The sequence below is a fragment of the Brachyhypopomus gauderio genome, chromosome 6, assembly GCF_052324685.1.
Source record: "Brachyhypopomus gauderio isolate BG-103 chromosome 6, BGAUD_0.2, whole genome shotgun sequence".
NCBI lineage: Eukaryota > Metazoa > Chordata > Actinopteri > Gymnotiformes > Hypopomidae > Brachyhypopomus > Brachyhypopomus gauderio.
The window spans coordinates 33,376,049-33,448,137 of NC_135216.1; the positions used below are offsets into that span (position 1 = coordinate 33,376,049).

Consider the following 72,089-nt stretch of genomic DNA (forward strand, 5'->3'; position numbering starts at 1 on the left):
TCCCCAAGAGAGAGAGGAAGACCCTTGGTCTTTTTGTTATACTGGTCAGACTGCTGTTTCTGTTCTTTCATGCTGTTACGCTGCGCTAAAAGCATGGCAGAACGCAAATTATCCACCAGAGATGTAACATAGGCGTTATAATCACAGACGTCACTATCATGAAGGACATTTTTAAACATGAGGTCAACCGGTAACCTGGGAACCCTACCGAACATCAAATAGAATGGTGCAAATCCGGTGGTCTCATGGGCAGTGCAGTTGTATGCAAATGTCATCGACTGAATCATCTGCGGCCATTTCTGTTTAGATCCTGGAGGTAAAGACCGCAACATGTTACCGAGAGAACGGTTAAACCTCTCCGTTTGTCCATTGCCCATAGGGTGGTAAGGAGTCGTGTGAGATTTCTGAACACCACACAAATTAAGGAGCTCCGCGATTAGCTCGCTCTCAAAGTTTGCTCCCTGGTCGGAGTGAATGCGCTGAGGGAAACCGTAAACACAAAAAAATTCATCCCAAAGCTTCTTTGCAACGGTCCGTGCAGTTTGGTCTTGACATCGAAACGCATGTGCCAATTTAGTGAAATGATCAGAGATCACCAAAATATCTACAGATTTGTTGTTGCTGTCCTCAGCTGACCAAAAATCAATGCATACAAGTTCCAATGGAGCGCAGGTCTTAATACTCTCCAAAGGGGCTCTTGCTGCAGGCTCTAAAGTTTTACTGAGAACACATCTGTGACAGTTTCTTACATGGTCACGAATATCCCTCTCCATATCATACCAGAAGAAGCGCTGGCGAGCTAATGAGAGTGTGCGTGGTTGACCTTGGTGACCCGCGTTGTCATGAACACCAGACAGGACCAGCGATTTCAGGGAGTTAGGTACAACAAACTGGAACCTCTTGTGTTTAGTCATAGGGTTTCTCGTGACTCGGTAGAGTATGCCATCCAAAAATGTGAGTTTATCCCACTGTTTCAGAATCCTAAGGGTCTGCACACATTCACCACAACGCTCACGCCTTGAAGGTCGGCGTCGCCTCCCAACATAGAAGGCTACCCTGGAAACAACAGGATCTGACTCCTGATGGGAAAGGAGATCAGTCAAAGGCAACTCAGAGAAAACGTCCTGACTAGGTGGAGCCACTGATGACAGGTGATCAACCAGAGACGCAGCACGCTGTGAGGGACCTGCATCCCAGTCTCTAACAGAAGACATTAAGGCAGAGGTTTCACCTTCTGACATGGTGACTTCACTAGCATTCGAGTCAGGTGGATTTTCCAGGGATTGAGGCTGACAGGTTAAATGAAACGCACTCTGCACATTCTCGTCTCCCACATCACAGACCTGATCAAGCAATGCAGAGTACGGTTCTGACAGGAGGCGTTGGGACAGAGGCTTCACAAAAGGAACTCTACTCAGTGCGTCCGCAACCACATTGTGTCTGCCAGGGACGTATTTGATGTCAAAACAGTACGGGGCGAGTTTGGAAACCCACCGTTGTTCACAGGCGTCCAGTTTTGGCTTGGTCAAAATATAAGTTAAGGGGTTATTATCGGTCCACACAGTAAATTTGTGGCCCTTAAGCCAGTGGCTGAATTTTTCGCACACAGCCCATTTCAAGGCCAAAAATTCGAGCCTATGTGCTGGGTATTTTGTTTGGCTGCGACTGAGAGACTTGCTGGCGAAGGCAACAGGCCTAGCCCTGTCTCCACCAGGTGGAACCTGTGACAAAACTGCACCCAACCCCTGCAGCGAAGCATCAGTTGAAAGAATGAAAGGCCTCCCAAAATCAGGGTGAGCCAGGACCACGCAGTTCAAAAGCGCAGACTTAAGCTCCTCAAATGCTCTTTCGCACTCCGGAGTCCAGTCATGAGGACACAATACCCGATATGTACCAGCCTTACCGCCTCCATATCCTTTAATTCTCCTCTTCTGACCCGCTGTCAGTGCATACAGTGGTTTGGCAATCTGAGAACACCCCGGGATGAAGTGCTGGTAAAATAACACCATGCCAAGGAAGGAGCGCACTTTCCGCTGTGACGGGGTGCAGCCATCTGAATCCATGAGATCTTCCTTCCGGAAGTTGGAAATGACCTCAATTTTCCCTTGATCAACAGAGACTCCACTCGCATCCACCACATGACCCAAAAACTGCACCGACCGTCTGAGGAAGTGACATTTTTTCTGCGCCAATTTTAAAATATTGGCTCTCAAACGGCGGAAAACTATTTCCAGCCTTTCCAGGGCCTCCCCTTCGGAGGGTGCAAACACCAACAAGTCATCAAGGTAGCATAGCAGACTGGAAAAATTTAGATCACCAAAGATGCTGAGCATCATTCTCATAAATGACGCCGGGCTGTTACACAAACCTTGTGGGAGACGGTTATATTCGTACAGACCCAAAGGCGTGGTGAAAGCTGTGTAATGCCTGTCAGATCTATGAAGGGGGATGTTGTAAAACCCCGACGTTAAATCCATAGAGCAAAAGAATGCATTACCACCAAGTGATGCCAAGCAGTCAGCTTGATGTGGCAGAGGGTGGGCATCCTTAACTGTTTTTGCATTAAGCCGGCGGAAGTCTGTGCATATCCTCATGTCACCAGACTTCTTCCACACCATGACTAGAGGCGAAGCATATTCACTGATGGACTTACTGATAATGCCCTTCATCTCCATGTCACTCAACACTTCCCTCAAGTGTTCATAATGTGCTGGGGGCACACGGCGGTACGGTAGCCGGAAGGGTTGTTCATCAGTGAGATGAATGCGGTGCACAAAGTCCTTCGCTTCACCACAGTCCAGCTTGCCTCTGGAGAATATGTCCTGATAAGACAGTACTAGGTCAGCTAGTCTCTTCCGCCACTCATCCGATACCTCACAACCCCTGATGTCAATATCAGATAGCCCACAGTCCTCAAGTTGTCGCACATAATCAGACAAAGAGCGCGATGGTTCAAGTGGCGTCTCTGACTGAACACAACGAGTTTCACATAGGCCCTGAAAAAGAGGCAAGTCCTCCAATGCAGTACATGCAAAGACGTCAGCAATTTTTGTATTGCGTTTCAACAACACAGGCACATGCGTGGGATTTAAGATTTTCACTGGGATCCACCGGTCTCCCCACATAGGTGTCACAACCCGCCCAACCAATATGTTCCTCGGAGAGGAATGGGTGGAGGAGGGTTCAACGATAACTGTGCTGCCCGGGGACATAGGGGACGAGGGTGGCAGCTTGCCCCACACTATGTGTTCATGACGAGGCAGCAGGGTGACTGCTTGCCTCAATTTTACTGTGCCAATCTTGTCTGGGTCATCTGAACCCTGCCATTTGGAAACACAGCTCAGGAGCTGGAGGAACTGTTCACACTCTGGGTCCGTACTCTTAGAGGACACTAACTGCCAGTATTTCGGATCAGATTTCATCATTTGGATAATAGGGCGGAGTACATTACTGCCCACAATCAACTCATCCCGCTGCCCTGATACTAGAAATGTTGGCACTGTAAATTTACCACCACAGACTTCAATATCCAACTCATAGATACAATCCGGTTGCGTAAGGAGGCCACCACAGCCAACAAACACTACTCTCTCTGGGACAGGCTGAGGATTCAACACTATACCAGCGGCCCTTATTTTGTTCAGCGCTTCAGTACTCATAGTGCACGACATGCTCCCAGAATCAAGCATCCCTCTCAGATTTACCTGACCATTTACTAAAACCGGAGTATAGAACAATTCACTAGCTCCCCCAAGCTTCTGCGAGCCCTCAAAAATGACTTTATCATTAGGAAAGCTTTCACAACAGTTCATATATATAGAAAATGGGTCCAGCACTTCAGTGAGGGTGTCCCTAATGCCGTCCATGTTTACCCTCTCATCACATGGGCTAGCTAGTTTAAATCAGCATCAGATGGGAGAGGCACGGGTCTGGGTGACTGCTGAATTGGAAGAGGCACGGGTCTGGGTGACTGCTGAGCCACTAACGGGCAATCGCGTTTCATGTGGCCAGATTTGAAACAGGTAAGACACAACCTAAACAACTTGCAGTGTGCGTGTGTTGTGTGCTCTGCTGATTTACAGACTCTGCATGCAGCTTGCTGCCAGTCTCGCCGGCCCTGAGATCGGTCAAACCGCTCACGAGCACGCGGGTTGCTGCCAACAGATGAAGTGCACAAAGACAAAACTCTGTCAAATACACCCACCAATTGCTGGGTAGCATGCTCGGCCGCAGACGGTGCTGTAGTAGCACATGACGTTTGCATAACGGGAGTGCCGGGCGAAAGATGGCTCTGCTGACCTACTACAGACTGAACCTGACCCTGATCACTAACAGGACCGGATGGGGAATTGAAATGATTCACTGGCCCACCAACCGCTACAGGGGAGTCACGTGTGTATTGGCAAGTGGGGTTAATTTGAGTCTGGGCAGAGCAGACCATGCTCATAGTTTGCTGGGACTGAACCATCAAACCTCTAGTCTGTCCAACATGGTTGTCCAGACGTCTCTGTACCTCGGCCGCAGTCCATTCCTCTGGTGGCTTTAGTTGAAATGTTAGAAAGAGGTTGGGATTAGGACAGTGAGTGACGAACATCATGGCAACCTCAGCACCAGCATCCTCAACTAGTTTACCCCTCCTGCGGAGACACTCGTTAGCTGCATCAATAGATTTGTTCAAGCGGATCCAGTAATCCATAGCACATTCACCGGGCTGTGGCAAAGTGTTATAAAAATCCTTCATGGGTAGACTAGAGTAGGCCAGTTTGCTAAAGTTGCGCCTGAGAATATCAAACACTGCAGCCGGTAGGTCAGCATCACCTAGCTCCGGTCGGCAACGAAGAGATACTTTCACTACGTCTCTAGCCTTGCCTGACAATCTGGACATAGTCAGATCAAACCTCTCTGCATGTGTCTCACAATTGGACCTAGATAAGTAGCACTTCATCATATCCTCCCATTCTTGGATACAGAATGCATCTGTACCATCTCCCCTAAAGTATGGCGGTGCTTTAGTTTCTGATTGGACCACAATCTTCAACTGGGATGGATCAGAAGGGCCTGATTGGCTGCTCGCAGTCCTCTGTGTGGGAGGGCTAGGGAGGCCAATGGCGGCAAGACTCGCAGCCACATTCTCGCCAATTTCCTTAGCTAGATCTGCGATCATACTGCTAAACGCCTCTGTCGAAATAACCTGGGTGGGCCGAGTCCGTGTATTAACAATAGGGGTGGAACTAGCCACTGGGTCCGACGTCGGTATATCCGGATGGTGAATATCGTGTTCATATTCGCTATCGGCTACTGGTCTGCCCCTACCAAAAGAAAATAATTTCCTACCCCTTCCCAAACCAAGTGCATCCGAAGGCTCCTTAAAATTCTGTTCAGCCATAGTAACGGCAGTCGTTTTTTTTTTTTTTTTTTTTTTTTTTTTACAGCAAGCGAAACGGGCTAACTCAAAATGGCGCTAAAAGGAGTGAAGCTAGAGTACTGTACAGTCGCGAGGGAGAGAAGGAGAAAGAGAAAAAAAAACAAACTTCCCGCTCAAATATAGCATGCGACACACGAAGGAAAAAATTTTTATAAAAATCCAAATCAAACATAAAACTTTCGTCGGACCAACGACCATCACTATAACATATACCGGGACATATACATTCAAAAATAACGGATAATCACTCGCTTGCGATATCAGCAACAAACTGCGCGATCGCTAACTTTGAGAAAAGAAAAGAGAAAGAAAAATAAAACCTGATGAATGCAACACTGTCCAAAGGCACGTCTAGCAGCAGCTAGAGCAGCAGGGAAGATCCAGAAGTGCGGCCCGCGATGACAGGTGGGGTGCAGCAGTCCGCGCCAACCGATGAACGCAGGTCTGCGAAGTGGAGGGTCGAACGGCACCAAGTGTGACCGGTGTGTTTCTGCGTTGTGTAAAAATTATCCGCCACATGCAATCTTTGTAGGCGATCTTCTTTTTATTCGATCAGCCACTCCTGTTAATACACAACAAGTGCATTGAACAATGCTGACAAACTCACTCCAGCACTCTCTCCCACGATATTAAAATGAAAAGGGGCCGCGCGCGCAACGCGCATGCCTTGCTGCACATACCTGTTAATACACAACAAGTGCATTGAACAATGCTGACAAACTCACTCCAGCACTCTAAAAACATAATAGAAGAAAAGTGAGTGAAGCACAAATAACAGATTTGTAAAACATTTCCCCATCACCACCATAACTGAAATAAAATGGGTGGATAACAAATAGTGACATACCTCTCCCACGATATTAAAATGAAAAGGGGGGAGTTAAGATGGGTGGTCGCTATTTATACTTGGGGGGAAACACCACAAAAGAAGAAAACAGAAAGGGGAGGAGTCTGGATCCCACATATTCACAACTAGATAAACAGATAAACAAATACAGTACATTTTGTGTAATTATACAAGTGACAGATCAACCTGGTTACACATGCATGGTCAAACAAATTACACCTGATTACAAACAGAATACAAAATTGTTCAACTAAGTAATTAACTCAAACATCATCATCATCATCATCAGTAAATGAATCAACATCAGGTAGTAGATTGTTGCAGTCACCAGAATGACTTTAGTGCCATGATTAACACACATATGTAAAAACCCTATGTCTAATGTGCTTAATGTATACTAAGAAAGCCTGATATAAATGGAAATCATCAAATTTCCATCACAGGCTCTTTGTTGTAACACAGTAAAAAAAGTGACTCTTGGTCTCTGACAGGTTGGCCACCCCTGTTGTAGGGAGTCTCTAATCAACGAGGATTAAGACCTGCTTATTTAGTGAAAATAGGGGTGTTATGAGGTCTTTTCAAATTTCTTTAATGAATTTAGGGAAGGGGATAACTGACGCTATCACTTGCTAGCTGTCACGGTGAGGACCCCGGCCCCTCCCCTTTGGGCGTGTGTTTACGTTGTACACGTGCTTCGTCTGCGTCTGTGGATCTTCATGGTTGTGGTTGTGTCTTGTGATAATGTGTCTCACCTGTGGCTAGTCTCGTGAATCACGTGGGGCTAATGTGGTTTGTCTACTTAATGTGCGCTGGTGCGGTGTCCCGTGCTCGTCGTTGTCAATGGCTGTGTTCGAAATAGCCTACTACGTACTACTGGCGTACTGCTTGGGACCCAGATCAGTATCCAGTATGCAGTATGCGAATAAAAAAAAATTTTCCAGTACGCGAAACATCCCCGGATGACCTACTACTTCCGCAAAATATTCCAGTACGCGAACAGAGCTATCTTCGTGGTGTACTGCATCCCATCATGCAACGCTACGTTCACGTGACCCTGTGGTATGCTTTGCTTTTGTCGCATACTGGAAACTGTACTGCATACTACTACGAGGACCAGTATGCAGTATCCAGTATATACTGAGTGCAGTATGCAGTATCCAGTATGTAGTAGGCTATTTCGAACACAGCCTATGTCTGCACATTGTGTGCTGTACGTCTTTATGTTGCTCGTGCGCTATTGCGCAATATACGTGTCAAGAATAAAAGTGACTGTGAGTGAACCACCGGACTCGTGTCTCGTCCGTCTCTCCGGCGCCACCGTCACACTAGCTAGTAACTACCTTTCTGAAGAGAACTTTTACAACATACAGTATAGTGATAATTCACCATATTATATTACCTTTGGTTTTTTCTAACTTTCTAACGCCCCTAGCATTTGCCTATATTGCCTAATGGAAGGGCCGGCCCTGGTAGTCATCATTTTATCACAAGTGGCCAACAAAACACTAATCTGTGTCAGCTTCATGCACTGATGCAGAAGAAGAATCAGGAAATGACATCTTCAATCCCAACAAACAAAAGATATTTATTAATAAATGTGTGAATAGGCCTACCCACATACAAATGATGAGAATGTAGGAAAACGGATGGAGAAAAGATAAAACTAAAACAATCCTCCACAACAATAAAACACACCTAACACTAATAAACCTGACGAATAGACACAACGTTATGAACAAATCACATACACAAAATTTTACTGTGAACAGACACCAAACTTCAAATTTCACTAAACATATCTGCACTGTGACCCTGCGAGCACTGTCATCTATGGCAGTGTCACAGGCCAACCATAGGGGGCGCAGCGCGGCCACCCACAGCTATTTCAACACATCACTGGGATGTCTTATTAGTCCAGATGAACTGAATGTCATGGCTGGTCAAATGGCTCTCGTTGACGCGAAGTGGTTAGCCGATGCAGTCAAAAATAACAGAGTAGGGCCGAGTTTACGAATTGTAGACGCGTCCTGGTACCTGCCCAAACTTCAGCGCGATGCGGCGGAAGAGTTCAAACGGAGCCACGTACCCGGAGCCTCGTTTTTCGACATCGACGAATGCAGCAATAAAACATCTCCGTACGAACACATGCTGCCAAACGCGAGTGAGTTTGCGGACTACGTCGGGGATTTAGGGATCGGGAATAACACACACGTCGTTGTTTACGATGGCAGCGACTTCGGCTCCTTCTCCGCGCCTCGGGTGTGGTGGATGTTTCGGTTTTTTGGCCATAATTCAGTGTCGGTACTAAACGGTGGATTCAAGAATTGGCAACGGGAAGGTCACCCGGTCACGGATCAATACTGCAAACCCGAGCGCACCAACTTCAAAACTTCGATAAACGCCTCCTGGGTGAAAACGTACGAAGACGTGCTGGAAAACATTACAAGCAAAAAGTTTCAGCTCGTCGACGCCAGAGTTGAGGGGCAATTTCGTGGGACTGAACCAGAGCCACGGGAAGGTAACACATTTGTGTCAAAAATAGAAAGCTACATATAACGTTTCTAATGTTCTTAAAGATTAATTAGGTCTAATTGTATTTAAGACAAAAGCCAGATTGGTTTTGGATTCAGTTAATCTGATGCATGAACCTCAGATGTGTAAGCAATAGGCTAAGCTTTATTTGTGTTGCCCCGTGTAACCACGCCTCAGTTCACTCAGTGAACCTCACAAAAGTGTCATGAGACTTATAAATTGAGTTATGGGTGTTGGGACCAAGCAAAACCTAAATTTGTGTAGTGCACGGGGACACCAGGAACCAAATTTGATTTGCTGACCTCCACTAAAGTCTCCTTAACGTGTGCAGTGTAACCTAGGGGCAGTTTCACAACTTTGATCAACACTGCTTACTGCATGAAGAGCAGTGGTAGTACTGAATTACTGCATGAAGAACAGTGGTAGTACTGAATTACTGCATGAAGAGCAGTGGTAGTACTGAATTACTGCATGAAGAGCACTGGTAGTACTGAATCTTCCTGACTGATCACTTGTGCACAGGTCTGAGAGTAATTTATGACTAAATGTGCACAAAGACATATGAAGAGTTAGTTCCTGCCCAAAAAAATCAAAATGCCTGCTTCTCCTGTTCAGACACAGAACCTGGCCATATCCCCGGCTCCGTTAACATGCCGTTCCCCTCCTTCATGGACTCGTCTGGATTCGAACGGCCTGTCGAGGAACTGACAGAGTTTTTCCATCAGGTGGGAGTCGACCTGCAGAAGCCCATCTGGGTCACCTGTAGCTCAGGTGTGACAGCCTGCCACATCGCCCTGGGCGCGTACCTGTGTGGGCGCAAAGACGTGTGCCTTTACGATGGGTCGTGGACTGAGTGGTTTGCCAAAGCTGCCCCTGAACACGTCATCTCAGAGGGTAAAGGCAAACAGGTGTGAAGGGGTCCGTTTAAACCAAGTGGTTAGGAACTGCGTGAAGTTAGGTAACATGACAGTTAACCACATGACAGCTCTGTCTGGCTAATTCACTTACTAACGCACTTACTGTAATGTAGTCTTCATAGGCTATTGGGTATTACGACCCTAATTATAGACTTTTCTTTTTTGCAAAAGGACTCTTTTGAATCTTTTGTGCATTGATTGTATACCTGAAGATACAGCTGAGTATATTATTTTGCCCTTGTGACATTCACAGTCTCTAATATTAAACTGTTAAAATCATCCAATTATACTGTAACCTTTCTGCAGGCCTGATAGTTTTCAGGCGCCACGCCGGAATTCCGGCGTACCGACATATACGCGAGAAAAAAAAGGTTTGCTTAGTGCATGAGTTAAAGTTCTCCGTCACCATGATTTCCGTCATTTTAATTTTTGGGGGGGAAATCCGTCAAATCATAATAATAAACCACATGCGCGCGCGTGCTATCTGTTTTGAGGATGAAATATGATCCTCTCACTGGCGCTCATCAGCGCTGGATGAATGACGGCGGTGTCATTTGATTGACTTGCGGGTCATCCCGCGTTCTGATTTTCGGACATTACGTAAAAAAGCTACCTCCCTCCTGCCTAAAGTCCAGTTTGTTTTGGTCAGTTTATGTTTTCAACTTGTTTGGTCGTGCCGAAGACATTATTGCTCCGATTCAATCGACATAATCATCATACAGGTGGTCCACGAGTTACGATTTTCCGTGGTTACTACACATCTCCCATTTACCATATAAAGCCTCGTTTGGACCCAAGTGGTTCTGCGTCGTAAACGGAATTCGGTGTTTGGTGTGCGCGGCATCAGGATAGGCCTTTAGCCTTAGTTAAATGAAGCTACGGATAAAGGTATTTGCCAAAAGGCTAGCTTTAGGATAGGATAACTGCGTATAGTACGTTATTTACGTACAGAATGTACGTATGTTCCGATTTACACCGAAAATCGATTTACGACGGATCGACGTCGTAACCCGGGGACTGCCTGTATTTCAGACATCGGAAGAACTTCAGAGGTAGATACAAGATAAATTCAGTATTTTATCTTTATTCTGATGAAGTTTAATTATAAGAAAGTGTTTTTTTTGAGCCGGTACAGGTGGTCAGACGATCTGGTTCATCATGGCCGCCTTACGGCGTAGGTGTAATACATGAACAAAAGCACAAAATGTATGTCTTAATAATCCAACACAAAATATTTATTAAATATTTTATATATTAAAACTAACTATAATCATAATACTTGTAATTATTTTAAACTTTATTTGCATAATTCTTTGAGTTGTCTGGTATCCTTTGATTTACTAACAGTAATGAATAAATAATTAATCATGCCTGTTTTTAACATATTGTGTCTAATTGTGTTAACAGAATTTTTAGGTTACAGCATTTTCTCAGAATATTAATAGAAATTTGTTTTTTTTAATTTCACCATAATGAGTACCTGACTTATTTATTATTAATTAATTTAAAGATTAATTATTAAATATTAAAAATATGGTACACTTCCACAACACCCCCCCCCCCCCCCCCCCCCCCCCGCTCAAAAAAATGTCAGGCTCAGGAATTTTTCCCACTATCACCCCTGTTTCTGTCACTTGTACAAAAAAAAAAATAATAAAATTGTAAGAGCGATTATACACATGCTTCTTTTTTTTCGGAAACTGACGGCCTATACATTTTACTGTTGCCTTCGTTTCGGAGTTGGTAAAAGGTGAACATGTCAGATGGCTACCTTGATATATTATAAGCTCTCTAGATAAATTTGTCAGATGTTCGTACAGATATTTTATGTGCGCGTGGTAATTGCACCTTTTAATTTACTGGTTATGTGTTCAATCAGACGAGCCCTCCGTATTGATCACAACTGTGTGTTGTAAACTATTTTATAGTCCAGCTGCTGTGGAGAAGAATACAGTGCGCTTGTTCCTGTAAGCCAGCTCATTAACTGCATTGGCAGTTCACCTATCGCTTCTTTAACTAAGACTGTTGAAATATTGTATCCAAGCACTTACAAACTACTAATTAATGCTGCAAAATGAATAGTTGTCGTAGATTTTTAATTCAAATAAAGCAGTTCGTCTTTGATGATGCATGCAGTTATTTATATGCCCACAGGGAGGTGCCAATGAGTCATGTCTGGCATTGCTTTTAGTAGGCTGTCGGGGAGAGAACCCCATCACTCTGACACACACAGTTAATTTTCATTAACTTTCATTAACATACCTTGCATGACTACTTTGTCTTTCCAGGTAAATTAGTATAATCACCATATTTATCTGTAGGGCTTTGTTGCTGTACCAACCAAGAACCCAGATGGTACCATGAATAAATGAATGAATAAATAGGTTAACTATTTCACTTTATTAATCCTGATGGAAATGAATCTAATGAACTGGGAGCCATTCAGGGAAGAAAGGGTTGAGCAGGAATGTTCTGCAGTCAGCATTCATACATCATAACCAGCATTCATACATTATAACCAACATTCATACATCATAACCAGCATTCATACATCATAACCAGCATTCATACATCATAACCAGCATTCATACATTATAACCAACATTCCCACATTATAATCAATATTCCTATATTATAATGAAGGACACGTAAAACGTCACACTGATTAGCTTGTCTCTCTGTAGGACCATGTTGACTGAGGGACAGTGGTGACTGAGAGACTTTGATTTACATTTACATTTACGGCATTTAGCAGATGCTCTTATCCAGAGCGACTTACAAAGTGCTTTGCTTCTGATCACAGAATACATCCTAGGAAATAGTATAGATAGGCCAGAATTCAAGATACCATTGAGTCAGACTACTACTAAACTACAGGAGTCAATATCATTACCTAGTGTTTTGCAAGTTAGGCATTTGCCAAGAAGCACAAATAACCATAGACAGACATACAATTTAAGAACACGGCAAGTGGTATCAGCTGAGTTATTGCTCTGGTAAGAACTCAACAAACAGGTGAGTCTTCAGTCTACGCTTGAAGATAGCAATAGACTCTGCAGTCCTAGCAGCTAATGGAAGATCGTTCCACCATCTTGGAGCCAGGACGGAGAATAGTCTGGAGCTTTGTCTTCCTTGAGACTTTAAGCATGGAGGTTCAAGTCGAGCCAAGCTTGAGGTTCTAAGTGTTCGCTGTACAGATCGGCTTTTGACTATGGACATCATGTAGGAGGGGCCAGTCCATTTTTGGCTTTGTAAGCAAGCATCAAGGTTTTATATCTGATGCGTGCCACTACTGGAAGCCAGTGAAGAGAGCATAGTAGAGGAGTCACATGTGAGAACTTGGGTAGATTGAAGACCAGTCGTGCTGCAGCATTCTGAATTAGTTGTAGAGGTCTGATGACCCGTAGAGGAAGACATGGACTGTGATGACATGGACAGTGGTCATTGAGGGACAGTAGAGGCTGAGAGACAGTAGTGACTGAGGGACAGTAGTGAATGAGGGACTGATGATTGTGTCTGTGGTAACTGGGACAGTGGAGACTGAGGGACTGTAATGACTGGAACTGTGGTGACTGTGACCATGGTAACTGAGACAGTGGTGACTGGAACCGTGGTGACTGTGACCATGGTAACTGAGACAGTGGTGACTGGGACATGACATTTAGTTCACACAACATTCACTTGGCGTCTTGTTCATACTAAGGTTGAAAATTCACTGGTTGACTTACACAGGTAAGTTTGAACCTCTGATTTTTCACCCGAATGTGTACCCATCTGGCACAGTGTGTCTGTCCATACTGAAGGAGGAGAAAGTGTGGAGACCAGCCATCACCATCAAACAGGCACGAGAGAGCCACTTCAGCTCCTATACTGATAGATTCTGGATATTTCCAAGTTATCCATTACTTATGTAGGTAAATCAGTACAATGTAATGTATTTTTCGCACCAAAAAAGTTGCAAGCAACAAAGAGCCAAAACAGGAGCCTTAAAGACTATACCTAATACTTTTCAAATTTTAATTGCATTTAAGTAAAATATAACCAATTTCTGTAATTCCATTCGCTTTACATTTGTACATGGGGAATTATTTAGTTATGACCCAGTGGCTTCATCTGAGGACATATCTTCCTGGTAGTCTCCTGCTTTTATACACCACAAGGTTTCTGTATTTTATGATATATTTTTGTACATTTAACATGAAACTTATGTTATCATTAAAATGTTCTATAATAAATGATATTAATTTGTATTTAATCTCTGCAAAATATTTTAAACTAAGATGTGTACTACCATAAATGGCCTCGCTTTCTTACATTTGTTTCATCTGTTTTGGCATTTCTAAGGAGAGCAGGTGCTGCCTTTTAAAGGCAATTCTTAAACTTCCGGTCTCAATTCTATCTTAACGTTTGTTTTTTTGTTGTTCACATACCTTCAGTTCTTTTGGTAGTTCTGCCGTAAGCTGTTGGTGACATTTGACCGAGGGAACCGTGTCTGTGCTTTTAATAGTTACCGAACTTCTCCCCCGTTTTATGCCCAACAAGACATCATTTGTGTCCATTCCAAAGTCAATCATTTTATTTAACATAGTGTTTCCAGCGTGTTACAGAAAACACCGGAGGGCTGTCGTCTATTCAATAAGACGTTTTCGCGTTTTCTGTAGTTACTGTGTTTATTTATCCTTAGCTCGATAGTTCTACTGGCACATAAGAAAAGTCACTTTATATGATTGAGAATAGAGTGACTGGACCTACAATTCCAGCTGGGCTCTTTGTCAGTTCACGCTCCGCCTCTATAATTAATTCACCAATGGATCCTTTACCAATATTCCTCACCAGCCAGACAAAACATACACCGCTTAACGTACCCCGTTTATGTTTATGTTGTCACGTTGAGGTCCCCGGCCCCTCCCTTTGGGCGTGTGTTCATGTTGTCTGCGTCTGTGTATCTCGGTGGGTGCAGTTACGTTGTGTGATTATCCGTCTCACCTGTGGCTCGTCTCGTCATCTCGTGGGGTTTATGTGGTCTGTCTATTTAATGTGCGTTCGCAAACCCGACCAAAGAGGGGCATGTGACCCACTGCTGGGTCCGGAGGGCGATCGCGAGGCGAAGGGTGACTTCCATACGGCCCACCGAGGGGGGAGACCAGTCGCGCTGCACCAGGCGCGTCCGCCAGCCGTACTGCACCCGGCGCTGCACCTGATGGAGGGTTTGCAGCGAGGGCAGGAGGAGGACCGCTACACCAGCAGCTCTTGGTTCCTCTCCCCTGGCCGCTCTCCTCCTGGCGCGTAGCTTGGCACCTGTTTCGTGTTTCTCTGTTCCAGTGTTTGTGTGTCTTCCCGTATGTCTGCCTAACCCCCTTTTCCCTTTTGTGCCGCTGTGTGTTAAAGTACCTGTTTGTGTGTTCGTAAACGTCCTGTTATGTGTGTCTAATGTGTTTTCCCCCGTCTTCCCAGGGAAGGTGTTCTAGGCTGTTCGTGGTGGACTCTCCACCGAGGGCGGTTATCTCCCAGACGCAGGACTGAGCGCGTCGGACCCGCCCATCATTGTGGCTTCGGGGTACTGGGTCCTGTTGGCACCCCAGGACGGGTAGTGCCCTTGGTGGGGGAGTCTGTCACGTTGAGGTCTCCGGCCCCTCCCTTTGGGCGTGTGTTTACGTTGTCTGCGTCTGCGTCTGTGTATCTCCGTGTAACTACAGTAACTACACATATGTATGTACATTTATATACATAAAATCTTTAAAATAATTTTCGTAAGCCGAAAATTGAAATTGGCTTACAAAATAATCTCTTTCCCATAAAGGGAAATTCTGTGAATGATTTTTATGTAGCATGTATTTTTGATAACAGATATAAAAATGTTTTTAAACATTAAATTTTTTACTTAATAGGCTACTTAACAATACAAACTTGTACATACGTGTATTGGCGCATCTACCTGCCTCTGAAATGTGGATAAGATAGTCCTTTATTGATCCCGCAGTGGGGAAATTTGCAGGATAATCTAAATTTGCAGGATAATCTAAAAGAGAAAATGTCTGATCCGTATTTCCTGTCTACAAAAGTGGAGAATCAGGTTTATCGTTCTGCGGTGATCCGGTGTGTGGCAACAGCAGTGGGGACGTGCAAATAACAATGAAAAAATCGCTACAAATACATGATTGGAATATTACTTCCAGCAATAATATGATTGCAAAGCCACATAGTGGCATAGCAAAATAATTAACAAACTTAACAACTTGACCTTGACAAAATACAGGGGAAAAACAACTGGAAAGCTACTGAAACCTACATTGTTCACTCAGTGAGTAACCTCTACAGCTTTTGTTTTCTTCTCTCTCAGCTTTTCAGCGCCACCTTTACGTTTCGTAGTTTGTTTAGACCCTGGCTTAGACTGCTCCATCTTTACGGTAATGCGGACCTATTTTTTCACGTTTCAGTAGTGTGAACCGTGTCGCGGAGGGATCACATGATGAGTTAGACCCTCAGCAGTGTCAGTGTGTAACTGGCGTCTCTCTCTTGACTTGTCACTCGTGGGATACAAACAGGGAGATATAATTAATGTTGTGTGTGAACGCGTTAATTGAACCAATGACGAGTAAGAGAAAGCACTGCAATTAAAAAATAATTTGAATATCTCACGAAAAAAGTAAAATGAACTGAACTAGTTCAGAATTAAAATTGTGAACTTTGAACGTGAACTGTTCACTTTGAACATGTATGAACTAAACTTGAACTAGTTCAGAAAAGCTGTGAACTGACACAACACTGGATATTATTAATGTGGCATTAGTATGGACAATAGGGATGTGGAGATTCACCGATTCACATCGGTGAATCGGTACACATGTCTGCGATTCGACTGCACCGGTAGATTCAACGTGCATCGGATTTAATTTGCGGGCGAATTCACGATGCATCGCCTCTAGCCTTTTTGCATCGGCAAATACCATGATTAAATAGGGTGTTTTGTTTTCCAGTATCTATTCCTTATTATAACATTTTCAGAGGCAACATATTTTTTATTTTTATTGATTTCTTTTTTTTTTCTCGAGGCAACATAAATGCACCATCGTGTCCTCAGGTACTAACGCAAACACGCAGACGTACACAACAAAGATGGAGGGAAACGAGAGCATTAGCAACGACAAAGATATTTAATGCACCAAAAAAGACACACAAATCAAACGTGTGGCAATATTTCGGGTTTTTTAAGCGAGGTGGTCAACTTGACAAGACGCACACAATCTGCAAACAATGCCGTGGGCCTATCAAATACGTTAGTAGCACAACGAACCTGGCGACACACATGAAAAGACGGCACGGTGTGGACATCTCTGCGGCCGCTACCTCCTCGTAAGTCTAGCAGACAGTAGTGTTGCAGATCATAATATTCACTATGTTAATAGAGAGTAAAGTAGAATTGTGCTATTGAGTTAAGAAAACTGATGGGTTAGGCCAATACATCCTGGCCCGGTCCAACTCGTTCATGTGTTTACAGGCTCAGTCCGCGGCCGCGCTGAGCAGGTTTGTCTGACTGGAGCGGGGGAGGTAATAACACCGTTAGACAGCAGCGTGACTACGGAAATCCCCGGTAGCAATGTATGCCAGTCCGCCCCTGCAACGAACCCTTAGATGTCTCGGCACCGCTGACACCAGAAAGTGTTGAAATGAAAGTGAAACTGAAAGTGCCCGTCCGTCTGCCCCACCAACTACAAAAAGTACTTAAAGTCAGTCTCATGTAAGCACAACTTATTTGGCAGCACAGAAGAGTGCGAATCAACCAAGTGAGTTGAAAAACTGTTGTATTAACTTTTCGACATAAATTAATGCTTTAAATCATTTCGTACTGCATGCTGTGTATCAGTGAGCCTTGCATAAAATCTTGTTCAACATTGTTTAATTTTGAAACATTTGTAGTAGTCTACATTGGAGAAACCTTTACGTTCTGGTATTTTATTCGAACTTAAAAACTTGAGAAGACGGCTATAGACTATTCAATGGTCTTAGGATGTTTCCATGTAAAGTACGCTGTTTATCGTTTCTATCTTTTAAAGTTTGCGAGTGGTCTGCAGTTACAGAATAAAAACATACTAATGAAAGAATTAGAAATAATCAACAATCCCTGTTGAATAAGTCACAACATTTGTTCTTCTATCAGGTCAATATGATCCACATCTTTTCATCTCGGTAAGCAGGCTACTTAAGAACCTGATTGGGTTTTACACAGAAGTAATAAAGTGGATATATGACCTATTAAGACATCTAAAGATGTCTGCTTCTCTGCAGGGTTTTGCTGAAGAACTCAACCAGGGCCGTTATCATTCCTCTGAAGAACGGCATCATCTCCATGACCAGAGTCTACGAGTCCCTCATAGATGCAGATGTAGATCCCATTAGTGGACAGTGCTCCAACTACACCTCCATCAGACAGCAGATAGTGGAGACCCACCAGAGTCTGGAGGAGTCAGAACAGGCAGCCAGTACAGGACTGAAGGGTCTGGATGAACACCTTGAGAAACTTACAGAAGTTGAAGGAAAACGTGAACAGCAAATAAGAGATACAGAATCTACCTTAAGTAACTTGCTAACACAGCAGATGTCTAATGAAAAGTTAATGAATGACAGTTATGTTGCTTTAGAGCAGGCCAGACACAATCTGGGCTCAGCTCAAGAAATTCAACGCAATCATGAGAAGAGGACACGTGATGCTGACATAGTCACAGGAGTTGGAGCGAGATTTTTTGTTATACCAATTGTTGGATGGATTGCTGGTAAGAATTACAATTATTACTAATTAAATTATACAACATGAAGATGAGATTTTGTTTTTACAAGATTACACTGTCACGGCGAGGACCCCGGCCCCTCCCTTTTGGGCGTGTGTTTACGTTGTTTACGTCTACTCGTCTACGTCTGTGGATCTCCGTGATGGTGGTTGTGTCTTGTGATAATCCGTCTCACCTGTGGCTCATCTCGTCATCACGCGGGACTTGTGTGGTTTGTCTATTTAATGTGCGCTCGCAGTGTCCTGTGCTCGTCTTTGTCTAAGTCTGCACGTTGTGGGCTTGTGTATACGTTTTCTGTGCACTAAACGGCGCTATATCTGTTTCATAAAAGTGATGTTTGTCGCCAAGGAAGGATTCCGTGTCTCATCCTTCGCCGCTCCGCCACCGTCACATACACTTTATATGTGTGCATTTGGTTAAAATAATTAATTCACCTCCTCTATTTACAGGGGCCGCCATGTTGACTGCTGGTGCAGTAGAAATGTCTCAAGCGTTATCAGATATCAGAGAGGCAGAAGAGGAGGTGAGAGAGTCTGAGTCTGAAGTGGAAACGTACCAAAGTAAAGTGTGTGACTACATGCTCACGATTGTCCAGTTAGAGTTCAAAATCGGACAGAAGCTGCATGAGATGGAGGAGATCCATAAAGAAATCCAGCAGGTGAAGGAGCAGAGACAGTGTGTAGCTGAGTTTCAGAAGAAAGTGAGAAGTGTCGTCCAACTCCTGAGTGACCTGAGTGGGAAGACCAGAGTAGTTGAGTGTCAAACTCGCAGATTCATCCACCAGGAACCTGTGATGAAGATGATGGAAGAAGTGATGAAGGCAGCAGAAAAAATCACAGGGAATGAGCTCCTGCGTATTAAGGGCCTACCACAACTCATCAGTACCATGAGGGAGAGGAGGAGGAGACTGGAAGCTCTCTGTACCTCACATTCCCAGTGAAATTATTAAAGCGTTTTTTACGGACTTCGTGGCAGACATTCTTCCCTGGGTCCTTTATTCACTCGGGCGGGGATAGCGAGCCAGTGTGCTGTGCAGGACCCGACAGATGCTACAAACCTACTCTTTCCTCAATCCGGCTTGCTAATGTTCAGTCATTGAGGAATTAACTAGATGACCTGCGGGGACAGATCTGTTATGAACGGCATACGAGAAACTTTTGTTCCTTTACGGAATTGTGGCTGGAGCTGTCTATCCCTGACGGCCCCGTAACACCGGAGAATTTACCTACCGGCTCGACAGAACCGATGTCTCAGGCAAGTCCTGCAGAGGAGGAGTGTGCTTTATGGTTAACTTGATGTGGGCTACATCAACACCACCATTTTGGGCGTCATCATGGACTATGATGAGTGCCTACAGAAATGAGGTAAAATCACTGACCAGCTGGTGTCAGGAAAATATCCTCTCTGTGAGCGTCAGTAAAATTAAGGAGGATATAGTGGACTTTAGGAGACAGCGAGGAGGTCAGCACCACCCTGTCTACATAAACAGTACAGAGGTGTAGCAGGTCAGCAGTTTTAAGTTGCTAGGCGTTCACATCACTAAGGATCTGTCCTGGTCATACTGTGATAAAGAAAGCTCAACAAATCTTTTACATCCTGAGACGATTGAGGATGTTTGGTGTGAACAGCAGCATCCTGTTAAACGTCTACAGGGGGATCTTTGAGAAACTGCTGACAGGATGCATCACAGTGTGGTATGGGAACTGCACCAGTCAGAGCTGGAAATCACTAGAGAGGGTGATACTAATGGCAGAGGACATCACAGGTAGCAATGTGACCACCTGTATCAGTGTGACATCACTGGTAGCAGTGTGACATCACTGGTAGCAGTATGACATCGCTGGTAGCAGTATGACATCACTGTTAGCAGTGTGACATCACCAGTAGCAGTGTGACATACCTGGTAGCAGTGTGACATTACCAGTAGCATTGTGACATTACCAGTAGCAGTGTGAAATCACCAGTAGCAGTGTGACACCACTGGTAGCATTGTGACATCACTGGTAGCAGTGTGACATCACCAGTAACAGTGTGACATACATCGTAGCAGTGTGATGTCACCAGTAGCATTGTGACATTACCAGTAACAGTGTGACATACCTCGTAGCAGTGTGACATCACCAGTAGCAGTCTCCCCACCATCTAGGACATATACAATAACTGGTGTGTGTGTGTGTGTGTGAATCACACTGATCCAGCACAGAAACTTTTGAGTCTAAGCCACATCTACTTCTACTGCACTGTTATACTGTTATATTCTTAATATACTGTTTCCATATCCCCTTGTATTTTTTCTTGTACTTTTCTTGTTTTCTTGTCTAAAATTTATTTGTTTTTGTTTTTATTTAAACTTATTTGCTGTTAGTGTCTCTGGCTAGTTGAATGGATATTCTCATCCAATACTTTTCATTGCATTGTTGAACTGTGTTAACAGCATAACAGGTCCTCTATGCAGTCCTCTACCAGTCATGTAGTATACACACCTACCTTAATAACATGATAATAAAGACAATAAAGACACTTTTGATCTGACCGTCTCTGGCACCATTTGTGTAAACAGCTCCTGTTTCTGCTCCCACAGACAAATAAATGTCCTAGTTAAAGAAAAGAACAGATTCATATGTGTCTTACACTCTAGCTTAACTTAATGAATAAACTGGTGTGGAGTACACAGCTGTCCTCTCTCATTTAAAGATGTTAATAAGAACCTCACATTGGTTTAGTAAAGATGAAGGTCTCTGCTTCTCCTGTTGTCTTCTTCAGCTTTATTTGAATCATTTCACACTTTCAAATTTTCTTTCTGAAGAATTCTAATAACACCTGCGAGAAAGAGTAAAGTTTGGATATTATCTTCACATATAAAGTCACATTGTTAAAAACCTTAAACCCTACAGAGTACATCTAACAGTGTCCCAACCCTACACTTATACCAGTCTCTGTTAAATGTCTCTTGATTCCAAGGTGAATCTCAGATTAAACATACATCTGTCCTGCTCGTCAGTCACAGTTTCTTTCAGTTATGTTTTCCTGGAACACACAGCATTTCTTCTCTGGCTGCTGGAAGTGGATCTATTTATAGGGACTGGGGTCATTCTGGGGTCACTGTTTTCCAGAAAGTTCTCATGGGAATGAAAGGCTGTGTTTCACTTTCACTTTCACCCCTGTAGGCAGCTTTGTCCCACTCTGCTGCTTCAGTCAGGGAGGTCATGGATGGAACATCACCACTTATCCTTCACAGTGAAAGAGGAAACCTGAGAAGGTTTTTTTTTTGGCATAATGAACAATTCAAACCCTACACAAATGATCATACAAGTATTAGATAGTTAAGAGCTAGTACCTGTACAACAAGGTGTGACGGTGAGTGCGGCTGGAAGGATGAGGCATGAATCCACTTCGGCTGGCACAGACGCACGTTTATTCTTGACACACAACGCAGATGCGCACGTTTAACTACAACACTCAAACAGATACACATATAGACTCCAACAACGACGAGCACAGGACACTGCGCGAACGCACATTAAATAGACAAACCACATCAACCCCACGTGATGACAAGATGAGCCACAGGTGAGACGAATTAACACAAGGCGTAACTGCACCCACGGAGATACACAGACGCAGACGACGTAAACACTCGCCCAAAGGGAGGGGTCGGGGACCTTAACGTGACACAAGGATAACTCTCCAATCCCACTTCTGTTCTCCTGAAGCAGCGAGAGTGTAAAGGCAGACTTTTTTTGTCTATTTATTTATTTAACTTTACGGGTGTTCTTGAATAAAATGTTGTAATAAAAAATATTTTAACAAAGTTGTGATTGTAATATAGAACAGACCAGTCACTGCTAACACACCAAAGATGGGCATAAGATTTAGGGGGTGTCTGCAGTTGGCTGCTTATTGCCAGCTGTTCTAAACGGGGAGGATTTTAGAGGAGGAGACGCTGCTGTGTTATTATAAATAACACTACTATTGTAGTTCCTCTAAGAACTGAGACAGCATTGTTCGTTTGTCCACATCACATCGATTGCCAAGGTAGGTTCATCTTTTGCACATATTTTCAATTTGCTGCATGTACTTTAACTCAGCTCGTAACTTTTTTAATTTTCAAAAAGTCCAGCCATCGCAGAGACAGCCAAGAATTTTTGAGTAGTTGTTTGTATTATGATTGACGGCGGTGGGTGGGGCCGTCTGGGTGTCAATATAATGTTTTTGCTGTTACCTGACTAAACTGCAGTATTCCCACGTGCTGGTACCTGACTAAATTACACTGTTCTCACGTGTGCTGGTACCTGACTAAATTACACTGTTCTCACGCGTGCTGGTACCTGACTAAATTACACTGTTCTCACGTGTGCTGGTACCTGACTAAATTACACTGTTCTCACGCGTGCTGGTACCTGACTAAATTACACTGTTCTCACGCGTGCTGGCACCTGACTAAATTACACTGTTCTCACGTGTGCTGGCACCTGACTAAATTACACTGTTCTCACGTGTCCTGGCACCCGACTAAACTGCAGTTTAGTGGGCTCATCTGACTGTTTAGTTACGCGCACATGTCTGAATGTGTGTGTGTGTGTGTGTGTGTGTGTGTGTGTGTGTGTGTGGATTCCTTCCTTTTTTTACGTGTCTTGTTAATGTCAGTGTACTTAAGCGTGTGTGAGTGTTCTTTGTAAGTTGTTGTCCTGACTTGTTCCCGATGGTTTATGTTGTATGGTCTTCATTGGAATAAAACAAACTGTTATGTTTGAACTACTCACCTCAGCATCCTGCCTTCACCCATGACTGCGTTACATTCTGGAGGTCAACACAAAACATAACTAAAAAAAGCCAACTTTTGTCATTTGAAACTGGCTCTTGGAACATGAAATGTACCTCTCAGATTGAAAATGAGCCTGAGCTGGTGTGTGAGGCTGAGAGATACCAACTAGACATACACCAACTAGATATACAGCAACTAGATGTACACCAACTAGACGTATACCAACTAGATATACTCCAACTAGATCTACACCAACTAAATATACACCAACTAGATATACACCAACTAGATATACAGCAACTAGATGTACACCAACTAGACGTATACCAACTAGATATACACCAACTAAATGTATACCAACTAGATATACTCCAACTAGATCTACACCAACTAAATATACACCAACTAGATATACTCCAACTATATATAAACCAACTAGATGTATACCAACTAGATATACTCCAACTAGATATACACCAACTGTATACCAACTAGATATACACCAACTAGACATATACCAACTAGATATACTCCAACTACATATACACCAACTAGATGTATCAGCTCAGCTTCATTCTCATGTTTCACACAATGATCTTCATGAAAAATTTCAATCTGGTATCCGTCACTAATGATCTCTCTGCAGCCGATTCTGGCCTTCTTTCTATTCTTATTCTTCTGGATTTGAGAAGACTGTCCTCCATTGAGATAACTCACACACCATTAAAAAAACAGAGGTTTTACTTGTTGGCACCAAATTCAATCTCTCCAAAGCAAATAGATTTTCTCTCACTGTTGATAACTGCTCTGTTTCTCCTTCAGTTCAGGTGAAGAGTTTGGGTGCCATCCTGGATAGTACTCTCTCATTTCAATTACACATCAATGATATCACTCCATCTGTTTATTTTCACCTCAGAAACGTCTGCGCCCTGCTCTTTCCTCTCACACTACTGCTCTTCTGGTTCAGTCTTGTCACTTCCCGCTTGGATTATTGTAATTCTAATTATTGGTCATCCTCTTAAATCACGACACAAACTTCAAATGGTTCAGAACTCAGCTGCACGTATCATTACAAGAAGTCCTTCTTCATATCACACCTGTTTTACATCAGCTGCACTGGCTCCTGGTTAGACAACACATCATCTACAACATTTTAATCCTCACTTTCAATTCACCTAATATCACTTAATATCACCTTTCTCTCACTGATCACACTGATCACTGAGATCACCTGCCTCCACTCACCTGTCTGGTCACCACTCACCACTATACTCAGCATCAGCTGACTTAAGGAATTCTGACTCTATTTCACATTCTATTTCACATTTTTTCCCATCCTGTCTCTCCTCATATCTCCATCTCCCCTCATACTGTCTCTCCTCATCTCTCCATCTCTCTGCTCCCATCTCTATTTCACTCTCTATTATTGTTGGATTTGCTCTCTGATGTTAGATTAGTGTCCTTTTTCAGAAAGACAAGAATGTCTGGATATGCACAAAATAAACAACAATCTAATTATCAACACGGTCTCCTGACTTTTCATAGCCACATTACCAACAAATGTTATGCAGTATTAGTATAAAAGACTAAATTATAACCAGCCAGCAGAGGGCAGCATAGAATTACAATAAACAGCAAATCTTCCACGGTCTGAGGAGGACGAAGACTGACCGTACTACAGTTGTTTAATCGCTAACTTACAGCCACCAGAGGGCAGTATAGAGTTCCAGGAGCAAAGGCTGACAATTCAACTTTCCTTTCCAACATGTCCCACCGTTAATGCTGCACAGGTGAACAGGGGAAATAAAGCCAGAAAGGAAAGCTTTTGACAAAACATCAGGCGATATTTACCAGACACACACAAACTGTCGGTCAGTTAAACTCTTTTTGTATAAAACACTAATTCTATCACAAAGCACATTTGACCTCAAGTTACCATGTTATCATTACGAACACAAAAATTGTAGTCCAGTGAAACCAAGATGCTTTTTCAGCATTGTTTTTTAATGCTAATACAGTCCTGCATACCTGAAGCCTGTGTACTTGTGCAAAACTCAAAACACATTTACAGCACACATGATTTCATGCATAGATGGTTTATGGAGTTCTGTTTATGTATTTTTATTCAATGTTTTTTGTATTATAAAAACATATTGTTTAATTCATTTAGTGACAACTAACGACAGATTAATGTCAGATCCATTTAGCTTCAGTGATAAAACACTGCAAAGTAGTTTTACTTTCATATCAATTAACCTATAAAACAACATTCTTTTGTGGCTTCTGAACTTGGCTGTAGCTCCTGTTAGTGATTCTGGACTGTTAGTGATTCTGGACTGTTGGTGATTCTGGACTGTGGTATTGTGCATCTCTGCCTGCTCTGGTTTAGTATGCCTGATGTTGTGATGTTGTGATCTTGACATCTTTACTCTGCTCTTTTTCAGTTTGGAACCAACTAGAGGCCTGAATCAGTCTGAACTTTCCCCTCACAATCAGTCCATGAACAAGCAAACAGAAATGTATGGCATTCTTCACACAGGCAATTTATGATATAGTTTGTGTGTCTACAATTGAAAGATGAATTTTTTATTCTGTAAAATATTTACCAGTTTAAGAACAATGTATCCAGACCTTATTCTTCATACACTTTATGACACCATGAAGTCATTGTTTTGTCATTGTCATTGTCAAAACTAAGTCTAAAATGGCACAACACAGAAAGATGTGAAAATGAATGGTGATCTAGACCTCTAATGTGGCTAATTGAGTTCAGTAAAGATGTGTGTCCTAGATTTCATTTTTTAATTGATTTTATCATTTTAGTAAAACACTTGTACCAATGTAATCAGTCTGGTTCGTGTGTGGAACGTCAGACAACTAACAGTTCTAGACTATGATGCAACAATAGCTATAATGTAGCTTGTAATGTTCAGTTTTATAACATACAAAGAAGCAAACAAATAAACACAATAAATTAGATGTGCATAACTTTCTCTGAAAAGAGATTTCCTGTTTACAGACAACAGAAAACAAAAGAATCGTCGTTATGACTGACCGGTGTGCAGGGCCGGCCTTTCCATTAGGTAATATAGGCAAATGCTAGGGGCGCCGTCTGTCCAGGGGGGCGCTCACGTTTTTTTTTACAAATGAACAATTAATAAATGTGAAAACAAGCAGAGTCCACATAATCATAATTTCATTGTTTAATAATATTAGTCAAATTAATTATTATTATAATAACAACACACGACACCTATCACCCGCGCGCCAACCCGCCCTCCCCCGCGCACTCTGCGCACTTTGTTACTGTTTCTCTGGGGGGAAAAAGACACCACAGAGTGAGTGACATCTCCCCATAAAGATGTCAAAAAGGGAGAAGTCCTTTGGTGCCCAGGGTAGAAAAAGGAGAAAAGTGGAGGAAGAAATGTGGCAAAAAACCAGAGATAATATATTGGTAATATGTGGTGAATTAACACTATACCATTGGTGAACCGTCAGGGCCTTCAAGGCCTTCTCTGAAGGTCCATTGATCTTAAAAAACATGCTTTATCTATTATATGTAATATATGTTAATAACGCTTCACCAATAATTTGTATTTTACCTGTATTTTACCGCTTTCAAATCCACTTTTCGTGCTTGTGCTGAAAAAAAAACCTTTTTTTTAAGATGGCTGCCAGTGTGTGGACAGTTGCAACATGTTGTTGTGACAACTGCCCATCTCACCGAGGTCCAGTTAAGTGGTTTTCTGGCCAACACACCAGATTGAACGCAGTGTAAAAGACAAACCAGTGCCTCTAACCCCACATTGGATAGAAGTCTCCCCACAGGGGGATGTTTTGGGGTCACAGGTAAGTCTACAAGTAGGTCATTAACTAAATGCAGCAGGTTTCGCTGAAGGATATGTCATGAGGCATTTTCATGTGCTGCCCTGTATACAGAATTCAGTCTGTGACCTGCTGACTCCAATATTATCCCTCATTCACTTCCTATTGTTCTGGACTCTTTCCACTTTATTAACTTTGGTTAGTGTAGCGCTCGGATATATTATAAGGGAAAAAAAATGCCAACCACATTGTTTTATGTTGATTATACATTTATTTCATAATCAGTAATGCATTGTTTAAGAAAAAAAATAAGTTACGTGAGAATATTGAAATATCTCTTTAAGAATGACGAACAGGTTGATGGGAAGCGATACTCGTGGGGGGGATGCGTAGAAAGAAAGCAAGCGATAAGTTGGTTGAAAACTGAATACGCTGTATTACCGAGCCGTGGGTTTAACAGAATAAAGTTGCACAAAACGAGAAGACATACGTGTTTCATTTGGGGGTGCAACATAAATTTTGGTGTTTCCGCCCGGTTTGAAAAAAAAAAAAGCAAAAGTGTTCAGCGAAGAAAAGTTTTTAAGTAGAGCACAGCGACACTGAGGTAAAAACAGAAGAAAAAAAAAAAAACGCTAGCAAAGTAAGCGACCATTCCCGCGAAGAAAAACTAAAAGCTAAAATAAAATATCTGACGAAGAAACGGACACTCATCCCTCCAAACTGTGAAACTGCCGAAGGTCAAGCATCATGGACAGTGAGTGGGAATCTTTGTTAACCGATATTGAGAAAAAGCTAGTTACACTGTCACTGGAAGAGCTAAATGCCGTAAGCGAAGTGCTAGGCTTGGAGCTGAGTGAAGAGGTAAAAGTATCATGTCGGTTAATAAGAAGGAGAATGCTTGGTCACTTGGAAAGCGAGGAGGTCACATCCTTAGAGGATGATGGACTGTCTGTTTTATTAACATGTAATGACTTTATCGATAACTTAAAGGAGCAAACAAACGTCGGTGGTTCGGCAAATGCCTCGCAGAATGTCGAACAGAATGCCGTTGAACAACAAGCGATTGCGCACCCTCTGCTGGTACAACGGGGTATAACTCCGCAAGGTTCATCACCACAAAGACCAAACAGCCTAGTGGGTTCAGAGAGAGAGTCATTACAAGCCAAAGACCAATCGAGCTTACACCCAATATACAGAAAAGATTTCCGAATTATTGGACAAATTGGTGAGGTTGGACAAAAGGATAAGCTGAACTTCATGAGCCTTGAAAGACAAATTGAACGTGGACTAAAAAGAGGATATGATGAGGGTGAGATTGTTGAGGCAGTGATCCAAGCCATTGCACCTGATGTAAAATTAAAAAGTTACCTCGAGAGTAGAGCAGAGTTATCTTTAAACTCCCTCAGACAAGTGCTTAGGACACACTTTATTGAAAAAGATGCAACAGAGCTCTATCATGCCTTAACCCGTGCAGTACAAGAGCCTAAAGAAACCCCTGTTCAGTTTCTTATACGCATCATGGATCTGAGACAGAAAGTTCTATCTGCATCCGACAGAGCCAGAGCAGGACTGAAATACAATCCTGAGCTTGTGCAAACACAGTTCTTACAAACTATCCTGACCGGATTACAAGACGACGCTGTAAGAGTGGATATTAGATCTTACTTGCAGGATGCATCTATAGAGGATGAAGTGCTCCTTGAACGAATGAGTGCTGCTTACAGTGTTGAACTTGAAAGGAGGGCCAAACTGTCCACCAGACAGAAGAGTATTCGAATAACCGCAGTTCAGGAAGAGAACTACAAAACTGAAAAGAGTGATGGTGCAAACAAGGAAAAAAAACAGATAACTAAGCCAAACCCCATTGTGGAAAGACTGGAGGCTAGTAACAAAGTAATTTGTGATGCTATCCAAAACCTTACCACACAGGTCGCTAGCCTTACGCAGAGAAAAGTAGATCCTGGGGACAAAAACATAAAAAATAAGCCATACAATGCAAGCAACGCTAATAGGAGCCCCAGAAAATGTCGTCGATGTGAGCAGACAAATCCAGAAGGAAAATGTACGCATTGCTACAAGTGTGGGAGTAGCGAGCATTGGGCTATGGGTTGTCGGAAAAAGAAAGACCCCGCGATTAATGTCAACAAAATAGAGGTGCATACCGCAGATACCCATGACAGCATTATTCAACAGAAGGATGTACCCTTGTCAAAGAAGCAACAGAGGACAGCAAAACTTATAGGACATAAAAATCTTGTCCAGTGTAACATTGGAGGTGCTCCAGCTGCGGCGCTTTGGGACACAGGATCACAAGTGTCAATTGTGGATCTAAATTGGAAAAAGGAACATCTACCTGACGCTGAGATACGACCAGTAAGTGAACTTCTTGAGGAAGAAATGCTAGACCTCTATGCTGCAAATGGGACCGAGATACCGTATGAGGGTTGGGTAGGAGTTGAGTTTAGTCTAGCAGGAAACAGAGACAGTGGACTGTTAGTGCCTTTCTTAGTAAGCACGCAGTCTATCACCAAGCCAATAGTGGGTTTTAATGTTATAGAAGAGCTTGCAAAGACTAATACATCAACGGACAGAACTCTTCCTAATAGGTTTTTGCGCAGTCTTGGGTCTGCACTAGATATGGGACAAAAAAAAGCCAAAGCTGTGTTCTCAGTGCTCAGCACGGACAGAGGAATGTCCGAAAGTCAAATAGCAAAGCTAGGAAGACATGATGTTATCATTCCCAAATGCCAAATGTTCAAAGTAATCTGTGGGAAGCCCAATAAAATCGTGTTAAATGGACAGTATGCAATGCTAGAACCAAATGAAAGCACACCATGGCCAGAAGGATTACACATAAGACAACAACTGGTGCATCTACCAGGTGAGGAGAGAAATGCTATTTCAGTTGTAGTTGAAAACCAGACAGACAGAGACATCAGATTACACAACAAGACAATACTTGGCTCACTATTCACTGTGGACAGAATTCATGACGTAGGAGTAGACACGGATGAGTCACGAAGGGCAGATGAACATTTAGGCACAACTGACACAAAAGTGACGCTGGCAAATGAAGGGAAAACTGACGAACAAACATGGGAGCCGCCAGTTGATATTTCACACTTAACAACTGAACAACAAGAGAAAGTGAGAAAAATGTTGAGAGAGGAAAGTGATGTTTTTGCACAAGATGAATGGGACACGGGATGCATACCTGATCTGCAAATGAAGATACATCTCAAAGACAATAGTCCAGTGACAAAAACATACAATTCCATCCCTCGTCATTTGTATCAGGAAGTGAAGAAGCACATCCAGGATCTACTCAGTAGAGGGTGGATACAGCATTCAACATCCTCTTACTCATCACCAATAGTAATTGTTAGAAAAAAAGATTCTACCATCCGACTCTGTATAGACTACAGGCAGCTAAATGAGAAAACACACCCTGATAGACATCCCATTCCGAGAATACAGGAGATTCTGGAAAATCTTGGTGGAAACTCTTGGTTTACCGTGTTAGATCAAGGTAAAGCTTACCACCAAGGCTTTGTCAGTCCAGAGAGCCGAGCATGCACTGCCTTCATCACGCCGTGGGGTCTCTATGAGTGGCTGAGGATCCCTTTTGGACTAACCAATGCACCGGCTGCCTTCCAGAGGTATATGGAAGGTTGCCTTGGGGACCTCAGGGATGAGATCTGTGTGCCCTACCTTGATGATGTTTTAGTTTTTAGCAAAGACTTTGACCAGCATGTGGAGAATGTGAGAAAAGTCTTACAAAAACAAAGGGAATGTGGGATCAAACTCAGGGCAAAGAAATGTGATTTCTTTAAAAGAGAAGTGTGTTATGTTGGCCGTATTATTTCAAAAGATGGATACTGCATGAACCCAAGAGAAGTGGAGACTGTTCAAGCTTTGAAAAAGTCAAACCCCAAAACAGTCAGAGAAGTGAGATCCCTTGTAAGCTTTTTAGGCTACTACCGATCGTTCATTGCTGATTTCTCAAGAACTGCAAAACCGCTTTATGACCTGTTATCACATCCAAAGACAAAGAACAAGTCATTAAAGAAAAGGTCACCACAGTTGCCACCATCTCAGCCAATAGTGTGGACAATATTACATCAGCAGGTGCTTGAAAGACTGGTAGATGCGTTATCAGACCCACCAGTAATGGCATACCCAGACCTCGAAAAGCCATTCGTGTTACATGTGGACGCGTCAGAGGAAGGTCTTGGGGCTGTTTTATATCAACGTCAGGAAGGAACATTAAGGGTGATCGGTTACGGGTCACGTACACTCACTCCAACCGAGAAAAATTACAGACTTCACTCAGGGAAGCTTGAATTTTTAGCCTTGAAGTGGGCTGTCACTGAGCGATTCCGAGATTACCTCTTTCATGCAGTGCACTTTACAGTATACAGTGATAACAACCCCCTCACATATGTGATGAAAAGTGCCAAACTGAATGCGGTAGGACATCGCTGGGTATCAGAATTAGCCGATTACTGTTTCACTTTAAAATACAGACCTGGTAAGGTTAACAGGGATGCTGACTTTCTATCTCGTAAACCAACACAAATGGACAGGATAATGTCAGAATGCACAGAGGAATGCAAACCTGCTGACATAACTGCAGTAAGGCAAGGACTTGAAGCAGACTACAATGGTAACACTGACTGGATATCAGCTATTACATGCGATGTAGCTGTGCTGTCACAGTTAACCTCTACAACTCCAGTTGAGTCAGTAGCAGTCAAAGACATTCAGGCAAGTCAACAAGGAGATCATGTGATACAAAGAGTAATCACACTAAAGCAGAAAAATGAAAGACTTAAGTACAGAGACAAGGTAAAAGAGTCAACTGAAGTAAAACGACTTCTGAGAGAGTGGCCTCATCTTTACCTGGACGAAGATGGAGTCCTACGCCGAAAGACAATTACCAGAAACCAGCTCGTGGTTCCCACTAAACTCAAGCCACTGATCTATCAGCAGCTTCATGAGGAAATGGGTCATTTAGGTGGGGACAGGATGATCTCGCTAGCCAGAGAGAGATTTTTTTGGCCAAAAATGCGAGAAGAAATCGAACATTATGTTACAAAAGTCTGCCGTTGCTTGAAACAAAAGAAACCCAACCGGAAGACTAAGACCCCACTACAAACCATTATGACCTCCACACCTTTTGAGTTAATCTCAATTGACTATTTGCATTTAGAAAGAAGCAAAGGTGGAGTTGAGTATATCCTTGTGATAGTAGACCACTTTACTAAGTTTGCTCAGGCTTATGCTACGCCTAACAAGTCTGGTAAGACAGCAGCACGCAAAATATTTGATGACTTCATTCTGAGGTTTGGATATCCTGCCAGAATCCACCATGATCAGGGAAAGGAATTTGAGAATGAGTTGTTCAAGAAGTTGCAGAGTTACAGTGGGATAAAACATTCGAGAACAACCCCCTACCATCCTCAATCTAACCCTGCTGAACGTTTTAACAGAACTTTACTCAGTATGCTCAGAACACTGGAGGAGACTCAGAAACCTAACTGGAAAGACTATCTGAACAAAGTGGTGCATGCATACAATTCAACAGTTCATGAATCAACGGGATTCTCACCCTTTTTCCTGTTGTTTGGAAGAGAGCCAATTCTACCTATTGACCTATTATTCCCAAAAGAACAAACACTGTCACAGTCCCATCAAGACTATGCAGAGAAATGGCAAAGGTCAATGCAGGAAGCTTACAGTGTTGCACAAGAAAACATCAGAATTTTTTTTTTTATTGCAGTTGTTTTAGTGAATAAGTACGTTTGCGGCAACATCATGGTAAGCTTTAAACTGTTATTGTGGGTTACACTCTCTGCCCTGCTATCTCCTACCGCCACTACTGACAGAGTGAGATACTCACTGGATGAATTATACCGGCTCCGGAAACACTGTGAACCTCTGCAGAAACTTCAATTTCATGAAGATGTTCCACTCCGGCGCCCAAAGTATATCCATCGAGGATCGCGTCGTAACATCAGGATTAGCGGTGGCAACTCTGGGACTATCTCCACCCTCTGGTCTGCAGGTTCACGCAGGTATAAGAACACCACCAGATATGTAGACCATAGTGTGCTAACTCCACTGGCTAAATCTCATGCGTGCGTTTCAACTCGTAAATTTGGCCTCTTCAACATCAGATCCATCACTAACAAAGCTCCTCTGGTTAATGACTTCATCATGGATCATAAACTGGATTATTTATCACTAACTGAAACATGGCAGCCACATAATGACTTTCTACACCTAAATGCTGCACTTCCAGCTGGATTTGTTTACATATGCAAATCGCGCTCTTCCGGTCAAGGCGGTGGTCTCGCGCTGATCTACCGTGAGAATGTGCAGCTGACGTCACTCTCGCTACCTGAGCAGAAATCATTCGAAATATTGGCTGCAAAGCTCCATGGACCCATACCAACCATCCTTGCTGTGCTGTACAGACCTCCCAAGTCATCATCAAGTTTGTTTATTAATGAACTGTCAGCACTTTTAACTACTCTCAGTGCAATGTCTCCTAACATCATGTTAATGGGAGATTTTAATGTTCACTATGATAACACTGAAAATATGTGCACAAAAGATCTTAAAGCAACGTTAGACTGCTTTGGTCTTTCTCAAAGTGTTAATTTTGTAACACACAGTAAGGGTCATATCCTTGATTTACTTTGTTGCTCTGGGATCACACCATATGACATTTCTTCAGCTGAGTTACCTATCTCAGACCATAAAGCTGTGATGTTTAATGCCGATTTGCAAATTGGTAAATTAAAGGTGCTTCGCACAATGTCATATCGAAACATCAGACATGTTATCCCAGAGGACTTTGCCAGGTCATTTATGGCTAGTCCCGTTTGCAGCACTGTTTTTTCCCCCACAGAGTTAGTGGAATATTACAATAACAACTTAGCCTCAGCAATAGATTGTTTAGCTCCTCTAAAAACACGAACTGTTTCATTTGTCCATACTGCCCCCTGGTATACACCTGAACTGCGCAAACTAAAGGGCATTGGCCGGCGCTTGGAGCGTCTCTACGCCAGGACTGGACTGACTGTGCATAAACAAATGTATTCTGATCATATCCAGCACTACAAAAATGCCATTTCAGCAGCAAAATCCTCTCATTATGCATGCATTATCAATTCAGGTGAAGGGAATACTAGGTCCCTTTTTTCAACAATGAAACGACTACTCCAGCCACATACTCCAGACATGAACTGTAACACCAAAGAACAATGTTCAGCTTTTTTGGAGTTTTTCAGCTCCAAAATTTCTACTATCCATGAACAAATATCATCGGAAATGACTGCACAGTCTAACTTACTGTCAGCAAGTATTACAGAACTGTTTTCACCATCTGTTTTATGTGACTTTAGTCTTCCTACTGAAAGTCATATACTGGAACTCATTTCCAAATCAAATACATCGACATGTTGTCTGGACCCGATTCCCACATCATTACTAAAGGCTTGTTTGCCTTCAATCATCTCCATCATAATTAGAATTATTCACGCTTCCTTGATCACTGGTATAGTTCCGCCCTCACTGAAAGTTGCAGTAATCCGACCTACTCTCAAAAAACCTGGTTTAGACCCCTCGGACTTAAATAACTACCGACCAATCTCAAATCTGCCATTCATCTCCAAAATCATTGAAAAGGTAGTTGCAGCTCAACTCCAGTTTTACCTTCATAAAAATGATCTTTTTGAAAGGTTCCAATCTGGGTTCCGTTGTAAGCACAGTACAGAAACTGCATTAGTCAAGGTAACCAACGACCTCCTGAGAGCAGCTGATTCTGGCTTACTTTCTATGCTTATTCTCCTCGACCTCACTGCTGCCTTTGATACCATATCTCATCGGTTTCTCATGGATCGCCTGGCTAGCATTGGGGTCAGAGGTACAGTTTATAAATGGGTTGCTTCCTACCTTACCAACAGGACACAGTTTGTTCAGATCCAGAACCACAGGTCAGACTGCTCAACAGTCTGTAGTGGAGTCCCACAGGGTTCAGTATTGGGACCGCTCCTGTTTAACATATACCTTCTACCACTTGGCAATATTTTCCGTCATTATGGCATTCATTTTCATTGTTACGCTGATGATACACAGCTTTATGTATCCACTAATCCTAATTCCACTACTCTCCCAAATAATCTGCTTGCCTGTCTCCGTGATGTGCACACATGGATGACAAAAAATTACTTGAAACTTAATAGTAAGAAAACCGAGATACTTCTTATTGGATCCAAAGCTTCACTCTCAAAAAATACCATTAGTTCACTTTCCATTGCTGAGGATGTTGTACCTGTTTCCACTCATGTTACAAATCTTGGTGTGATTTTGGACAGCACGCTCTCTTTTTCCACTCACATAAACAATACCTCCCGGATTGCTTTTTTCCACTTGAGAAACATCTCCAGATTAAGGCCCATCCTATCACAACACTCTACAGAAATACTAGTCAATACATTAGTTACATCACGGATCGACTACTGCAATGCAATACTGGCAGGCCTTCCAAATAAACTCATCCAAAGACTTCAGCTTATACAGAATTCAGCAGCACGGATAATTACACGCACCAAGTCCACCGAGCACGTCACACCCCTGCTTATCCAGTTACACTGGCTCCCAGTATCACAACGGATCAGTTTTAAAATTGTGTTACTGACATTTAAGGCACTTCACAACCTGGCACCTGACTATCTTACAGATCTCCTTCAGTTTTACACTCCCTCCCGCACTCTGCGCTCCTCTTCTGCAGGATTCCTGGTAGAACCAACTGCTAATCTCCGCACAATGGGCGCAAGGGCTTTTTCCCATGTTGCTCCAAAGCTTTGGAACACACTCCCCACACACATACGAACATTGCACTCTATTTCAGAATTCAAAACTGCTCTTAAAACTCATCTGTTCAAACTGGCTTTTTCACTTTAACAAATGTAATTTTATCTCTGTTGCTGTGTTAGAATTTTATATTTATTGTATGTTTTAATTTTGTTTCAATTTTGTAAGGTGACCTTGAGTGCCATGAAAGGCGCCAAACAAATAAAATTTATTATTATTATTATTATAACATGAGAAAAGCATGTAAGAGAGGACAAAAGGGTTATAATCAGAAAGTCTGGAGTTCAGAACTGCGACCGGGAGATCACGTGCTTGTCCAAAACCTTTCGGAAAGAGGAGGACCGGGTAAAATACGTGCTTACTGGGAAAACAAAATACACATAGTCAAAGAAAGAAGAGGAAAAGATAGCCCAGTTTATGTCATAACACCATTAGATGGTGAAGGGAGGGAAAGAGTCCTTCACAGAAATCTCTTACTACCCTGTCCTTACCTTATCGATGGACTAGACTCAAAAGGGTCGAGAGAAAAGCACCAACGAAAGGGAACAAGGGTAAACAAACAAGCACACAAAACCAAGGACAGTGTCCACGAGGATTCTGACAGTTGTAGTGAAGAAGAGTACTCTGTGTGGATCCCCCATAAAACCCAAACGGCCAGCCTCAGTCCACATGCCACAGTCTTTCAACCCAGATCAAGTAAACCTGCAGTAGAGACACAAACTGAGAGACAAGAACAAAGTCAGTTTCAGGATGAAGACGTCTCTGCAATGGCTCACGGTCGAGGGGACGAAAGATTCGAAGAAGAAGACATGCATGAACTAGACACGGGGAAAAATGATGACACGGACTCTGAAAGTCAAGCATCTGAACCTGAGATGTCTACAGACATTAATGCTTCTTCAGAGGATGATTATAGGGTGGAGCAGGAACGACGTTCCACGAGAACACATCGACCAAAGTACATTCTCACTTATGATGAGTTAGGGAAACCTAGTTTCACATCTTTCGAGAAGTAGAAATATTGTTCTGATATTGTTCTGAGTTACAGATAAGGTTAATTGAAAATGTTTCTTTATTCATTTGAAACAGAGGTACAATAACAATAGTCATTTTTCAGAAATGTATTTCTAGTGACTAAAGCTACACTTGTAGGTCATTGATGTATTTACGGAAAGAAGTGTGTTTACAAGGTAACACAAGGTAATATGTAAATGGTTGTACTACATTTGGAGCATGTTTAATGTGGATGCATTTAAGAAGGTGGAATGGTAGATATAGCCATATGTGACTTAATGGACTTGGGAGGCCTACCAATGTACCAATTATTTAAGTTAATACACCGAAGCAGAAGTGTTAATTATTTTAACTACCCTGTACACATGCAATTGTAGTCATCTGGTGTGTAGTGTTGAGTGGCATCCGAGTGAGGTTAGTGTTAGAAGCTGAAGGTAACAACGCACTCTGAGTTCCAAAAATGTTAAAATGTTTTGTCAACATTTTTTGTTATTTTAGTGGGGGAGGGTGTAGCGCTCGGATATATTATAAGGGAAAAAAAATGCCAACCACATTGTTTTATGTTGATTATACATTTATTTCATAATCAGTAATGCATTGTTTAAGAAAAAAAATAAGTTACGTGAGAATATTGAAATATCTCTTTAAGAATGACGAACAGGTTGATGGGAAGCGATACTCGTGGGGGGGATGCGTAGAAAGAAAGCAAGCGATAAGTTGGTTGAAAACTGAATACGCTGTATTACCGAGCCGTGGGTTTAACAGAATAAAGTTGCACAAAACGAGAAGACATACGTGTTTCATTTGGGGGTGCAACATTAGCACACTGATGCAGAATGATCTTCTAACCCTTTGGAAGTACTACATCTTCATTTATAAATGTTCATGTGATGATCGAAGGAGGAGGCACGACGACCAAAGTAACAGTGAAACATGTACTTTTAATAAAGACACAGGTGAAGTCCAGCGAGACAGTCAACTCACGCAGGCACGAACTTAAGACAAAGACGAGCACGAGACATTGCGCAAACGCACATTAAATAAGTGCAGAACACATCTCTCAGTGATCACAAGACCACAGGCACAGGTGAGACCAACGAACACGCTCACTAACGACCCACACCCACAGAACTACAAACATGGACATAACTGCATGCAGACGACATAACACGCCCACAAGGAGGGGTCCGGAGCTGTCACCGTGACAGTTCAACCTGTTTTTGGCTTGGCAGTATGGTCTATTTTAAAGTTTTAATTGTCTACAGAAGATGTCCCTGTACATATATTTTAAATGTCCTACTATCCAGCCAATAGTGAAGTAAATAAATTTTGACCCTGCTGTGCTTAAAAACAGCACACATGAATATTCATTCATATTTTGTCCTCAAACAATTCAGATTTTTGTCAAATTCTGAAACAAACTGCACATGTGAATGCAGGAAATGTCCACTGCCCGTGTTTTATGTGTCACTGGGTGCTGGCCCTTCCCACACAGAGGCAGGTCTGCACACATACACTCCTTCACTGTCAGTCCCCCACTTATACACTTATTGTGTATTCCCCTCACTATTAAGAACACAGGTCCCCATCGTCTGAGCTCCACATTGCCAAACAGACACATTCTTCCCTGAACAGGCCGAGACAGTCAGTGTTGCGCTACGTTTCGTCTTCGCATGACTCTCACTCATGCGCTGGCTGCCTCAACAGCCATTTACTTTCATTTCTCTCCAGTCACATTCAGTTGGCCATATTGTACAAGTTCACTGAATATCAAATATTAAAGAAAACAAATCAGTATAGTGTTTATTTAGACACGTATATGTGTAGGAACACTGACAAATGACAATTTATCTACCAATTCTGAACAAAGCTGAGGACGCAGTTCCACATTAACATCCATTTCTTCAAATTATCCATTTGACCTTAAATCTTGTTTTTCCTTTTTTTGTTTTTTCCTCTTTTTGTTGACTGAAAATGAGATCAAAAGACTTTATGACAAACCTTTTCTGACCAGTGAAATTACAAGATCAGAGAGATTAAATACAAGATCAATGTCACGTTCAGAGAGATTAAAGACAAACAAAAAGCTTACAGGGTAGCAAAACAAAAAGACAAAACAAAAAGGGTATTCATGTGCTGACTGGCAGCTGATAAGAACGTTATTACATTATATGACATTTCTTTACATCTCTTACAGATGTGCACAGCTGTATTTAATCTGTTTCTGTTTTCTGTAGATGTGCACAGTAATACTGGAAACATTTACTTCCAGACTAAATAAGCTACACATCATAATGCAGGAAATTGTCCCAGGAAACTTAAGATCGCCTGCTGGGGTTTTTTGCAGGGAAGTCTCAGTGCTCCTCCTGTCAGCAGAAAACCTGCTGACAGACACCCGAGGTAGAAAGACCAGCCCGGGCGCCTTTTCCCTGACCATGACTCAGGATGCATGAATGAGGCCACGAGTGTGTACACACACCAGCCCAAGGGGACCAGCATCATTACTGCAGCACAGATTAGTGTCCCTGCGGCGGCCATCTCCACCGTGGTCCTGGTCTTCTCTACGCAGTTAATGTTCTTGGAGCTCATAACAGCCAGTAAGACACCAGGCAGTCCCAACACGATGGAGATCACGCAGAAGATGCGGTAGGCCGGCTGGAGGGGCAGTGTGGAGTCATACATTTTACACCTGGTCAGCTCACTGCTCGTCAAGACCCCCTCCACATTTTTCATACGTTCACTGCAGTCAAAGATGGTTTCCATGGTTTCTATCCACATGGGCACAGCACAGGATAAAATTCCAGTGATGCATCCAAGAAATGCCGCTGTGACACTTGACTTCTGCATCCCAGTAATGAAGCACACAGTTGTGATGCTGAAATGAACTCTGCACAGTGTCTCAGTGCTTCATAACTGTGAGGAGGTGGAGTTTTACACAGATGAGCTCTCACGGGGATTGGACAAGGTATAATAACCTTGGTACTTCCCACATAAACAGAACTGTTTGAACTTGTCTGGGGCTGATCACTGAGTGCTGTTATTGTGTGTGTACAGCCTGCAATGTTAACGTGTCTTTGATACTGCTATGGTTTGTGTTTTTGTGTTTGGTATGTCTTTGTGTAACGGACTCAAATGTAACGGATTCACAGCGCCAGTGTGGTAGATCCGTTAGCGGTTTCGGCTCTTGAATTTCACCTCTCACCAGTGGAACAGGAATTTACACGCGCACACATTCACCCATTTTTCCATCTTTTATTTGGTGTGGTATAACGCAGCACTGGAAGACAATAAGAAAATGAGTTTTCTTATATTGAAGTGACTACTGCAGTTAACGCCAAGCCGCAACATAGAAATCTCAGACTGTTGCTAAGGAACATACACGGCAACAGCATATTAAACTGGCTACAAAAGAGTTACATATATACACATATACACTCATACATACATACACATACAATAGCTTTTACGAATATAAAATACTAAAATACTTATAATAAGTTGTCTCTGCATTACAAATAGGATATTGTACCACAAACAAAAATACACACTGAAACGGATGGACATGAGCACATTTCACAAGCAACAATAGAAAATAACCGAACTTTAACAGATTAATATTAAAGATATCAACGAAACACATACCTGGAAGACAATAAGAAAATGAGTTTTCTTATATTGAAGTGACTACTGCAGTTAACGCCAAGCTGGGTAAATAAATAAAAATATCTCATTAATGAAAAATAAAAAGATTAGTTCATGCACTGCTAGCACGGCGGCAGAAAAACAGTCTCATACTAGTTTCACCTGACTTTAATAGAAGAAATAAGTCCATAAACTTTTAACAATTACCTAAAACAATTGATTCTCCACAAAAAAATAGTTTTAAATATATTTTATAATTAAATAAAGAGCAGTATTTTTAACTTAAAATGTGCTTTTAACTACTATTTATTGATGAAACACGGAGCTCAGAACCTACCCGCAACATAGAAATCTCAGACTGTTGCTAAGGAACGGTAGCTCAGAAAAATCAAACGTAGCGTAACTGCAGTTCACCACTTAACACTAGGGGCGCTAAAACTCCATTTAATTTAATGAAATTCATCAAAACAAAAATAGTATTTTCTTATTCTGTTACATTTGCGTGTTGCATATGTTTCATGTACACTGTAAAACATTACAGCCACATTAAGTTATGTGAACTCACTTCTTTTCAGTTCCAATTGCCATGGTAAGTTTAGGATATTCAACTCAAGTTCCTTTGTCTTAAATAAAAAATAACTTAAAATACCACGTTGTCTTAACTTCTGGTGAGTTTTTCAGAATTGCCCAAGTTTATTTAACTTATGTTTGTAAGTTATTGGTTAAAAAAAGGAAAGTGGGAAGATTTGAATATGCAGAGATGTAGGCACCATTTTAGAATTTAGAAAATATTGGAATACTTTTTACAACTTTAAAACCATGGGAGCATTGGGCTAACCACTTTTTTTACAGCGGCATAGCAATTAATATTAACAAGGAGCGACAAAACATCAACTATAGGGAAGTACTTTCAGCGGCGGAGGGACATGCCGGACTCTATCTGTTGGTGTTGAAGAATTTGTCTTTACTTTTTAGACTCTTTTAAATAATTAAACTATCGTGGCGTTGCCACTGGTGTATAGGGGTGGAGCATGGAGTACGCTACCTCCCATGAGCACTTGCAGCAGTAGGGAGTACGCTAAAAGAGTAAATGTTTGGTTAAATGTGATAAATTTTGTTATTATGTGGTTTGTTTTGGTCGTACGTGTTTGTTCCGTACAGTCACTTGTGTTTATTTTAGCACTGTTAGGCTCACCGTGTTCATGTTATGTTGGAAGAGTGATGACCTAGTTTGAACAGCGTATGTAAAAGAACAACAAAAATGTTGAGTGACTGTGTGATCCTCTCCTTATTGTCTAAAAAGGAGTTAATAAAGAATTGAAGTGAACATGCAAAATCTGTCACATTTTCCCTTCAGTTTATTTTGGGTACACTTTTTTTTTAAAGAAAGATGTATCAACAGCCAAGGTGAAAGCTTAAGTAATAACAATGTTAGAAATAACTTAAAAACATAAGCATGGTTAACTTAAAATAATAAGTTATGTGAATATTGCTGAAGTTTTAATAACTTGAAATTATGTGTTAAACCAGTCAGGAATTGCAAGTTCATTTAACTAAATAGAAAATTTTTTAAATGGATAAATTAAACACAGTAAGTTGTTTTAATTCAGTACATCAAGTTGAAACAATGAATAATCAGTATTTAACTGATGTTTAACTTAACATCTTGAGTTGTAACAAAGGTTTCCTTCAAGTTGAGTTTACTCAGCTTTTTAAGGCAGCAGGGAAATTATGTTGCTGAGTTTAACCAACTTGAAATTTTTTACAGTGTACAGACTGTCATACAGAATTTACTAATGCCTGTTTATATTAAATTCATCAGGGCTGGAAAATGTTAACTGTTTCTTTAATTCTCTAATGATCAACAGGGCTACTAACTTACAGTCAAGATCTCCAATTCAGCATTACAAACAAGCCTCTCCTGGTATCTGCATATACCACTACAAACTATCATTCCTACCACTCCTGCTGTGCATCGCAGTGTTGGTTCAACAGCTGATGACGACCTGGAAGGAATGACCTGTCCAGATGAAAGCACGCACATGGGCAGACCTGCTGTCAGTATCTACCTGTCTTGGGTCCTGGGAGTGATCTGCCTCTCTTTCTCTACCAGGATCAGCAGGTGTCTTGATCCCTGCTGTTACGGGTCTTACTGTAAATCCCTGCAGTTGATATTAATCTCTTGAACTCATTCTGGCCTTAAATGGTTTAAGTGGTTTAATGGGTGACAAAAGGCAGACTTAGCACAATTTCAAGACAAAGGGAATTCCCTATTCCTAAATAAATTGACTCACGTCTCAATGAGCCATCCGAGATAATTAGGGACTTTTCTCTGTGGGGTAACCTAAATAACAATACCAGGAATCTGTGTAAGTGTCAATAATCACTAGGTATCCCACAGGTTCCCTTAAGTGGCGGTGTCACATAGTACTCAGCCTACACATTGAACCACTCTTAATTTCCACTTTTGGACAATAAATGACACATAATGCACAGACAGGCATGAATGTGAGGTCACATAAGCACACATGAGAATGATTACATTTGATGAGTAACATACAAACTAATACATAGATATGCATATGCCTAATATAGCACATTACATGTTGATACTTGATTATATATAAATTAAATTAATACTACATATTCAAGAAAACATGTCTTGATAGGTGTAAAGTAATGCAGCACATGAGTATGGGAGTATGCAGGTCTCTATGACTCACACAGAATTAATGAGCATGCATATCTAAACAGCAGAACACACAGGAATATATATATATATGCATGCATGCATTCATAATCCAGTTCAAAACTACAAGAACAGGTATATCTAACTACTGAAACACACAGTAATACATGGATATGCATCAATGTGGGGTGATTATACAATAACAGGTATTCTGATAAGATCACTTAATACTGAGTACATGAAAGATCATAAGTTGTGTCTTTATATCCACCACAGATCACAGTGTTCAAATTCAGAGGCACTTTGTCCTGGTTCCTTAAGGGCTAGAAAGCCGAATACTGGTTTTAGGAATAATTATCCTTTCCTTGGTTGGAAGGTTGTCGAGTTTGGTGTCTTTAAATTGAGTTAGCTGTCTCCGCTACATTTCCATGTAAACTACACAGTTTAAGGTATCTTCGTTTTTAATTAATGTTTGTGAGTAGCCTGAAGTTGCAGAATAAAGGCAAGGTAATGAGAGAAAGAGAAAGAAAGCAAACATTCCCTCAGCTTGAATAAAAATGATGTTTCTTCTTCTATCAGGTTAAGATGACCCACATCCCTTCATCTGTGTAAGCAGGCAACTTAAGATCCCATCCAAGCTTTATACAAAAGTAATAATCAACATGGAAATCTGACCTATTAAAATATAGTTTGATATGTCTTGTCTGCTTCTCCACAGGGTTTTGCTGAAGGATTCAGCCGAGGCCGTTATCATTCCTCTGAAGAACGGCATAATCTCCATCACCAGAGTCTACGAGTCCCTCATAGATGCAGATGTAGATCCCATTAGTGCAGTGATTCTCAACTGGTGGGTCGCGACCCAAAAGTGGGTGGACACGTTCTGGGTGGGTTGCGGACAGCTTGTAAAAAATGAATATGCTACTCTTCTAATTTTGTACTCATCTTTTATCTTGAAAAAAGACAGAGACACATACCAGGGCTCCAGACTGCGACTAAAATGGTAGCAATCACGACCATTAATTAATTAATTAATTTATTTATTTGTGAGTAATATGGGGTGGGTGGCGAACGTAAGTTGTTGAGCGAGGGGGGGGGGGGTGTTACTGGGGCACAAATTAAGTATTATATCGCTCGTCTGTCAGTCGTTGGCGCCAGAGCGAACTAGTAACTCATGAATTTTTTCGGCATGAGATATCGGAAGTGTGGCGTGAGAGCGTGTGAAGACGGTCAAATACGTGTGTCTCACGCTCAATGCGTGAGAGTTGGCAACCCTGCAGACGTGCTAGCATACGTATTTTAAATGTGCAACTTTCATGACTGCAACGTCTAAGGCACCATCTACAAATTCCCTTAAGACGGACGCAAGTGGCGGTCCCAGAACCCAGAACACTACACAGTTTTTTGCAGTAATTTGAATAGCTTTTAAACAGTCCTTCATAAGACCACCAAGTCACGTTGAGGACCCCGGCCCCTCCCTTTTGGGAATGTGTTTACGTTGTCCACGTGCATCGTCTGCGTCTGTGGATCTTCGTGGTAGTGGTTCTGTCCGCCAGCCGAGCTGCACCAGGCGCGTCCGCCAGCCGAGCTGCACCAGGCGCGTCCGCCAGCCGGGCTGCACCCAGCGGAGGGTTTGCAGTGAGGGCAGGAGGAGGACTGCCCACCGCAGCACCAGCAGCTCCCGGTCTCTCTCCCCTGATCGCTCTCCTCCTGGCGCGAAGCCTGGCGCGTGTTTCATGTGTGTGTGCCAAACCCCTTTTTCCCGTTTGTTCCTGTGTGTGTAAGTGTTCCTGTGTGTGTGTTACGTGCCAAGACCTGGTACGCCCTGGTGGGGGTTGTTTGCATTGCATGCATGACTCTTATTTTGCAGGCTTTCCTGAGCAGAGGTGGGGCTTGCAATCAAAACTAATGGATAAAAGCAGATGAAGATGAGGAGAGAGAGGAGGACATGGGGGAAGCCATTGTGTTTGTGCTGTTGTTCTTATGTATAATGTCATGTACTCTTTTAGTGTCGTCTTTTTCTTTGGTTATGTTGCATTGAGAAGAGGTGATTGTTACTCTTTTGTCTGCTCTGGGCTGGGCAAGAGTAGATGAGTGCACTCCTACATTTAACACCACGTAGGTGACCTCTTGTCTAGACACCCCCCCAGAACACCCGAGGTGGTGAAGGAGGTAGCCATGGTGGCTCCGGTTGAAAGGGACCACGAAGAGTTGGTACTGGACGCTGACACATCGACAATCAATATGGGTGTGCGTCTTGTTAATTTGCGGTTGTTGCAAGCTCTGGAGCAGGGTAAACCGTCTGTGTTGCATGATCTTACGGAAGGACAGAGAGCCAAATTAATCGCGGTAATTAACACTAGAGCTCCTGAGAATTCAGGATTCTGAGGACATCACCCCTCCTTCTTCTCCTTCTTGCCAGCAATTAGCAAAGCCAAACATCACCCTTTATTATGTTAATTCACAGAGCAAGACTGAGGCAGCAGCCTCACCCAGAAAGTCTCTGATCACAGAGATCACAGATCACAAACAAGCAGAAACACAAATGCTTCTATCAAATGCTTCTAACACAAATATAGATAGATAGATAGTATAAGAAATGTACAAAGAGCAAGATTCAAGCCTGCTGTTTAGATCATAAACAAGCAGAAACACAAATGCTTCTATCAAATGCTTCTAACACAAATATAGATAGATAGATAGTATAAGAAATGTACAAAGAGCAAGATTCAAGCCTGCTGTTTAGATTACAAACAAGCAGAAACACAAATGCTTCTATCAAATGCTTCTAACACAAATATAGATAGATAGATAGATAGATAGATAGATAGATAGATAGATAGATAGATAGATAGATAGATAGATAGATAGATAGTATAAGAAATGTACAAAGAGCAAGATTCAAGCCTGCTGTTTAGATCACAAACAAGCAGAAACACAAATGCTTCTATCAAATGCTTCTAACACAAATATAGATAGATAGATAGATAGATAGATAGATAGATAGATAGATAGATAGATAGATAGTATGAGAAATGTACAAAGAGCAAGATTCAAGCCTACTGTTTAGATCATAAACAAGCAGAAACACAAATGCTTCTATCAAATGCTTCTAACACAAATATAGATAGATAGATAGTATAAGAAATGTACAAAGAGCAAGATTCAAGCCTGCTGTTTAGATCATAAACAAGCAGAAACACAAATGCTTCTATCAAATGCTTCTAACACAAATATAGATAGATAGATAGTATAAGAAATGTACAAAGAGCAAGATTCAAGCCTGCTGTTTAGATCATAAACAAGCAGAAACACAAATGCTTCTATCAAATGCTTCTAACACAAATATAGATAGATAGATAGATAGATAGATAGATAGATAGATAGATAGATAGATAGATAGATAGTATAAGAAATGTACAAAGAGCAAGATTCAAGCCTGCTGTTTAGATCACAAACAAGCAGAAACACAAATGCTTCTAACACAAATATAGATAGATAGATAGATAGATAGATAGATAGATAGATAGATAGATAGATAGATAGATAGTATGAGAAATGTACAAAGAGCAAGATTCAAGCCTGCTGTTTAGATCACAAACAAGCAGAAACACAAATGCTTCTATCAAATGCTTCTAACACAAATATATATAGATAGATAGATAGATAGATAGATAGATAGATAGATAGATAGATAGATAGAGAGCACATGAATTTGTTTTCCTGTCTTTTCCTCTCCTTTTCCAGCCTGCTGTTTAGATCACAACATTTATCAGTGATGCAGTGATGCAACGCGACCATGCTAATTTTCGCTAGCAATGATATGGGATTTCCTATATAACATTAGCATCAAGCTAATTGCGCCATACAATTTCTTAGCTTTTCAAACGCGAATTCAAACGCGGAAACAGAAAGTGTTTGATTACAACAAATATTATATAGTATAGTATATGAAATATACAAAGAGCAAGATTCAAACATTTTTATTTATTTTTATTGTTTGACGGGACTCATTAGAGAAACTGTCGTCTCTATGTGCGATTGAATTGTAACTTTTGAAACACGAGTCTACAAATTTTCTGCCGTTTGTTGTAGTATCGGTAACATACAGTCTGCTTGTAACTTCAACTTTTTCGTGAAGTATCACGTTTGGTGTTTTGGTCATATGAGCTTGGGGGTGAGCCAGCTTGTGCTTTGGCAGGCGTATGAGCTGGGGGTGAGCCGCTTCCACCGCATTACCAAGACAATGGGCGTTAATCCCTTCACAGCAGGGGAGTGGGCTACATGGACCCTACCAAGCCCTGTGAAATTTTTCGCTTCTCTAGGAGCTCTAGTGTTAAGGAGTTTCCTTCCGTCTTTGGTGACGTGCCTACACGTACTGCAGAACTACCGCATGACATCAAGGTGACACGGGAGATCCCACTCAAGCAACATCCATACAGGGTGAACGCCCAGAAAAAAGAAATACTCCGTAACAGACCCGGCTGCAGAAACATTTTAAAGGGGGGGCATTGTATTTTTTCAGGGGGGCACATTTTTTTCAAAAAGCCTTTTATTTTCTTAAAATTGAACAGCGGCTCTATGGCGACTCCAGTGCTGAGAAACAACAATCTGTCAATAAAATCCCAAAATCTAAACAAACAAACAAAAAAAAACAATAGTGCAGTGCTTTGTTCATTCAATTAAATTAAAAGTCAAATATATGCAAAAACACATGCAGTGAAAAACATAAGCACTGATGTCAGAACACTGACTGAAGTAAACATTTATGCTAGGAGGGTTAACTACAACAGCTAGCTAGTCCATACCATGAACTGCAGAATGACCTTTTTATCCCGGAGAAAATGCGCGAAGGAAAACTGCAAGAGTGGTCTTTCTGGGTTTTCAGTGCCTAGGTCATTAGGCTGCGGCCTGTTTCCATTTCTCCTGGCAGATGTAATGTTACCACAAACATCAGTGTTGTTGTTGACGTCGTCACTCACGTTTGGCTGAGCACTGCTTGGTTCTGCTCCTTGTGCTCCCTAGCTGCTGTAGCTAACCCTCCTAGCATGAATGTTTACTCCAGTGTTGACTTCAATGCTTACGTTTCCAACTGAAATGAATGGTGCTGCTTCCTGTCCATTCTCATGTACTCCAGTGTCACTTGTTGTCCTCATATTTGTTTGGAAATAAGTCCGAATATCCATGCCACACGAACAACGGTGAGCGTAGCTGTTTCTCAAGTATGAACTTTAGTCAGTGACCCGCCCCCCTCCAACTGTAATTGGCTAGAATGTTGCCTTCCTTCACTGATTGGTTGAATTGTATGACTGACAAACTGAGATAGGAAAAATAGAAAGATGGTCACTCAGAGGTGAAAACAAAACAAAAAAAAAACATATACGGCTTCCAGTCCAGTCAGGGGGGGGCATAGCTGACTCTGTGGGGGGGCACTGCCCGCCAATGCCCGCCCATGCCGCCGGGTCTGCTCCAAATGAGGTATCATATTTACTTGAGCACGGAATAGCTATCCCTAGCAAAAGTCCATGGAGTTCTCCGTGTGTTCTGGTTCCGAAGCCTGACGGCAGTTTTAGATTATGCACGGATTACAGGCATTTGAATGCAATAACAGTGACCGATTCTTTCCCCTTGCCTCGCATAGACGATCGTGTGGACGCTATAGGAGATGCTCGTTTTGTAACCAAGCTGGACTTGCTGAAGGGGTACTGGCAAGTGCCGCTGACCCCCAGAGCGTCCGAGTTTTCCGTGTTTGTTACGCCGGATGCGTTCTTACAGTACACTGTGATGCCTTTTGGCCTAAAGAACGCTCTGGCTACATTCCAGAGACTCGTAAATGGAGTTTTCGCTAACCTACCGGGGTGCACAGCCTACCTAGATGATGTGGTTGTATATTCCCGGGATTGGATCAGTCACTTACAGTTGTTGCGAGAAGTATTCACAAGGTTGGCATGTGCCACCTTGACAGTAAATCTGGCGAAGTGTGATTTTGCACGGGCAACTGTTACTTAGGTTTGCAAGTCGGCCAAGGTCATGTGTGTCCGCTTGCTCAGAAAGTGAAAGTGATTCTGGACTTTCCTCGTCCTACTACCCGCCGAGAACTGCGGCGATTTTTAGGCATGATGGGATATTACAGGGGATTCTGCAAGAACTTCTCCACTGTTGCTGAGCCTTTGACGGCTTTGTTAAGTCCTAAAGCGACATTCCGATGGCCTCCTGATGCTCAGGCGGTGTTTAATAGTGTGAAAAGTCTGTTTTGTTCTGCTCCTGGTCTGAAGGCTCCCGATTTGCGAAACCGTTTAAGTTAGAGGTTGACGACAGTAGAGTGGGAGCAGGAGCTGTCCTACTACAGGAAGACAAGGGACTTGACCATCCCGTTATTATTACCATAAATTTAGTGAATGTCAGACTCGGTATTCAACTATTGAGCGGGAAGCACTAGCTCTGTTGTTAGCTCTCAGGCATTTTGAAGTTTACCTGGGTTCCAGTACGTCACCGGTGGTGGTGTACACGGACCATAACCCTTTGGTGTTCCTTTCTCGAATGTATAATCAGAACCAACGATTGATGCGGTGGTTTTTAATTATGCAGGAATACAACCTTGAGATGAGACACAAGAAGGGCGTGGACAACAAAGTAGCCGATGCCTTGTCACGATGAGGCTGTGAGACGATCTGTAACACTCCCTCTCTATTTGTGCTCTGTTTCTCTTCTTTTATTATTTTTTAGGGGGGGTGTGTTACGTGCCAAGACCTCGTACGCCCTGGTGGGGGTTGTTTGCATTGCATGCATGACTCTTATTTTGCAGGCTTTCCTGAGCAGAGGCGGGGCTTGCAATCAAGACTAATGGATAAAAGCAGATGAAGATGAGGAGAAAGAAGGAGGGGCATGGAGGAAGCCATTGTGTTTGTGCTGTTGTTCTTATGTATAATGTCATGTACTCTTTTAGTGTCGTCTTTTCCTTTGGTTATGTTGCATTGAGAAGAGGTGATCGTTTGTTACTCTTTTGTCTGCTCTGGGCTGGGCAAGAGTAGATGAGTGCACTCCTACATTTAACACAACGTAGGTGACCTCTTGTCTAGACACCTCAGGTAAGCGGCAGTGATGTGTTTATTGTATGTGTACAGTAGGTTAGTGTTGAGAGTGGTTTTGTCTGTTGTATGTGATGGGTTGTTGGGAGGTAATGTGTAGGGTGTAGGATAGGTGTTTTTTTTGGTTTGGTTTATTTCATCACCGCTCCTAGCCCTTTGCCCAGGGCTGAAGGGTTGAGTATTGCGCACTGAGTTATTACTTGCAATACACTGAGTCTTGATCCCTCCAACCTTGGCTTTCGTGTATTAATATTTTTATGTGGGCTCTCCGGCCGGCACAACACAGAACATTCTAACATCATAGGTTGCCTGAGGTGTCTAGACAAGAGGTCACCTACGTTGTGTTAAATGTAGGAGTGCACTCATCTACTCTTGCCCAGCCCAGAGCAGACAAAAGAGTAACAAACGATCACCTCTTCTCAATGAGTTCACCTTTGTGGTGCCACGGGTCGTAACAGTGTGTATTTGTGACCGTCCCGTTAAATGTGTCTAACGTCTTCTCCCCGGTCTTCCCAGGGAGTGTGTTCTAGGCGGTTCGTGGTGGACGCTTCGCCAAGGGTGGTCACCTCCCAGACGCAGGACTGAGCGCATCGGATCCACCCATCAATGTGGGTTCGGGCACTCGGTCCTGTTGGCACCCCGGGACGGGTAGTGCCCTTGGAGGGGGCGTCTGTCACGTTGAGGACCCCGGCCCCTCCCTTTTGGGCGTGTGTTTACGTTGTCCACATGCATCGTCTGCGTCTGTGGATCTTCGTGGTAGTGGTTCTATCCTGTGATGATATGTCTCACCTGTGGCTCATCTCATAAATCACGTGGGGCTAATATGGTTTGTCTATTTAATGTGCACTCGCGCAGTGTCCTGTGCTCGTCGTTGTCTAAGTCTGCACATTGTGTGCCTGTGTCTTCCTCGGACTCTTCCTCCTCTTCCCCGTAGTCGACGGTGGACGCGTTGTCTAGCGACGGGGGTAGTCCTCTCCCTCTTCACCATAGTCCACCGTGGAGGCGTCGTATAACGACGGAGGGTAGGCCTCCTCTTCTCCCTCTTAGTATACGGTGGGGGCAGAACAAACTGAGGGAGCCTGGTCTTCCTCTTCCTCCTTGCCCTCTGATTCCTCCCCCTCGAACTCGCTCTCAGGGGTCTTCTCCGTGGAGCAGAGTTCGAGGGAGCCTACCCTCAGGGGCGAGAGGTCTCTGGTGGGAGAGGGGTGACGCTCCTTCCAAAACCGCACCGCGGTCTCGCGGAAATAGTCCGCCAACTCCTCCGTCTTGGCTTCCCAAGCCCGAAGCAGCATAACCGCACATAACGGGTCCTGCTGCATCACTTCGAGGGTGACGGGGGCTCCGCGGTGCTGTGCAGGGGAAGAGGCGTGGTGGTACTTGCTGGGCCTCTTCCCTTCTTAGGTCGGGTGGTGTAGCCTGGCATGGTGTTTCTGGTCGGCTCGTCGTTCTGTGATGTTCGGGGTAGGGCGAAGGACGAGACACGGGATCCTTGGCTGCGACAGACGTCACTTTTATTATCACAGAGATATTGCGCAATAGCGCACGAGGAACACGAAACATTCACACAACGTGTAAACTTAGACAACGACGAGCACAAGACACTGCTCGAACGCACATTAAATAGACAGACCACATCAACCCAACGTGATGACGAGACGAGCCACAGGCGAGCCAGATAATTACAAGACACACCCGCACCCACGGAGATACACTGACACAGACGAATAAACGCAGACAACGTTAACACACGCCCCAAAGGACGGGTTCGGGGACCGTAACGTGACATTGCCTATTTGTAACCGGGCAGAAATATAAATGCAGTGTCATATGTCTGATTTTGTGGTCAGGTTGTTAAGATGTTTCTGTCTCTGATGATCAGTGAAGAATGACAATACGCATGTAAAGATCTTTAGGCTTTTAGACTGGATTCCTCTGTGTTTCATAATAATAATACTAAAAATCATCATTATCATCATCATCATCATTATTATGTTTTATTATGCTTTCCAGAATTTGCAGTTAAAAGCCTAAATAATGCAGCTTTGTTTGAATTTCAGAAGAATCCAGTGAGCAAAACAGAATGTAAACCTGAAAGGAAACTTCCCCCAGAGTAACAGTGGTCATTTCTGGATATGTGTACCTAGCCTCCTTTACACACTTTGAACATCTCAAAGTGTCTTATGTTAATTTGTTACAGTTTGATCCACCATGTTAATATATGAACACCATTAGCATTATTCCAGTGTGAATTTCTCTGTGATACACTAATGGTGTTTGTCAAATTAAACACGTTAGTGTTGCGACAATGATAATCTTTGGCAGACGAATGTCTTTTATTTGTCAAATAGACGTACAGTACAATGGCATTATGTGAATAACAGGGGTAGGCACATTTACATTGTAGCAAAGAAAATAGATTGTCAATGCATGAAACAAAGAGGAAAACAACTTAGGTGACTTGGAGCTTTGACTGCTCAGATGAATTACTTCAGTCTCAGTACATTTACCAGGTGACAGTTTTATTGGAGATACTTTCTAGATGTGATAAACAGATCATGTCAGAGCGTGTTTTTCAAATAAACTGAAGGTTAGGAGCATCAAGGTGAGCAACTCCTGCTTTCACATTAAGGTTCACCTGGATTCATTCAATTCTGTATGATGGTTGGTTTTGAAAACAAGGAATCTTTCCACACCCTGCCTGAACCTTCCTGTAATCTCAGTAATAACAGGAACTAAGAGAGAGCTTCCATTTTAGGAATTGTAATAGAAATCAGAAATATAGACTTCATAAAACTGCTTTCCCAGAGAAGTGTTTTAAGAACATGATGTGCTACCGAAAGAGGAAGTTTGAGGTCATCCACTGGGTCAAGGAGACTAGACAGAGAGAAGGCGGGAGTGAGGACATGTTCCAGGCGGGTGACATGTTTCATGTTCCAGACGGACAGCAGGCCCAGCAAGAAACGTTCCCCTTAGATTGCAGAATTATTCTTACATTTGATGTTTGGCACACATGCATTCAATCATGCCATGTATTTACGAATACATCATCTGACTGTAATTGTGCTGATAATGTTTCACATGACCAACCAGCCCTAAAACTGTATAAAAGGGTTGGAGGTTTGAACAATAAACTAGAGTGATTTGGTAAAGTAACCAGTGTGTGTGTGTGTGTTGCTTTCACTAATTATCACTCTCCGAGCTTGTATCTTTTCTTACAGAGAGACCCCAGTTGTTGTGACAGAGAATTTCCACAACAATTTTGGCGACCCAGATGGGACCTCCTGAGTGAGGATCTGACTCATCAGAGAAAAGTACTTCACCAGCGAGGTTTACGAATTATTAAGGCAAAAGTGTGAATTGTTTTAGATGCCTGTTGTGCTGCAGGTCACCCGGACGCTGTAGTGTATATCCACAGTTGGTGGATCAAACTAGGGAAGAGAGCAGGGCAGCCGATACTAAGACAGGGTAGTCTAGTATCTACAATCTCAGTTGCAGCGAGGCTGACTGAGCGCTTGTGGTGACGACCACTAATAGCGTAAGGGAATAACTGGACAAGGGTCGTTATTCGCCTAGAAAATTCGTACCGGTACGTGAAGAAATAGGCGCCCAGCGTAGGAGTTCGTGGCGGGTGCAGCACGAAGCCAGGCCTAAATTTATTTTTTAAAATAAAATAAGGTCTCTCGGTAAGAACTGAAAATGGGGAACAGAAACACAAAACAAAGTAAAGGGAAGCCTGAGAATGTTGCAATGAAATATACACCACCCAATGTCAATTTTATGATAAAAAATTATGGTACAGAAAGTGTTGAACAGTTTCCAAAATGGGTTTCGGATTTTGGTTTTCCAGCCAAAGGGTCGTTTAGCTCAGAGCAAATAAATGCATTGAGAGATAAACTGGCTGAAGGGGAAAAGCAAGTAGATAGGAAAGGTAGATGCAAGTTTTGGGCTGATTGGAAGGCAGTTGGAATGTGGCAGGAAGAGGCAAGTAAGAGAATCAGGCAGGCAGGTCTGTCTCAACCATCTCAGTGCTTGAAGTTGCAGGCTGATCCCGACCTGGACGCTGCCCCCCCGAGACCTCGAGCCAATCCAGCACCACAGAGGGACCCACCAGCACCACCACCGCCACCAGCACCACAAGACGAGCAACCGGTCCAGGCGCAGCCACCACTCCCTCAAGAACAACACCATCAGCGAAAACCTGACATAAAGGTCGAACCGGGAGTGGAAGCGCAAGCAGTAACCCAAGCGGCACCCATTCCACTGTCAGCACCAACAACAGCAGCGGCACCAACTCAGCTGCTGACGCTGCCATCAACACCAGCAGCACCTACTTATCTGCTGGCACTACCATCAACACCAGCAGCCCCAATCCAGCTGACAATACCACCATCACAAGCGGCACCGCCCCAGCTGCTGGCTGCCCCATCAGCACCAGCAGCAGACCTGACCACAGCTGCGAGGTTTCAACTCCCCTCGCCGATTTCCATGTTCCCCCCGCCTCCAGATCAAGAGACACTCAGAGCAGTGACAGTTTGTGAGCTGTGTTATTGTACACAGTGAGTTCACTCCTATACTGTAGGGAGTATAGGAGTGAATTATTAATTGAGAGGTTACAAAATGAAACCATTAATTCTGCCTTGCTGTACTGGTGTTTGATATTTTTCATAAAGTTGGAAGAGTTTAGTTGCAGCTGTACAACCTAAAAAATTTTACACATTGTAAAGCTGAGTATAAAATAGTTTAAAGTAGCTACCAATAATTGAAATGGATACAAGATTAACACTTCGTCGGGTCCTTGGTTGACATTCTGTGGCATGGTGTGGAAAGAAGAGGCAGCAGACAGATCCATTGTCAATGCAACAAGGCTCTTTTAATAAATGCCTCAGCAGCGTAATAACGTAAAGGAGCCGTGATCAAGCAGAACAGACTCAACAGTACACGAAACACGAGGGAATAGCATGAATGAGATGACAACACACACACGGCAGGGAATAATCATGACTGTACAACTGGATAAAATGACACGGCAACTTAAACTAATAACACTTATAATCACAACATAATCAATAATCACACAACATAACCATGACATAAAACACAGGGCAATACCCGAGCCGCGGGGCTCATGGGAGTTAAAGTCGTCCCCCATTGGACCGACGCTACAATACGTTGGTTAACAGGTGAAGTGCAATCTGCCATTTAGGAAGAATCAGCTACAGTAAAGGGGTTGCCTCTTACATCACATACATTGGCTCAAAAATATATTACGGTACATACTACAAAATGTATTACACATACATATTACATACTTCACACATACTGACTGGAACAAAAACAGTATTCCATATGCAGTATGCGACCAAAATGAAATGTCCCAGTAGCCTACATGAAAGATACACAGATACTCTGATATTCAAGTACCTGACCAGCAAGGCGAAATTTTTTTGACAAGTGGACTGAATCTTCAGACGTTCATGTGACATGAAACTGACAGTTCTTACTGCCTTTATTTACACCAGTGGGGAACCGTCAGGGCCCTCTATGCCCTCTCAGAGGGCCTAAAATATTCTTAAAACATTATATATATATAATTATCCAATTTAATTTTATCTACTTACAGTTTTACAATCGACATCTAAACAATTACAGAAATATAAGCAAATAAATTATTCACCCGTGTCTATTCAATCTGTGTTGGAAGGTGAGGGGTTAAGTGAGCCTGTGTCTCCCCCTATCAGGACTGTGATGCCCGCAGTGAGGTTATTATCTATAATAATATAAAAATAATTATCTATAATCTACATCTATAAATGAGAGAGGACAGCTATGTCCTCCATAACAGTTCATTTATTACGTTAATATCGTATATAAAAGAATACGTGAGTGAGTACAGCTTCTCAATTAACACAGTGCTTTAAAAAACAAATATATAATGTAATGAAACTAAAAACTGCAAACTATTTTGTGTACTATTCTCTACTAGTCATCTATTTCAGGAATATTTAAATGATCATTGATCCTACACCACCAGTTACACTTATATTTAACCGAACTCAAAAGATAACACTTACATGTATTTTGGTTAAAATGTGTGTGAGATAGAGATGGTGTATGTCTGTGAGAGACAGGAAAGGTGTGTGTGTGTGTCGGTGTGTGTGTGTGTGTGTGTGTAGCACAGAAGTCGGATCCATATGCAGAAACAGACTTTAATGGGAGGGATAGGCAGAGGCAGGTCAGAAACATTCTTAAATCCAAATAACAGAGACAGGTGAAGGCACAAAGGGGCTCGAACCAGGGGACACACACAACCAGAGGTAGTGCGTCAGATCCAGATAAGCGTAGGGAAAACTGCTCCGTATGCTTTGGGGTTAGATACATAATGCAATAGCCTCTTCACTCTTGTTTGTGTTAAACGCTAAAATGGCATGGACCTACAGTATAGGAGTGAACTCACTGTGTACAATACCACAGCTCACAAACTGCATTCTTAAAATGGAAGCTCTCTCTTAGTTCCTGTTATTACTGAGATTACAGGAAGGTTCAGGCAGGGTGTGGAAAGATTCCTTGTTTTCAAATCCAACCGTCATACAGAAGTGAATGAATCCAGGTGAACCTTAATGTGAAAGCAGGAGTTGCCACCTTGATGCTCCTAACCTTCAGTTTATTTCAAAAACATGCTCTGACATGATCTGTTTATCATCTATAGAAACTATTTCCAATTAAACTGTCACCTGGTAAATGTACTGAGACTGACATTATCATCTCTGACATCTGTTGGAGGCACTCCTTAATCTGAGCAATCACCCAAGTTGTTTTCTGTTTTGCTTGGGTTTCATGCATTGACACGATACTGTGGGACCAGACCCATGGTCTTATAGACTGGATTCCTCTGTTTCATAATAATAATAATTGTTATTATTGTATATTTTTTATTATTGTTTACATTTAGCTGAACTTTGATAAAAAACTTCAATAATGCAGCTTTTGTAAGTATTGTCTCTGCACACAAGGAAATGCTGAACTCACTTTGAGTTCTTAAAGCACTGAATTCTCTCTCACTCACTTATTTTCTCTTATACACAATCTTAACGTAATTAATGAACTGGTATGGAGAACACACAGTTGTCCTTTCTCATTTAAAGATGATAAGAACATCACTTTGGTTTAGTGGAGATGTTCTCATACAGGGTATAAATAAAGGCAGTAAGAACTGTCAGTTTCAAGTCACATGAATGTCTGAAGATTCAGTACACTTGACACTGAAATTTTGCCTTTCTAGTCAGGTACTTGAATATCAGAGTATCTGCGTATCTTTCATGTAGGCTACTGGGACATTTCATTTTGGTCGCACACTGCATATGGCATACTGTTTTTGTTCCAGTCAGTATGTGTGAAGTATGTAATATGTATGCTTGTTATCTGTAGACTGAAGAGTCATCTATTTCAGGAATATTTAAATGATCATTGATCCTACAGCTATGGAATTTCCTACACCTGCTGGGTAACAAACTTTGGCATATATTGATTGTTTGTTATTGTTTGTTAGTGCACTTACCGCTGTGTGATATAGAGCTAATGCTTAGTTCACACTTCTGGCTAACATAACTAACTACTGTATTCTACTTCAACTCAATCTCTCCTCTGAACTTTAACCTATTGTATTGCCTAGGACATACAAAGATGGCAAAACACTTTTGTACATTTCTCTGAATAAGAACATCTACTAACTGGCACAAATGTAAATGTCAAGTAGTAGTTTATTTTATGGCTTAAGATTACAGTTACACCTAGAGTCAGGGCCAGAATACTGATAAGTTTTGGCTTAACCATGATGTGTTTATGTACACTAAACTAATAAGATAACACTGTGTTCTTACATGTATTTTGGTTAAAATGTGTGTGGGATAGAGATGGTGTATGTCTGTGAGAGACAGGAAAGGGGTGTGTGTGTGTGTGTGTGTGAGAGAGAGAGAGAGAGAGAGAGAGAGAGAGAGAGAGAGACGAAGAAATGGGTGTTGTTCAAGGGTGTCCATGTGTATGATGTGGCTCTTTGCTGTAACACAGTAAAAAAGTGACTATTGGTCTCTGACAGGTTGGCCACCCCTCTTGTAGGGAGTCTCTAATCAACGAGATTTGAGACATGCTTATTTAGTGAAAATAGGGGTGTTATGAGGTATTTTCAAATTTCTTTAATGAGTTTAGGGAAGGGGGTGACTGACGCTATCACTTGCTAGCTAGTAACTACCTTTCTGAAGAGAACTTTTACAACATACAGTATAGTGTTAATTCACCATTTTATATTACCTCTGGTTTTTTTCTGCCTTTCTTCCTCCACTTTTCTCCTTTTTCTGCCCTGGGCACCAGAGGACTTCTGCCTTTTTGACATCTCTACGGGGAGATGTCACTCACTCTGTGGCGTTGTCTTTTTCCCCACAGAAACTGTAACGAGGTGCACAGAGCACACTGGGGGCAGAGGCGGTCGAAGCGGGCGCGCGGGTTATAAGTGTCGTGTATTGTTATTATAACTATTAATTTGACCAATATTATTAAACAATTAAATTATGATTATCTTGACTTTACTTATTTTCACATTTATTAATTGTTCATTTGTTAAAAAAAAAAAAAAAAAAAAAACGCATGCACGCGAGTGCCCCCCTAGACAGACAGCATTTGTCTATATTGCCTAATGGAAGGGCCGGCCCTGGTAGTAGCATTTCATCATTTTATCACCAGTGCCCAACAAAACACTAATCTGTGTCAGCTTCATGCACTGATGCAGAAGAAGACTCAGGAAATTACATCTTCAGTCCCAACAAACAAAAGTTATTTATTGATAAATGTGTGAATACCCACATACAAATGCTGAGAATGTAGGAAAACGGATGGAGAAAAGATAAAACTAAAACACACCTCCACAACAACACCTAACGCTATAAACCTGACTAATAGACACAACTTTATGAACAAATCACATACACAAAATTTTACTGTGAACAGACACCAAACTTCAAATTTCACTAAACACATCTGCGCTGTGACCCTCCGCCTCCCGACCACTGTCATCTATGGCAGTGCCACAGGCCAACCATAGGGGGCGCAGCGCGGCCACCGACAGTCATTTTAACACAGATCACTGGGATGTTTTATTAGTCCAGATTAGTGATGGGATTTTCGGCTCTATTTTGAGATGCGGCTCTAATGGTTCTTCTTACTGTGGGGAGCCGGCTCTTTTCGGCTCCCAAACGGCTCCCCATAAATATTTTTTACATTATTAATTAATTAATAGCTTAAACCTAATTTTATAACATTTTGTTTCATTATTGACATTGTTAAGCACTTGTGATGAGTAAAAATGCTGCATAACAATGCTTTACAAATAAAACTTTTATTATAACCAATTATTAAATTATCACAAAATAGCACCAAAATAGAACGCAATACAGCTTGGCCAATTGCCTGCCGTTTCCACAAAAAATGTGGAGATAACTTTTTTTTTCAGTGTTTTCCCACCACATTATTAATTGAAAGCTGCGTGTGATTGGTCAGATGTGTGGAGCACACGCTTGACATGCGGGCAGTGGAGACGTTCTTTGCAGTGTTGTCCGAAACGATATGTGGTAGTATAAAGAAACACCCTTCAAAAACAGGGGAAGGAACATTTACCTGACGAAAATTAATGTTGCATTGTGTTCCAGGTTTTGAAAAGTGCTAAAGTACTTGAAAATGTAACTGTATTTTCAGTGGCGTGCACAGACATTTTGGGGGGCAAGTGCTTGGGGGGGGGTGTTGAAGGGCACTTTTTAGTGCACGTAGAACACTTAATTATAAAAAAAAATTACAAGCACATGTTGAATGAAATTTGACATTTTATTTGTAACATTCTCTAAATGTGAGTTTTCAATGGAGAAAAGTCACACAGCCAACTGATAAAATTAATATCCAATTTTAACTATATAGTCATGTCCTTCAGTTAACTTCTGTTTACCCTCCACTGTCTGCAGGCCTTGTTGCATATATTTTGCAATTAGTAAATCAATATAGGCCTACAATTAAGACAGTAAAAAGACCAAAAAGTAGGAGAAGGAGTTATAGGCTACTGAGTGTTGTCATGAATGCAGATGGGCATTTTTCACAGGTAATGGGGAACTTCCCGTTTCTTCTTTCACAAACGAATGTGTTAATGTTGTCTAACAAAACCTATACAACAGAAAACGTTCAGCTTAACACATAGATTTGCAAACTCTACCTTAATAATAATTTGTATGTGTCAGGAATGCCACCTGATCTTTCTTTATCAACCTCACCTGCCCCTCATTACCACGCCCCCTTCAGCCTTACTTAAGCACTTCACCAGCACATCTCAGTTGCGAAGTATTGCCGACTCATGCCGCGTACCAAGCCTTTCTATATCCTGTCTGCTCTCCTGTGTCCTGACCCTCGCTTACGTACCCGACCTTGTCTCCTGCCTAATCCCTCGGTACCTCCTGACTTCTGCTCCCCCGGTATGACCCTGGACCGTCCTGACCACGCCAAGAAAACGCTGTTACTACTGATCCTAGTACTCGTGATTCACCTGCCTGTGTTTGTACCAGCGTCTCATTTCAATAAAAGCGGTGTTCTTCCGCATTTGGATCCCTCTCTGCCTGTTCACTACGTTACAGTATGTGGTCGTGATCACGTTATCTATCATTGATTTGGGCTAAAGCGACTAGTTTATCAGGTGACCAGTCGGCTAAAATGCTTAGTAGTTTGGTGCTGTATGAGACATTTTACTGCACAACAAATTGATTTCACGTTGGGCTTAGAGGGCAAACGGTAGATTTTACTTGATGTGTATGTGACCTGGCTGGTGGGGACGGGAGAAGAAGTCTATCTGTGAGCGTGTGTGCTGTGCTGAAGACGCTTCCTTCCACTCGCTGAACTGAACTGCTGCTGCAGCGCATCTGGTGTTAAAGGAAGAGAGAGGTCGGGTGTGTGCGAGGTGGCGGCTCATTTCAGGGCATTGTTTTTAATCGCTCAGGTTTTCTAAAGATCATTTCAAACCGACCTCAGTAAAATGAAAACCGAAGTTTCAAAAGAGCACTTTCGTTGATAAAGGGCAGAGTTGGTGGTGCTTTAGCACCACCTGATGTCTATGTGTGCACGCCACTGTGTATTTTGTTTCACAACAAATAGCTGTCTGACTGAATCGATGTGATAAAAAAGCGAATAATTTCGAGTATATGTATAAATATTTAAGTTTAAGGTGCTGGGAAATATTGAAAATGGCCTTTTTCAATATTGAAAAGTTACGTACAAGTGCTTGAATTCCACCTTGTAAAGGTGTATGAACCCGGCATACATAACTTTGTTCATTGCGCTGAAGAGGTGCACGACCTCGCTTCGCACGGCGGTCCTCACGCAGGGGCGGAGCCACCGCGATTGCGTCATTTTCGGCGCACGGACCCGCTGAGTAAACTTAGCTTAAGCACCGATTGAGGAAATAAACTCTCCGCTCTCTACCACTGGCAGAAACAGAGCAATACGCGCAAGGAGAGGGAGAGACAGCGAGGCACCGAAGGACAAATAAAAATGATGTTGGAAAAAAACTGTGGCACTTGCAGAGCACAAGCGCAATACTGAAGGAAAAAGCGGCTCCCAAATAGGATCCTAAAACGGCTCCCATTGCGGAGCCGGTTCCCATCGTTCACTTCAAAGAGAACGACACATCACTAGTCCAGATGAACTGAATGTCATGGCTGGTCAAATATACTCTCTATACACCTGAGTATATTATTTTGCCCTTGTGACATTCACAGTCTCTAATGTTAAACTGTTAAAATCATCCAATTATACTGTAACCTTTCTGTCACTTGTACAAAAAAAAAATCAATAAAATTCTAAGAGCAATTATACACATGCTTCTTTTTTTTTGGAAACTGACAGACTATACATTTTACTGTTGCCTTCGTTTCGGAGTTGGTAAAATGTGAACATGTCAGATAGCTACCTTGATATATTATAAGTTCTCTAGATAAATTAGTCAGATGTTAGATGTTCCTACAGATATTTTATGTGCGCATGTTTTTTTTCTGATCTCCGCTGCATACCGTCAGCCCGCATCAGCTGGCCCAGTCCGCGGCCGCGGTCCAACTCGTTCAGGATCAGTCCGCGGCCCGCTCCAACTCGTTCATGTGTTTACAGGATCAGTCCGCGGCCCGGTCTAACTCGTTCATGTGTTTACAGGCTCAGTCCGCGGCCCGGTCCAACTCGTTCATGTGTTTACAGGCTCAGTCCGCGGCCGCGCTGAGCAGGTTAGTCTGACTGGAGCGGGAGAGGTAATAACACCGTTAGACAGCAGCGTGACTACGGAAATCCCCGGTAGTAATGTATGCCAGTCCGCCCCTGCAACGAAGATGTCTTAGATGTCTGAGACAGAAAGTGTTGAAATGAAAGTGAAACTGAAAGTGCCCGTCCGTCTGCCCCACCAACTACAAAGTCAGTCTCATGTAAGCACAACTTATTTGGCAGCACAGAAGAGTGCGAATCAACCAAGTGAGTTGAAAAACAGTTGTATTAACTTTTCGACATGAATTAATGCTTTAAATAATTTCTTACTGCGTGCTGTGTATCAATGAGCCTTGCGTATAATCTTGTTCAACATGGAAGTTTAATTTTGAAACATTTGTAGCCTACATTGTAGTCTACATTGGAGAAACCTGTACGTTGTGGTATTTTATTTGAACTTAAAAACTTGAGAGGACGGCTATAGACTATTCAATGGTCTTAGGATGTTTCCATGTAAAGTACGCTGTTTATCGTTGTAAAGTAGCCTACGCTGTTTATGTAAAGTATGTAAAGTACACTGTTTATCGTTTCTATCTTTTAAAGTTTGCGAGTGGTCTGCAGTTACAGAATAAATACATATTTATGAAAGAATTAGAAATAATCAACAATCCCTGTTGAATAAGTCACGACGTTTGTTCTTCTATCAGGTCAATATGATCCACATCTTTTCATCTCGGTAAGCAGGCTACTTAAGAACCTGATTGGGTTTTACACAGAAGTAACAAAGTGGAAATATGACCTATTAAGACATCTAAAGATGTCTGCTTCTCCGCAGGGTTTTGCTGAAGAACTCAACCAGGGCCGTTATCATTCCTCTGAAGAACGGCATCATCTCCATGACCAGAGTCTACGAGTCCCTCATAGCTGCAGATGTAGATCCCATTAGTGGACAGTGCTCCAACTACACCTCCATCAGACAGCAGATAGTGCAGACCCAGCAGAGTCTGGAGGAGTCAGAACAGGCAGCCAGTACAGGACTGAGGGGTCTGGATCAACACATTGAGAAACTTACAGAAGTTGAAGGAAAATGTGAACAGCAAATAAGAGATACAGAATCTACCTTAAGTAACTTGCTAACACAGCAGATGTCTAATGAAAAGTTAATGAATGACAGTTATGTTGCTTTAGAGCAGGCCAGACACAATCTGGGCTCAGCTCAAGAAATTCAACGCAATCATGAGAAGAGGACACGTGATGCTGACATAGTCACAGGAGTTGGAGCGAGATTTTTTGTTATACCAATTGTTGGATGGATTGCTGGTAAGAATTACAATTATTACTAATTAAATTATACAACATGAAGATGAGATTTTGTTTTTACAAGATTACACTGTCACGGCGAGGACCCCGGCCCCTCCCTTTTGGGCGTGTGTTTACGTTGTTTACGTCTACTCGTCTACGTCTGTGGATCTCCGTGATGGTGGTTGTGTCTTGTGATAATCCGTCTCACCTGTGGCTCCTCTCATTATCACACGGGACTTGTGTGGTTTGTCTACTTAATGTGCGCTCGCGCAGTGTCCTGTGCTCGTCGTTGTCTAAGTCTGCATGTTGTGTGCTTGTGTATACGTTTTCTGTGCGCTAAACGGCGCTATATCTGTTTAATAAAAGTGACGTTTGTCGCCAAGGAAGGATTCCGTGTCTCATCCTTCGCCGCTCCGCCACCGTCACATACACTTTATATGTGTGCATTTGGTTAAAATAATTAATTCACCTCCTCTGTTTACAGGGGCTGCCATGTTGACTGCTGGTGCAGTAGAAATGTCTCAAGCGTCATCAGATATCAGAGAGGCAGAAGAGGAGGTGAGAGAGTCTGAGTCTGAAGTGGAAACGTACCAAAGTAAAGTGTGTGACTACATGCTCACGATTGTCCAGTTAGAGTTCAAAATCGGACAGAAGCTGCATGAGATGGAGGAGATCCATAAAGAAATCCAGCAGGTGAAGGAGCAGAGACAGTGTGTAGCTGAGTTTCAGAGTAAAGTGAGAAGTGTCGTCCAACTCCTGAGTGACCTGAGTGGGAAGACCAGAGTAGTTGAAGTTCAAACTCGCAGATTCATCCACCAGAAACCAGTGATGAAGATGATGGATGAAGTGATGAAGGCAGCAGAAAAAGTCACAGGGAATGAGCTCCTGCGTATTAAGGGCCTAGCACAACTCATCAGTACCATGAGGGAGAGGAGGAGGAGACTGGAAGCTCTCTGTACCTCACATTCCCAGTGAAATTATTAAAGTGTTTTTTACGGACTTCGTGGCAGACATTCTTCCCTGGGTCCTTTATTCACTCGGGCGGGGATAGCGAGCCAGTGTGCTGTGCAGGACCCGACAGATGCTACAAACCTACTCTTTCCTCAATCCGGCTTCAGTCAATGTTCAGTCATTGAGGAATTAACTAGATGACCTGCGGGGACAGATCTGTTATGAACGGCATACGAGAAACTTTTGTTCCTTTACGGAATTGTGGCCGGAGCTGTCTATCCCTGACGGCCCTGTAACGACGGCTCGACAGAACCGAGGTCTCAGGCAAGTCCTGCAGAGGAGGAGTGTGCTTTATGGTTAACTTGATGTGGGCTACATCAACACCACCATCTTGGGCGTCATCATGGACTATGATGAGTGCCTACAGAAATGAGGTAAAATCACTGACCAGCTGGTGTCAGGAAAATATCCTCTCTGTGAGCATCAGTAAAATTAAGGAGGATATAGTGGACTTTAGGAGACAGCGAGGAGGCCAGCACCACCCTGTCTACATAAACAGTACAGAGGTGTAGCAGGTCAGCAGTTTTAAGTTGCTAGGCGTTCACATCACTGAGGATCTGTCCTGGTCATACTGTGATAAAGAAAGCTCAACAAATCTTTTACATCCTGAGACGATTGAGGATGTTTGGTGTGAACAGCAGCATCCTGTTAAACTTCTACAGGGGGATCTTTGAGAAACTGCTGACAGGATGCATCACACTGTGGTACAGGAACTGCACCAGTCAGAGCTGGAAATCACTAGAGGGGGTGATACAAATGGCAGAGGACATCACAGGTAGCAATGTGACATCACCGGTATCAGTGTGACATCCCTGGTAGCAGTGTGACATCAGCGGTAGCAGTGTGACATCGCTGGTAGCAGTATGACATCGCTGGTAGCAGTGTGAAATCACCGGTAGCAGTGTGACACCACTGGTAGCATTGTGACATCACTGGTAGCAGTGTGACATCACCAGTAACAGTGTGACATACGTCGTAGCAGTGTGACGTCACCAGTAGCATTGTGACATTACCAGTAACAGTGTGACTTACCTCGTAGCAGTGTGACATCACCAGTAGCAGTCTCCCCACCATCCAGGACATATACAATAACTGGTGTGTGTGTGTGAATCACACTGATCCAGCACAGAAACTTTTGAGTCTAAGCCACATCTACTACTACTACACTGTTATACTGTTATTGTGACGGGCAGGGTGAGCGAAAATAAATGGAAGCGATCACGCCAAGTCTCAGGGAAATAGGATGGTTTAATATGTAAAGTGCGCAAACCAAAACCCGTGAACTGATCCGAATTAAGGATATAATAACCAGCAGTCAACTGGTACAAAGACAAGACATATATAGACGAACAAACGACCCTCAGGTGAGACGGATCGCGGGCTCCGCCCACCTGAGGGACGAACACAACGCCACACCCACATGACAAGCTGCTGCTGTAGACGGGGGCGACCAGTAGGGGGCCGCCGTACCGTGACAGATCCCCCCTCCAAGCCGCACTCCCCTCCACCGGCTGTGCGGCCTACAGCAGCAGCACACAAAACAAAGGGGCAGGCAGGCAGGGACAAGGGACACACCCCCTGTAGTCCCGGAGCTGAAACACAAAACACAAATAGGTTAGCTCGCCTACCTGGGCGGGACCCTGGACCGACTGGGCCGTCAACAAGACAAAACCACGCCCCGGTCGGTCACAGGGCCCTCACGCCCTAACCGGCCCTAAGCCGCATAGCCCCACAGGTGCGAGGACGGCGGGCCACGGCTCCGTGTCCGTCCGGGGTGTGCAGGTTACCTCCCTGGGGCGTGGCTAAGTCACCTCCTGGACCTACCTCCTCCCTGAGCTGGCCCCTGCCTTCTGCTAGGGGCCACCCCAGCCTCCTGGGGAGTCAGCCCCAGCCGGAGCCTGACTTTACGAGGTGGACTCCTCCACCAAACCCAGGAGCGCCAGAGACCGAGGCCCAGAGCACCCTTATCGCGGGCTGGGGAACAGCCCCCAAGGGCCTCCTGGTCACCCCGAGCAGGAGGGAGGATCTCCATCCTCAGCAGGAGCTTCTTCGGACCAGAGCCCTATCGTCCCCAAACATCCGGGGGCCCCAGCCCTCTAGGGAGGGGCTCTTTCCGACCGGGCTCCGGTCACCCTACAACATAAGGGGGCTCCTGCCGGCTGGAGACCCCCACAAGGTCCAGGACTGCCACGATCCACCGCCAGGGAGAGGCACCTGCACATAAAACACAAAATGCACACACACACCCACACACACCAACACAAAACATAGACGCGCACTGCCCTGATCCCCCTTACAATGGGGGAGGGGTCTCCGTCTTAGCAGGGGACCTCCACCTGCTCAGGAGAACCCCCCACGTTCCTGGTCAGGGCCTCCCTCAGGAGCGACGCCCTCCGTGCCACTCCCCGTGGCACGGGACCATCACTGGTCCACCCCCAACACACACTCAAGGGGGAGGAGCATGTGTGGAATTACATTCAACATAATCACGGGCACGCAAGAACACCACACACGCAAAGACTAGACAAAAACGGTGTACAGACGACGAACGGACGAGACCCACACATGCGCGCTCGGTTTAAACACATAACAGCGACGCGCCGCTCGTGTTCGCAGTCACTCCCCACATGAAACACAACACAACGGGGAGCGAGGCGACAGTGAGGAGCGGCTTTCGCGCTTTACACAAACATTGAACATTCAACACCACGAGCACGCACACTGATCCAGACGCCCGTTCACACGTACACACTTTACACTCACACAACATGAAGAGTTTCCCGGGGAAGACGCCCCAGTCTTCGCCGTGCCACTCACAACACTAATGCACGGCGAAACTCTTCAGACAGACAAACAATGTACAGGAAGAGCTTTCCCAGGGCAGACTGCCCTGGTCCTCGCCGTGCTACACACATACACAAAACACATAAGCACGGCGAAGCTCTTCACATAAAACACCACGCAGACAAACACTTACCACGAGACATGACCACGAACGAAGGAAAAAGCAAAGGAGACTGGCGGCTTCCGAAGGTGGCTGGTTATTCTGTGACGGGCAGGGTGAGCGAAAATAAATGGAAGCGATCACGCCAAGTCTCAGGGAAATAGGATGGTTTAATATGTAAAGTGCGCAAACCAAAACCCGTGAACTGATCCGAATTAAGGATATAATAACCAGCAGTCAACTGGTACAAAGACAAGACATATATAGACGAACAAACGACCCTCAGGTGAGACGGATCGCGGGCTCCGCCCACCTGAGGGACGAACACAACGCCACACCCACATGACAAGCTGCTGCTGTAGACGGGGGCGACCAGTAGGGGGCCGCCGTACCGTGACAGTTATATTCTTAATATACTGTTTGCATATCCCCTTGTATTTTTTCTTGTACTTTTCTTGTTTTCTTGTCTAAAATTTATTTGTTTTTGTTTTTATTTAAACTTATTTGCTGTTAGTGTCTCTGGCTAGTTGAATGGATATTCTCATCCAATACTTTTCATTGCATTGTTGAACTGTGTTAACAGCATAACAGGTCCTCTATGCAGTCCTCTAACAGTCATGTAGTATACACACCTACCTTAATAACATGATAATAAAGACAATAAAGACACTTTTGATCTGACAGTCTCTGGCACCATTTGTGTAAACAGCTCCTGTTTCTGCACCCACAGACAAATAAATGTCCTAGTTAAAGAAAATAACAGATTCATCTGTGTCTTACACTCTAGCTTAACTTAACGAATGATCTGGTGTGGAGTACACAGCTGTCCTCTCTCATTTAAAGATGTTAATAAGAACCTCACATTGGTTTAGTAAAGATGAAGGTCTCTGCTTCTCCTGCTGTCTTCTTCAGCTTTATTTGAATCATTTCACACTTTCAAATTTTCTTTCTGAAGAATTCTACTAACACCTGCGAGAAAGAGTAAAGTTTGGATATTATATTCACATATAAAGTCACATTGTTAAAAACCTTAAACCCTACAGAGTACATCTAACAGTGTCCCAACCCTACACTTATTCCAGACTCTGTGAAATGTCTCTTGATTCCAAGGTGAATCTCAGATTAAACATACATCTGTCCTGCTCGTCAGTCACTCACACAGTTTCTTTCAGTTATGTTTTCCTGGAACACACAGCATTTCTACTTAGGCTGCTGGAAGTGGATCTATTTATAGGGACTGGGGTCATTCTGGGGTCACTGTTTTCCAGAAAGTTCTATGATCGATAAAGGCACTTGATGAAAACTTGAATCTAATGTCATTATAATGTTTCTTTGCTTAGAAAAATAATGATAATTATTAGAAAAATACTTGTCACTAGCTAGTTTGTGCCATCATAGATGGAATTATCCGTAATTGTTCAGCCTCTGATTCTTTCCTTTTTGCAGCGAAAAATAAGCTGAGTCACGATTCTTGTTCATCCCCCACTGCCCCGCCCACCGCCACACCGCCCCGCCCACTTCTCCGTACAAGTGCACTAATCTGTTTTGCAACACGTACACTGAGATATGTGTTGCAAAAGTCGAGCAGAGCAGATTTGAAGTTGTGCGGTGTAATTTTTTAACATTCACGCTCAGATTTTTATTCTACAAGTTCTCACATCAAAACTACAAGTGCAACTTTTAGTTTACAGGTTTTCAAATTAAAAATACAAGTGCAACTTTTAGTTTACAGGTTCTCAAATTAAAAATACACGTACAACTTTTAGTTTACAGGTTCTCGCATCAAAAATACAAGTGCAAATTTTAATTTACAAGTTCTCAAATTAAAAATACACGTACAGATTTTGTTTTACAAGTGCTCAAATCAGGTCATTCACGCTCTCAAGTTTTGCTACAGAATTATCCCCATACATCTACTTCTACTGCACTGTTGTACTGTTATATCCTTAATATACTGTTTCCATATCCCCTTGTATTTTTTTCTTGCACTTTTTTTGTTTTGTTATTAAATTTATTTGTTTTTGTTTTTATTTAAACTTATTTGCTCTGGCTAGTTGAATGGATCTTCTCATCCAAAACTTTTCATTGCATTGTTGACCTGTGTTAACAGCATAACAGGTCCTCTATGCAGTCCTCCAACAGTCATGTAGTATACACACCTACCTTAATAATATAATATAATAATATAATATAATAATATAATATAATTTTAGCGCACGTGGAACACTTCATTATTTAAAAAATTACAAGCGCATGTTGAATGAAATTTGACTTTTATTTGTAACATTCTCTAAACGTGAGTTTTCAATGGAAAAAAAGTCACACCGCCAACTGATAAAATCCATATCCAATATTAACTACATACAGTCATTGTTAAGTCCTTCAGTTAACTTCTGTTTATCCTCCACTGTCTGCAGTCCTTGTTGCATATATTTTGCAATTAGTAAATCAATATAGGCCTACAATTAAGACAGTAAAAAGACCAAAAAATACGAGAAGGAGTTATAGGCTACTTGCATGTGCTAAATGAAAATGAGCACTTTCTTCATTTATTTACAACTTTAACTACCACCTGATTCACCCTGATGGGTGAAGAAAAATCTACAGAAAAGCTGCACCACATTATAAGCTGTATGGTTCAAAGCGTGGGGAAAAATTAGCGGAAAATACGTAATTAAGGGACACCATGGGAGCTGGACCTGGTGCTCGCACGAGAGAGAGGAAGAAGAAGCGTGTGCTACTACCAGTTATCCTGTCCTGAGCTGTTCGGATGGAAATAAAGATAATTCTACTTTACTTGTAACCCAACTATATTTCTTCCCACCCCTCGGAAAAGAGACCAGGAATAATAGTGACATTCAAATTATAGGATTACACAAGCATGGCAAATGGTATTAGACAGCAATACTAGAATATGATCGATAAAGGCACTTGATGAAAACTTGAATCTAATGTCATTATAATGTTTCTTTGCTTAGAAAAATAATGATAATTATTAGAAAAATACTTGTCACTAGCTAGTTTGTGCCATCATAGATGGAATTATCCGTAATTGTTCAGCCTCTGATTCTTTCCTTTTTGCAGCGAAAAATAAGCTGAGTCACGATTCTTGTTCATCCCCCACTGCCCCGCCCACCGCCACACCGCCCCGCCCACTTCTCCGTACAAGTGCACTAATCTGTTTTGCAACACGTACACTGAGATATGTGTTGCAAAAGTCGAGCAGAGCAGATTTGAAGTTGTGCGGTGTAATTTTTTAACATTCACGCTCAGATTTTTATTCTACAAGTTCTCACATCAAAACTACAAGTGCAACTTTTAGTTTACAGGTTTTCAAATTAAAAATACAAGTGCAACTTTTAGTTTACAGGTTCTCAAATTAAAAATACACGTACAACTTTTAGTTTACAGGTTCTCGCATCAAAAATACAAGTGCAAATTTTAATTTACAAGTTCTCAAATTAAAAATACACGTACAGATTTTGTTTTACAAGTGCTCAAATCAGGTCATTCACGCTCTCAAGTTTTGCTACAGAATTATCCCCATACATCTACTTCTACTGCACTGTTGTACTGTTATATCCTTAATATACTGTTTCCATATCCCCTTGTATTTTTTTCTTGCACTTTTTTTGTTTTGTTATTAAATTTATTTGTTTTTGTTTTTATTTAAACTTATTTGCTATTAGTGTCTCTGGCTAGTTGAATGGATCTTCTCATCCAAAACTTTTCATTGCATTGTTGACCTGTGTTAACAGCATAACAGGTCCTCTATGCAGTCCTCCAACAGTCATGTAGTATACACACCTACCTTAATAATATAATAATAATATAATATAATAATATAATATAATAATATAATATAATTTTAGCGCACGTGGAACACTTCATTATTTAAAAAATTACAAGCGCATGTTGAATGAAATTTGACTTTTATTTGTAACATTCTCTAAACGTGAGTTTTCAATGGAAAAAAAGTCACACCGCCAACTGATAAAATCCATATCCAATATTAACTACATACAGTCATTGTTAAGTCCTTCAGTTAACTTCTGTTTATCCTCCACTGTCTGCAGTCCTTGTTGCATATATTTTGCAATTAGTAAATCAATATAGGCCTACAATTAAGACAGTAAAAAGACCAAAAAATACGAG

The 72,089-nt window shown here is 42.5% G+C and overlaps 3 protein-coding genes across 10 annotated transcripts; all 3 read left to right on the plus strand.

The window, feature by feature from the left end:
* The first annotated feature begins 8,130 nt into the window (after positions 1-8,130).
* Positions 8,131-26,214, plus strand: LOC143517754 (3-mercaptopyruvate sulfurtransferase-like). Of its 5 annotated transcripts, none has more exons than XM_077010543.1 (3): positions 8,131-8,790; positions 9,420-9,529; positions 15,176-15,410. In XM_077010543.1, exons 1-3 carry the CDS (start codon positions 8,205-8,207, stop codon positions 15,242-15,244), a joined length of 765 nt encoding a protein of 254 aa, XP_076866658.1. In that variant the 5' UTR covers positions 8,131-8,204; the 3' UTR covers positions 15,245-15,410. The 5 variants fall into 5 exon arrangements, with proteins under 5 accessions (XP_076866658.1, XP_076866657.1, XP_076866659.1 ...); XM_077010542.1 differs by lacking the exon at positions 15,176-15,410 and adding an exon at positions 25,717-26,214 and having other exon boundaries at positions 8,132-8,790; positions 9,420-9,575; XM_077010544.1 differs by having other exon boundaries at positions 8,132-8,790; positions 9,420-9,575; positions 15,176-15,316.
* Positions 15,691-21,073, plus strand: LOC143517752 (uncharacterized). Of its 3 annotated transcripts, XM_077010538.1 has the most exons (5): positions 16,802-17,074; positions 17,220-17,505; positions 17,880-17,908; positions 18,008-18,492; positions 18,957-21,071. In XM_077010538.1, exons 3-5 carry the CDS (start codon positions 17,886-17,888, stop codon positions 19,445-19,447), a joined length of 999 nt encoding a protein of 332 aa, XP_076866653.1. In that variant the 5' UTR covers positions 16,802-17,074; positions 17,220-17,505; positions 17,880-17,885; the 3' UTR covers positions 19,448-21,071. The 3 variants fall into 3 exon arrangements, with proteins under 3 accessions (XP_076866655.1, XP_076866653.1, XP_076866654.1); XM_077010540.1 differs by lacking the exons at positions 16,802-17,074; positions 17,220-17,505; positions 17,880-17,908 and adding an exon at positions 15,691-16,022 and having other exon boundaries at positions 18,957-21,070; XM_077010539.1 differs by lacking the exon at positions 16,802-17,074 and having other exon boundaries at positions 17,456-17,908; positions 18,957-21,073.
* A 36,429-nt stretch (positions 26,215-62,643) lies between the features above and the next one.
* On the plus strand, positions 62,644-68,615 carry LOC143517751 (uncharacterized). 2 transcript variants are annotated; one of them, XM_077010536.1, is made up of 4 exons: positions 62,644-62,944; positions 63,385-63,413; positions 63,513-63,997; positions 64,464-68,615. In XM_077010536.1, exons 2-4 carry the CDS (start codon positions 63,391-63,393, stop codon positions 64,952-64,954), a joined length of 999 nt encoding a protein of 332 aa, XP_076866651.1. In that variant the 5' UTR covers positions 62,644-62,944; positions 63,385-63,390; the 3' UTR covers positions 64,955-68,615. The 2 variants fall into 2 exon arrangements, with proteins under 2 accessions (XP_076866651.1, XP_076866652.1); XM_077010537.1 differs by lacking the exon at positions 63,385-63,413.
* Positions 68,616-72,089: the final 3,474 nt, after the last annotated feature.

What these genes read in the sequence shown, in the direction of transcription:
- LOC143517752 (XM_077010538.1), top strand. Translation starts at nt 17,886, where the DNA reads ATGATCCACATCTTTTCATCTCG. An exon ending in ATCCACATCTTTTCATCTCG is followed by an intron (nt 17,909 to 18,007) that starts GTAAGCAGGCTA and finishes GCTTCTCTGCAG; the next exon opens with GGTTTTGCTGAAGAACTCAA. An exon ending in AATTGTTGGATGGATTGCTG is followed by an intron (nt 18,493 to 18,956) that starts GTAAGAATTACA and finishes CTCTATTTACAG; the next exon opens with GGGCCGCCATGTTGACTGCT.
- LOC143517751 (XM_077010536.1), top strand. Translation starts at nt 63,391, where the DNA reads ATGATCCACATCTTTTCATCTCG. An exon ending in ATCCACATCTTTTCATCTCG is followed by an intron (nt 63,414 to 63,512) that starts GTAAGCAGGCTA and finishes GCTTCTCCGCAG; the next exon opens with GGTTTTGCTGAAGAACTCAA. An exon ending in AATTGTTGGATGGATTGCTG is followed by an intron (nt 63,998 to 64,463) that starts GTAAGAATTACA and finishes CTCTGTTTACAG; the next exon opens with GGGCTGCCATGTTGACTGCT.
- LOC143517754 (XM_077010541.1), top strand. Translation starts at nt 8,205, where the DNA reads ATGGCTGGTCAAATGGCTCTCGTTGACGCGAAGTGGTTAGCCGATGCA. An exon ending in TGAACCAGAGCCACGGGAAG is followed by an intron (nt 8,791 to 9,419) that starts GTAACACATTTG and finishes TCTCCTGTTCAG; the next exon opens with ACACAGAACCTGGCCATATC.